We start from the raw sequence: 67,247 nt of genomic DNA, 5'->3' as shown, positions 1-67,247 counted from the left end.
CTTTGAAGCCAATTTTGGAAATAGAACTTTTTGATGTTTGGGGCATAGATCTTATGGGACCATTTCCCCCTTCCTTCGGGCAGTGGGCAAGTAGAAGTCACAAATAGGGAAGTGAAAAGAATTCTGGAAAAAGTTGTGAATCCTTCAAGAAAGGATTGGTCCTTGAAATTAGATGATTCCTTGTGGGCTTATAGGACAGCCTATAGAACACCTTTAGGTTGCTCACCTTACAAATTGATTTTTGGTAAAAATTGTCATTTACCCTTAGAGTTGGAATATAAAGCATACTGGGCTACTACTCAATTGAATGTTGATGCCACTGCCTCAGGAGAAAAGAGAATTCTCCAACTGAATGAAATGGATGAATTTAGATTAAATGCTTATGAAAATGCCAAGCTGTATAAAGAACAAATGAAGAGATGGCATGATAAGCAAATTTCAGATAGGCAGTTCTTTGAGGGACAACAGGTCCTGCTCTTTAATTCTAGGCTAAAATTCTTTCCGGGAAAGTTAAAGTCTAGGTGGTCTGGTCCATTTAAGGTAACAAAAGTCCATTTACATGGTGCAGTGGACATTTTAAATGAGAAAGATGGGACCAAGTTCACTGTCAATGGTCAAAGGCTTAAAAATTATTTGGGGGAGGGAATTGAGAAAGCTCAAATCTCAATATCTCTTGCTGACCCTCCCACCATTTAAACACAAACGAACAGTGAAGAGTCTAGCTTGAGACTCTAATCAGAAATTAAGCTTTGTTACTGTTGTGTTTTGTATATATTTCAGTTACTGTTTTTCAGTTGTTAAAATTAAAATTAAAATTAAAAAAAAAAAATTGCAGATAGAATATCTGAGTCCTGACACTCTCATTCTTTTTGTTTTCAGGTGTTAAGCGAATTCTGTTTGCTGATTTCTGGAAGCAAATTCAGTATAAAGTTTGGGGGAGTGGTCTGAGTATCAACTCAGTTTTATTTTTGCTATTTTTCTGTTTTTGGTAATTTCAATTTGCTGTTTTAATATTTTTTAGGCATCATGGTTAGAAAACATATCTTGCGTAGTGGAGGACCTCACAGTCCAAAGCTTACACCTCACACACCTGATCCTGAGAGTTTTTCCCTCTCCTCCTTCACATGTGAAAAAGCAATAGAAAGGTTTGAAAAGACTATGCTTGCTAGGGACCCTACCCCTGACAAGGGATTTGAGGAAAATGCCTCTTATCCTGAATATGTGCATGAAGTAGTAAAAACTCAACATTGGGAGCAGTTTTACCTGCATCCTAAGGATGCGGCTAATGTCAATGTGGTAAGAGAATTTTATGCAGAAATTTTGAATGACAGTCAAACTGAGGTTAGTGTCAGGGGCATTAAAGTTTCCTTTGAACCCAAGGTTATTAGGGAATTCTTTTCCCTACCGAAGGCCTCTAAAGATGAGTTTGCCAAGCATGTCAAGAAGCATGATCCTGCTTTCATGGCAGCAATATTAGAGGTCATAGCAGTCCCTGGGGCTGAATGGGAGATAAAGGAAAAGAACTATACTCTGCAAAAACACTTTCTAAATGAAAAAGCTCAAACGTGGTACCATTTCATTAGAGCCAGATTGCTCCCTACCACTCATGTAAATTTAGTGACTAAGGATAGAGCTGTGTTGTTGTGGTGTTTATTGGTTGGGAAACCAGTAGATGCTGCCAAATTAGTTTTTAGAGGAATTGGAGCTTGTGCTGGGGGTAGGAAAGGCAAGCTACGGTTCCCTAGCTTCATATCACAATTATGCAAGAAAAAGGGTGTCACAGCAAACCAAGCTGATGTGTTCTTTAAAGTTAGTGAGGCTATAACTCTGCGAATCATTACTAAATTAAAAAGGGCATTGCTGCACCCTCTGTTGAGAAAGAAAAGTTGGAAATAGAAGGAAAAGAAAAGTTGAAGGGGGTAGTTGAAGAGGAGAAGACTCAGTCTTCTCCCCCAGAAAAGAAAGGGAAATTTGTCCCTGATGTTGCTAGTTCTCAGCAACAGGAGGCTGAAAATATTGCAAATCACTTGGAGACTATGGTCCCTCCCACTGAAGACCAGCCTTTCCCAGGCGGGTTACATAATAATCTGGTTCACATACATAAAGTGCTCATGCAAATGCAAGATCATAACAAAAAAATGGACTTGCTGTTTGAGAAAACATATGATCAATTTTACACTTTTATGTATAATAGAGCCAGATTTCATGATTACATTGTAGGGAGGGACAGAGTCTTGAATGATTTTTTGAAAAATACCTTTGCAAATTTTCCTGGTTTACCTTCACTTCCTGATGATTTAACATGGCCACCTTCTTCAGTATTTGTTGATCCACAGGTAAAAGAAGTCATGGCAAAAGCTGCTGGCAATCCTCCTTCTCCCCAACCTACAAGGCAAGAGACAACTCCTCTACCTACAAAGGAACATGGCCACCCATTTAGCTCAAGGAAGAGGGGAAGGCCAAGAACAAAAGCTGCCATGGAGGAAGTGAGTGACAATGAAGAAGAAGAAATGCAATCTTCTGAATCAGAATCTGAAGATGTGGATAAATCTGAGTCAGGGGACTCAGATTATCAGGAGAAATAGGCCAGAACTTCTTCTGGCCTCAGGTTACACTGATCCTACTTGTAAAATTTTCATTTGTGTAACTTGTTTGAGGCACAACAGTGAGGACACTGTTGAAATTAAGTTTGGGGGAGAGTATTTTGTTGATGCACCACAAACCATGTTTGCTCTTTAGAAAAAAAAAATTTAGTTTGAATTAATTTCCTATGTTTCAGTTGCTGTTTTGATTGGATTTGTTGTTTTTAGAGTTGTATGAAGTTTTCTGTTGGTTTGGTTGTTTCGAGTTAGGAGAGATTTTGTGCTGTTTTGAACTGTTTTGTATATATTTGCTGTTTTGGTGAAAGGAAATTTTGGATATGTGAATGGATTTGAGGAGTGTGATGTTTAACAATGAGTGATCAGTATCACAACTAAGCAGCTGAGAATTTGAATAAAGGAAAGAACTCAGGGCAGGTGTGTGGATGAAGAGTGATATGAGTGTTTTAAATGATTGATGGGTAAAAGGCAGTGAGAGGTTGAGAAATTTAGTTGATTAATGCAGCTTGAGTGTTTTAACAATAGACACTAGAGATGGTGACTAAACCCAACACAGTGAGTCATTGAGCCTACACAGTCAACATTTTTTATGAGAGGTCTCCACTGGGTTAGTGAGACAGAACTTGCTTTGATGCTCAGTTGATGAATTGTTGCACTTGCTTAATTTTAAAATGATGAGGGCAATTTGTTGTTTTGTTTAACCATTTTCAAACCAAAAAGCCATCCATAGATCATCATCCATTGAAAACCCATTTTGAGCCTTTGACCTTTTCTTTTCACATACCCACATTTTATCTTATCCCACAATCTACCACACCTCTTAGTTATGATGGAAACAGAAAAAGAAGCAAGATTTTTTGTTATTTTTATTTTGTTGGTTGTTTAAAAAAAAAAAATTAAAAAAAAAAAAAAAAAAAAAAAAAAAAAAATAAAAAAAAAAAAAAAAATAAAAAAAAAAAAAAAAAAAAAAAAAAAAAAAAAAAAAAAAAAAAAAAAAAAAAAAAAAATAAAAAAAAAAAAAAAAAAAAGAGATTTTCAAAAAGAGAAAAATAGCAGTCAAAGTAGCAGCCACTGAATTAGTTGATTATGCTTCATAATTGTGTTTCCTTTCCATCATAGCTAAGTTAGCCAACCCCCCACAAATTTTCCACCTTCACCTTAGCCAAGTTACAACCTATTCAAGTCCCTTTGATTGAGCTTAGGTCTGTGTATCACTTTAGAGACAAGAGCATCTTAGCAAGCCTATGTTACATCTTTTTCCAGTGTTGGATTGAGAGAAACAGAATCCTTGAGCATGGAGTGAATATCTGTTTTATTGAGTGAGGAATTGAAAAGTTGCCATCTTTGTTGCATTGTTAAAAAAAAAAAATTCTGCATGCTGTGTTAAGAAATAAAAAAATCAAGATCTCCTTTGTCATTATTCTATAGTCATTGAGACATTCATGCATTTGAATTTTGCACACTGCCTGCTGAGTAATTTTATGGAATAAAGGATCACTAAGCTGCCTAGTTTGTGATTGACTGATTGCTGAATTAAATACATCCCTCTGTTCCATGTTCTTTGTGAAAAATTTGAAGCGCTGATTGGTTTGAATATTTCTGAATTGTGCTGAAATTTGTTTCCTGGTTGAGAAGAATGGTTAATTTACTAAATTGTGGAACTAATTTCTTGTGTTACTTGAGGACAAGCAACAAGTTAAGTTTGGGGGTGTGATAAGTCTCTTAAATGAGACTTGAAACATATGGTTTAATGTGAAAATGGAGAGAAAAGATTAATTTTTGTGTGATTAAAAACCCCAAATTTATGTTGAGTTGAAATATAATAGGTTTTGGATACTAATGGGCTCATTTTTTATTTTCAGGCCCATATGTTACTTTCCAAATCAGAGAAACCCAAGTCAAAGAAGAGAAGAAAAAAAAGAAAAAAAAAAGAAATGGGCCGATGATTGTTCATTGACTCACCAGAAGCCCATTTGTAAGGGAAAGACACAAAACCTAAGGAAAGACCAACGTTCAGATCTCACGAACCCTAATCCTCTCTTTCTCAAACCACGACTCAGACCCTAACCACAGCCTCACACCAAATCCTTAACCTTTCATTTCACTCCAACCACTTAGCCATCCAAATCGATCATCCAGTCTCATTTTCTGTCACCCATTGAACCACACAAGCCTGCTTTGTAAGGCTATTGTTCTAGAAGCCATACACAAACAGATTAGTGACGAGGATACTGTTATGAGTGCGGAGAAAAATTTCATCTGCAAAATTTGTTGCGATTGTGGAACGGTTGGGGACCACTGGTGTGTAACGCGCAAGGAGCGCGTGTATACCTGCTGAGCTGGAGAGGAAAATCGCGCAAAGAAGGAAAGGAACCCTATAAAAAGGGAAAGAGGAGTGAGTCAAAGCAGCCCCTTCTTCCCACTCCTGATTTCTGATTTATCGTTTTTGTTAGTTCTTGCTTTCTGCACAATTTTTATTTTCTTTTAATTTCTATTTTGTAATGAGATTCTGGTTCATCTCATGAACTCGATACATGCATTTACAGCACTGAGATTGCCGGTTGTTAGGCCAGTGCTGTAATTTAGTTTTTAGAATTTTTTTTTATTTTGTGAATTCTGTAGTTCTCTGTTACTGTTTGTAAGCTTCATCCATATGGATAGTGGCTAACTTTTTAGAGGTTGGGTTTAGGTGATACCCAAACCTCAGTGCTTGTCAAATATTTGATTTCCTGGTTTTAATTTTTATATCTCAGTTGTTTAATGTTTTTTTTTATGTTTAAAAATTATCTGCATTTTGGCCAAATGTCAGAAGTTTGGTTAGGATTTAGTTGTTGAGAAACAACTAATTCTGGATTCTGCATTAGACACATGGACTTAGATGAGAAATCATCTAAGGGGTCTCAATTCAGAAATGAATGAGTCCTCATGTAATATTGGACCTGAGTCTCAAGAGTCCTAATCCCACTTGGCATAGAGATATGGAAGTGGGCAACTTTGGGATAAAATAATTTTTAAGAGATTAAAAATTAACAATACAGTCCTGTTAACTGAGAATCTTAGGATGAGCTTTTTGTTAATCAAATTATTTTTCAAGCACTGTGGGGAAGGAGAGCCAAAAACTCAACCCACCTTTTTTAAACCTCTTTATCAATTCAGATTTTCCAATTTCCTTTGTTATTTCATATTTCCATCTCTATTCTGTTTTCAAAATTTTTGTCACATCTTTCATTTAAGTTGCTTCATTCTTCATTCGTATTTTATAACTTAGGAAAGTAATTCAGAAAATTTTAAAAGAAAAGTGAACAGTAGTGTTTTAGGTCCATTTTAGAATATTTTTTACTTTACAATTTTGTTTCTTCTATTTTCAAATAGTAACTCAGTTTTAAGCAATTACAAATTTTAGTCATTTCAAAACGCCAACGATCCTTGTGGGAACGATAACTGGGACTTATAACAGCCCTATATTACTTGTTGTCGCGTATACTTGCGCGCATTACTTGCACAACTGTTAGCAAGGCAACAGGTATCACTACCCTCAATCAACAATCATTTAAGAAAGGAACGTGTTTTTGATAAGCTAAGCACTTAAAGTGCAAATAATACAAATTAAATAAAGTCTAGTAGGTGTATATCTTAAACAATAAAAATAAACTCAAGTATGTGAAGGATGTAATCAATAAGCAAGAATATATTAGAAGAAATAATAAAGGCTCAATAAATGATATAATCTCATTTCTTAACAAATAGAGTCATTATCATTGAGGTTATATAGCTTTCCAACAAAAAGTAGCCGTTTATAGCCATTGCAAAGCATTCTGGACAAGTCATATCCTCCAGATATATGTCGAGGACATATCCAAATATGTAACCCTCCAATATCCAGATATTTAGAATCCCATATCCTGATATACATATCCGGGTATGCCAATTTCCATATGTGGATATTTCATGGCAGCAACACCTTGCACGAGATTTTGATTCCATTTTATCCCAAGTGGCCTCTAGTGTATTGAACACATGTAATTGGACTTGGAAAACATTTCTATGCATTCAAATTATGTGCAAACCATCACGATCCAAATTGGACACATCAAACCAACGAATTAAGTACTATTTTAATATGTAGTGTCAAAAATGCATTCTTTAAGTTTAAAGAGAGTTTAAAGAGTGTGAGCATGTGTTTTTAGACTGTGCAAGAATGCTTGTGTGCTAAAACTATGTTAAAAACTTTTTGATGCAATTTTGACCTACTAAACCAAGGTTTTTAAGCATTTTTTTTGTTTATGTAATGATGAGAATGACTTGAGCTCATGCAATGCAATCTACTATACACCTTTACATACATGTTCTAAGTTCTAAAAACATATTCTCATGAGAACTTGGACTTAGCTCCATGCTTTGAGGCTTGATTCATGATTTTGACCCTTGAGCACTTGAATTTCCATTGCTTTGACATACACTTGATTTTTTTTAAATGTTGCTTCGTATAGCTTTTGAACCAACTTCTCCAAGCTTATTTGTTATCATCAAAACTATGTTGGCATATAATCATCGAAGATATCAATCTTGAGAGCGTAGAATCCACATCATCACCTTGATTTCACAAAGGAGTATTGAGGGTTTGTATGGCTCAATTACCTCATCATACAAGAATGCTCCTTAGGGTATTCTAGTTTTGTGAAGGGATGTTCATGACCAATCTTTTTTCTATAAATATGAAGTTTTCCAAAAAAAAAAAAAGATTATTTTTTCCATTCATATAACTTCAATTTTTTTCCTCACAACATTCATTTTATAAGTCAATTGAATCTCAGGAGATCGTTTGTTATTTTGTTGAGTTTGAATGAGCTCTTGCTATGGTAGTGTCACCAATTGTAAGAGAGCTAATACATTCTATTCTGGGAGATAATTTTTAGTAATTCTTGAATACCATAGAAAAGGTAATTTGTCCTAAGGAAAGAGGGGCAACCCTTTGGGCTGAGATTTATTCCTTGTTAGTCATTGTGTTTCATGTGTTGCATGTTCAAATAATTTTTATATAAATATATTATTTAATCCTAAACTATCTTTGTGTACTCTTATAATCATGTAATTGATTGAAGTTTTGTGTAAATCAATTATAGTCAATTAATGGTTTTATAAAAAAAAATTCCATCCATTAATGTATTTACACAAAATATTACAAAATTATCGATTAAGTAATTATCGATTGATAAAAAAAAAATCGATAACGCACTTTTTTGTTATTGCATTTTGTTTTAAACATTATTTGAAATAAGTAAAGAGAAACATCAGAACATATATGAAATTCGGTAAAGGATTTATCCAATCAATGGAGATAAGTTATCTCCGGAGAGCCCAAAACGACGTCGTTTTGGGGCAAAAATCAAGGTATTTTTGTAATTATAATATATTGCAGGGATATATTAGTCTTTATCATTATAATTTTTTAATCTTATAACTCCAAAACGACATCGTTTGGAGATAACTTTATATTCGGTGACTGAATTCCCTATGAAATTTGATAAGAATCCATAAAGACTAAATATTTGTTTGGGAATAGATTATAAAAGAGTTATATAAATATTTTAAAATCATTAATATCATTTGTTTAAAAGTCATTTATGATCAATTAATGGATTTATACAAATAAATTTATTAATGAATAATTATCACTATAGTATTAATTGATTTTTATTAATGTAGTAATCAATAATTATAATTGTGTCATGTGATGCAATCTGGTTGACTCATTTCTTTTTTTCTTTTTTTAAATAAAAGCTGTATTGACCAGCAACAAAGCACCGACACGCGATTTGTTTTAAAAAATGCGTGTCGGATATGTGTCGGACACCGACATGCTCCGACACGTTCCGACACGCGTCCGACACGTGGTCAACATTTTAGGACACGCGGCCAACGCTTTGACACGTTTTTCTGACACACAGTCAACTTTTTCCGACATGCAGTTAACGTTCCGACACATTTTTTTTTTAAGTTTTAATTTTATTTTATTATCTAAATAAAAATAATAATTTATAAATCAATTTTTTTTCTGTTATGAAATTTAGGTATGAAAAATAATTTTTGTTTATATTTTATGTTATGAAATTTGAATATTTGATTGATTATATGACTTATTATAGGTTGTTATATGTATTAAATATAGATTATATTATATATATTTCAAATATTATTTAATATCAAAACGTGTCTCAACGTATCAAAAAATGACATTTTGTAGAATTAACGTGTCAATGTGTCGTATCCCGTGTCCCGTGTCTATCGATGCATCATAGTTGCCGGGACAGTGACCAAAGTGCCACGCTTGACAAAAAAATTACCAGACTGTCACGCCAACAATAAATTTTGCCAAAATGCCATGCGGCATAATTCGCTACACAGTGTAACGAATTATGCATGCAAGTAATTCGCTACACAGTGTAACGAAATATGCCACGTCAGAATGCACAGAACCAAAAATGCCACTTGTCAAATTTTGAGAAATTCGCTACGTAAGGTAGCGAATTTCTCAAAATTTGACATGTGGCATTTTTGGTTCTGACGTGGCATATTTCGCTACACTGTGTAGCGAATTATGCTGCGTGGTATTTTGACAAAATTTACTGTTGACATGACAGTCTGATAATTTTTTTTGTCCAAACGTAATAAAATGGTGACTATTCCATAGTTGCCCAGCACAAGTGAAAAATAATTTTGGGAACTCGAACCGAGAATTTTTTAGCCTAATCCTTTTTGCTTTAAAAACGGGTTGAATGATTAATGGTTGTCTGTCAAATCAAGGTACCATTTTAGACCTTTGGTATACTGCCAAGCCTAACTAAAGTTGAACTGATAGAAACTAATTAATGATTGATGTTAGGTACCATTAATGGTTTTCTGTAAGGTAACATTTTGATGTTAATTGTGAAATAATGACTTCAAACAAAGGGAACTGGGTTCTCCACTGTCTCTTGGAACTTCATGCTTCCATTTGATTTTGGACAACAACAATTAAGAGGTATTGTTTGTATTTGAATGTGGGGCTATATTATATGCATTTGCTTCTTTCTCATTTTCGAAGTCGCGTTCCGTATTTTGTTGATTTTATCACTAAGCCATCTTTAAATGGCAAGATGAAAGCAGACAAACGCAATTATATAAGTAACGCTAAGCCATCATAATTTACTCAATTAGGTAAATGAGTTGGGGATATCGGCAACTGAAATTTCTAAAATTTTGTGAACACTTATCCGAATGAGTTTTTCACAACTTAAAATCGCCAGGTCCACACATTATTTAGTTACCCCGATTTGGGTGTAGTTTGGGCCAAGGAGAATATTCAACGTGATTTTCTCACACAAATTAAGTAGAAGACGAATAATATCCTTAACCTCATCAATTCTAGATTATTGTTTTAATGATATTCATACAATTTACAAATAATAATTTTTAACCAATAAAAATTAGTAATTTTTTATTGATTTAAAGAATAGTTTATTTCAATACTGCTAAAAAAAAGACATTCAAATTTATTCATTTTATAAGTTATTCTTGTGACATTACTCTCTTTTTTTAGTTATTTCCATTCATAATCTAACCATATGAGACTTAAAAACATTTATCATCAATAATGGGAACAAATAGGGGTGTTAACGGGCCGAGGTGAGCCTGACTTTGGTCTTAAAAGGTCAAGTCTGAGTTTAAATGTGTTAGTCTGATCTAGCATGTTACCTGTTATGAATATAATTATTGGCTTATGGCCTGACTTATTTACAACAAATAAAAATCTGTTTTAGCCTGTTAAAAAAAATAAGACAACAAAAATTTATCCAAACAGAATATATGATCAACAGCACTAATAATTCCATAAAGATTCATAAGTCCAATATATATCCAAACAACATAATATAGAATAAAATCATTCAAAAAGTCTACTTAACCAATAAAATGGGGTGAAATGAGTTGAGGAGAGAGAAATAATTATTATGAGTAGTATAAAAATATAAAATAAAAGTAAAAGTTAGTATACTAAATCAGCCTGAGAGGCTCTAAGATCAGACTTTTGAATTGGAGCATGAAACTTTTTTATTAAACGAGCTTTTATACAAGTTCAAGCCTGATTAGAACAACTAATTTTTGACATGTAAGTCCAGTCCTTCACGAGTCAAGTCAAAAACCACTGAAAAGCCCCTGATTTCGTTTGCCACCCCTGTGAACAAATAGATGGTAATAAATGAAGCATGTCAATAGGAGTTGATTCAATCGGTAGGAAAAAATGTTAACTAAAAAGTCTTGAGTTTAATTATGTTAATAATCCTTTATTTGTAAGTTATATCTAAATATTATGAGTACTTGTTGACATTTATGACCTTCTTTGACCTTAAAATGGGAGAACATCTATTCTAGATTAGCCAAATGGCCTTAAATGGCTACCTTTCTAGGACTTTGAAATTAAATGTGCACTTAAAAGACATATGGTCCTTTTTACATGTGATTACTAACAGAAGTTGCTGTCATTCGCAGCTTGATGATATATCAAATTGGGTCTATTATATAGACCAAGATTTACAATTGGTTACATCAGGAAATCAGCTAAACTTAAGGAACAGAAAGCATAAATCAAGCTAATCTATTTACATCAGGAAATCAGCTAAACTTAAGGAACAGAAAGCATAAATCAAGCTAATCTATTTACATCAGGAAATCAGCTAAAACTAAGGAACAGAAAGCATAAATCAAGCTAATCTATTTTAATATACAATGTAACAAACCGTGATAGTTACAATCAGGATCCTAACAAATTAATGCTACTCTAATACTCCCCCTCAAGGTGGAGCATGGAGGGAGGAGATGCCCAACTTGGAAGTCAAAAAATCGAATTGTTTGGATCCAAGTGCTTTGGTCATAATATCTGCGGGTTGAGAACTAGTGGGGATATGTTGAGTAGAAATAGTCTTGCTGAGAAGATAGTCCCGAACAAAATGGCAATCTAACTCGATATGCTTGGTACGCTCATGGAACACTGGATTAGAAGCAATATGAATAGCAGACTGACTGTCACAAAACAGTTGCATAGGGGCTGCATGAGGAATATCAAGAGAGCTGAGAAAAGACTTTAACCAAATAAGCTCAGAAGTCGCAGCTGCCATGGCACGGTATTCAGCTTCAGCAGAGGAGCGGGATATTGTGTTTTGCTTCTTGGTTTTCCAAGAAATAGGAGAATGTCCAAGAGTAACAAAATAACCAGTGACTGATTTTCGAGTCAAGGGACAACTAGCCCAATCCGAATCACAATAGGCACGAAGAAGAAGATCACTGTCAGATCGAAGAAGGAGTCCTTGGCCAGGATTGGACTTAATGTACCGAAGAACACGAATAGCCGCATCGTAATGTATCTGCATAGGATGCTGCAAAAACTGAGAAAGTGTGTGAACTGCATAACTAAGTTCTGGTCGTGTAATCGTGAGATATACAAGACGGCCAACAATACGTCTATAACGTTTAGGATCATCAAACGGAGGTCCTTCAGCAAGAGCAAGCTTGTGATTGGGATCCATAGGATAAGCAACCGGTTTACAACTTTGAAGTCCACATTCCTTAAGAATATCCAAAGCAAATTTGCGTTGAGTAAGAAACAAACCGGTCTTGCTTCGAGCAAATTCAATGCCAAGAAAATACTTGAGGGGACCAAGATCTTTGATTTTAAACCAGGTTTGTAAATGAGCTTTGACACGGTCACAGAGAGAAGGATCACTACCTGCCAACAAAATATCATCTACATAGACAAGTATAGCAACATAATGGGAACCAGTCGAGTAAGTGAACAACGTATAATCAGCACGAGACTGAACAAAGCCGAAACTGAGGAGAGAACTACGAAGCTTAGCAAACCAATTTCGTGGGGATTGCTTGAGACCATAAAGTGAACGTTGAAGCTTACAGGCGTGACCAGACTTGGTTTGGGAGAAACCGGGAGGAAAACGCATAAAGACTTCTTCATCCAAATCGCCATGGAGAAAGGCATTTTGAACATCCAGCTGAAAAATGCTCCATTTTCGAGCTACAGCTACAGATAAAAATGTACGCACACTTGTCATTTTAGCCACCGGTGCAAAAGTCTCAGTGTAATCTTCTCCTTCGATCTGATTGTTCCCAGCAATAACCAGACGCGCTTTATAGCGTTCAATGGTTCCATCAGAATTGTACTTGATGCGGTACACCCACTTACATGGAATAGCTTTCTTACCAGAAGGGAGAGGTTGAATTTGCCAAGTATGATTGGCTTCCAATGCATCAATTTCGGCTTGCATGGCTTTCTGCCAATGAGGATATTGCATAGCCTCTTTAAATGATTTGGGTTCCAGGTTACTATCCACGGCGGCAAGAAAAATCTGATGGTGCGAAGAAAATAATGCATTAGAAACATAATGATCAATGGAATATTGAATACCTGAGTCGATTGGAGAAGTGGAGAGACGAGGAAAGGGTGTAGTCATTGTGTTGCATACATAATCCTTTAAATGAGATGGGGGACGTCTGGCACGCTGTTCACGAATATCTGCCACAGATGCAGTGTTGGGTTCTGTCAACGGAACCGGTGAACCAGGGACATCCGTGGATGAAGTAATAGAACCCGGAACTGGGGAGGACGAACTCCCCCTGTCATCAAGCTCCGCTGTGGGAGTATCAATAGCAGTAACAGGTGCCACATCATAATCGGTGAAGACAGCTTGTGGTGACGGTACATGGACAGAAGGTGCAGATGAAGTTGCAACCAATGGAAAAATAGTTTCATGAAATAAAACATCACGAGAAACAAATATTTCATGAGTGGAGATATCCATGACCTTCCATCCTTTTTTGTTGAAAGGGTAGCCAACAAACACACACTTACGGGAGCGAGGAGCGAACTTGTCATGTGGTTTGGGTAAAACAGTAGTGTAACATAAACTCCCAAAGACCCGTAAGTGATCATACTTTGGTGGAGTGCCATGCAAAACTTCATAGGGACACTGACCACCAAGGAGTGGAGTCGGTGTCCTGTTGATGAGGTGAGCAGCGGTCAAGATGCATTCTCCCCAAAGAGATATAGGTAAGTGACCATCAAAACGCAAAGCACGAGCCACGTTGAGGATGTGACGATGACGACGTTCAACGCGTCCATTTTGCTGTGGGGTGTAAGTGCATGATAATTGATGATGAATACCGTAGGATGAGAGAGCCTCTTGGACTACAGATGACAAAAATTCAGTCCCATTATCACTCTGAATTCGCTTAACAGATGCATCATATTGGGTGCGAACCAAGTGGAGAAACCGAAGTAAACATGTGGAAGTTTCAGTTTTATTGCGCATCAAAAAAATCCAAACATGTCTACTAAAATCATCGACTACAGTTAAAAAATAGCGGGCACCAGTTGTAGATGCCATATGATATGGCCCCCATATATCACAGTGAAGTAAATCAAAAGGATGTAAACAACGTTTATTATTAATAGGAAAAGGACTTCGTGGTTGTTTGGCTTTACAACAAACGTCACAAGGAGCCAAATTGTTTGCATTGGAAATAAAAGGTAACAAAGATAAATAACGGGAAGATGGATGTCCTAGACGACGATGCCATAGTGCTGCAGAATCTGACGTACTGGCAACATGAGCAGAAGCTGATGATGCACACAATATATACACCCCTTCTCGTTCAACACCCGTTCCAATCGTCCTCTTCTGCTTTAGGTCCTGTATCAAACAAACAGAATTAACAAACAATGCCAAGCAAGACTGGCGCAGAAGCTGAGATACAGAAATCAAATTACAAGCCAACGAAGGGACATAAAGAACATTGGAGAGATGAAGAGAAGAGCCCAAATTAATGCTGCCACATTGCGTAGCAATATCATGAACTCCATTCGGCAGTCCCACAGAACAAGGAGAAATAGAATGCACATTGGATAGATAGGAGAGTGTGCCCGTCATGTGTTGGGATGCACCACTGTCGATGATCCAAGATGGGTGTAAAATTTTACCCGTAAGTTTATCAACTGGAGGGGCAGAAGAGACAGCCAAGGACATGAGATGTTGTAGAACTTCTGGTGTAAAATCTGCCATGGAGATGGATGCTGATGACGGCTCAGAAGGAACCGAAGGCAGAGAAGTATGAGCAGCCCAATTTTCATAATTGGATTGTCCACGGAGGATGACCGTGGTGAGAACAGCACCAGGATTGTCGGATGGGTGCAGGTAAAAGGGTGACTTAGAATCAGAAACCTTGAAGGTTTTAGGTGCGGAAGTCATGATGAAAAAAAAAAAAAAAAATGAAGGCTTGTTGATCGTCAAGCTCTTGATACCATAACAGAAGTTGCTGTCATTCGCAGCTTGATGATATATCAAATTGGGTCTATTATATAGACCAAGATTTACAATTGGTTACATCAGGAAATCAGCTAAACTTAAGGAACAGAAAGCATAAATCAAGCTAATCTATTTTAATATACAATGTAACAAACCGTGATAGTTACAATCAGGATCCTAACAAATTAATGCTACTCTAATAATTACTCACTTATACATGTGAGGAGTCACATTGCCTCATACCATGACGAGGCCTATAGGACCTCATGTTAAGAGAATTTTCTCCATGCTATAAATACTCTATCTCCTCCTCTAAAAACCCATATTAATCTCTATCATTCTCCTTGCTGAAACTCGGTTGAAATCACCTCTCACCAGCCATAACCAAACTCATTCACCTCTCCATTGATTCTTTGCTTGTTTGAAGCTTAAATGGTGACCTACCTATGCTATAGTTCATATTGTTATTTTTGTATGGTTATATTGACATACTTCACCCTATAGGGATACATCGTCTACCTCACCTAAAGGTGGATTATTTCTCCTTAATTAGATACAAGTTCCAATGCATGGAAGAATGACAAGGCTTCATGGGAAAATGAAAGGACTTTATGGGATAACAAAGAGTTGTATTGAAATCCTCCATATTAAATGGAGAAGAATCTAGAGCATTGAAGATATCCCTCTTAGCCATCTATAAATAGAGGAAGAGATGAGATCAACAAAGTGAGGTGAAGAAATCCTCCATAAGAGAAAGAATCTGACTGAATACCTCTAGGGAGAAGTTTGAGTGAGATCTCTCTAGGGATGTTTGAATACCACCATTATAATTTATGCTTGATTATTTGAGAGTACTTCTAAAGTGATATTTGAGTGTTAGACCTCTTTAGGGACGTTTGATGTTACTACCATGTACTTGGTGAAGCATGATTGTACCTCTAACAAAAAATTAGGGAAGTTTGACTGTTGTAACCCATTATTCATATAGTTGATGTTTGATTCTGGACAAGTGTCTCGTGGGTTTTTACTTCTTCACGTTGGAGAAGATTTTTCCACCTTAAACAAATTGAATGTGTTCTTCTCTATCTCTCTCCTCTTGTATTTTATTGTTTCGCTTCGGCAATCGACTTGAGGTCCGACTTGACCCAACAGTACTTTTCTCACAAGTTCAACATTCACATTGTATAAAAACTATTTATATGATTATATTAAAATGTATTTAATTTTTTGATCAACCAATTTTCGAATCTGTTCTATTATATGCACACCAAAAAGTTCCACTATCTCACCCACAATTATGTTGACTTTCTATTTCAAAATCTTAATCAGCCACCTCCAAATAATCGCGTAACTACACCAAATCAATTACATTATTTTAAGTTTTTTATTTTATTTTTTTATTTTTTGAAAAAAACGGAAAGAACTACAAAGGGAACTAACTAGGGATCATTCTGGTAATATACAACTAAGACAACTGAAGTTGGAATTTTCCTGAGAAGAGCTTCTTATGTATTAAATTATAGGAAAACTTTAAAAAAAAAAACCCTTATGAGTTTTCTTAATTATCACTTACCCCCTCACAAATTTTTTGAATCATTTACATTCTTATTTAGATTTTTTTTATCACTTAGTCCCCTGTCTTAAAGTTTCTTTATCATTTACCCCCTTCACTTAGCGGGGTAAATGATAAAAAAACTTTAAATCAGGGGGTTAAATGATTCAAAATTTTGGAGATGGGGTAAATAATTATGAATAAAGTTGCAAGGGTTTTTGAAGTTTTCCCTTAAATTATTTGACCGTACGCACATAAGAGGGGAAAAAAAATCTCGTAATAGAACTAACACTTTAGTAAATGGAAAATGATACTTTCGCATAATTTTTATTCACGTGATTTAACATACAGAATTGTGAACCATTTAATTTTAAAGAGAAAGGATGAGAATAAAAACAATGACATTTATTAATATTACGGGGATTATGAAAAGGAAAATTTGGTGACTTATGTACAATATTTGTGATGTAATGACTAATGCTTATGTTCAGAGCAATTTCACATGCTTGTCCATATTAGACATATGGACTTCACGTGACATCTGGAAAGAGACAAAAAGCCAGAGATTTGATAAAACTAACACCGTATGTTGTCAGTGTCAAAAAACGACAATAGCCTTTGACAGTTCTTATATTTGTTCGCTTTAACGAAGGTAAAACCGTTAAAATCTTGTATTTACAGTTTTGTTTTCATTTGACCATGCTCTCGGTACTATCACAACTAACTAAACGTTTTTCATGCCGACAGAGAGTTTGTTAAACAGATTAATTGATCTGCACAAGTAATTTTTTTCTTCAAACTTCATTGCAAATTGATAATATTATTTATCCCATTCTTGTATTCAAAATTTGAATCTCCTGTTTGGCACGAAACAATCATACCCAAATTAATATATACGAAGACACAAATTTATCTTGATCCACTGAATATAATTATGTTCAGCAATAATTAATTATATTTTTTTTATCGTACTCCTTACAATATACTCAAGAGTTGTTATCTGAATGTAAAATATGAGTTATACCCACATCATCCACACACGTGATTCTTTTTTGTTATGAGCCCTACTTAAACTATTTTTCACTCTAATTGAAACAAGAGTCACCAAAAGTTGTGTCCCCCCTTTATCTGCTTGCATGTGTTAGAAAAAACCGCGTATACATCTCCACCTCAGGAGTGTGTTTAAGTGGAACACACACCAAAAATCTTACTTGGACTACTTGTATTATTCAAGAGGGTTTTTATCTGTTGCCTAAAATTATTTTTATTTACAAAATAATGGTGTATTTTTCCAATTGCCAAATGCATATCCATGTGTATGTTAGGTTGAGAGAAAGACAGTGAGAGAGAAGGACTATGACGAACTGGCTGATGTATATTATTTCTACTTTTATTTATGCTCTCTTAGTACTAGTAAAGATAAAACTAATTCCAGATATCCACAATTTCATATAACAATAAAACTAAGGAGTGAGGAGATATATATGACAATACCCTTCAATTACTTTCTGTAAATTCAGATTCTAGTTCTGTCTCTTTCTTTAGAATACCAGAACTTTTCTCATTCAACTAATTAGTTGCTGATATATATAGAACGCACAGTAGAATTTTATTTCCAACTTACTAAAAATTGCCACAATGATATTACCCAAACAAATTTTTTACGATAATTAACCTTTTGAATTTCATTTAAAATATTTTTCTAAGTCAACCATATATAAACTAAGGTTACATGCTATGTACTTCCTTACATATATATACAAGATCCATTCTATTTCTTAGCATATATTGATTGAATTTAATTTATTGAGTTCACTCGAAAGTGTAAAAGAAAAACATGGTGGGGGGAGTGGCCACTCTAGCCTTGTCCACTTCCAATGGAAGATAGGCTGTAACTTTAAGATTTTCTTCTAAGGATAATCAGAAGAAAATGTCCTCAGCTAGTTGCAGAACCTTGTAAATATATATTATACACTTGGATTGAGGGGACGAAGCACCAAAGGTTTAAATTAACTAAAGAATGTACAAAAGTTGCCTTGCTTCTGGTCGGTCAATCAATAATAGTATTATAATCAACCCGCATCCATCTAGATTAAGTGCCTTATCCCACCATGGTTTTATAAATGAAATTGGTTATTCGTACAAAGAGAAACAGAGATTAATTACGTGATTTAAGATAGCTAACTGTTATAAAGATTAATATTGTATGCAATGAAGTTGGATTAATGGGTAAATATCAAAATATTGTTTGAAAAATATATATTTGATTCTTGCAATCTGCAATTCCTTTTGATGAATAATGTGTGTGAAAATGGTCACCCAATCTATTTAGGACCGATGGTTACGCTCCTCGAAGCAATTTATGAACCCCTAGAAATTTACATTTCAAATGGCACCGAATTAATGGATCTCAAACTCAAAACAAGCAAATAGCACATCAAAGTATTTTGGAAATCACCGTTGCAGGTGTGATTTAAATTAGGTTAAAACTTTTTAATTGTTTATGAACAAATCACCATTGATTTCCGATTATCACAAAATTTTTAATATTTTTCTCTTTTATTTTTTATTACCCTCTGATTTGTCTATTATAGTTAGGAACATTTTACAAGACTTGGCCATGTAAAATCGGACGAGAGGTTATACTTCTCGACCAAAATAAATAATGGTAGTTCAGTTAGTGCATGGAAGCTGAGAAGACGGGATGAGAGCATATGTTCGATTTTCTCCAGTACCATCTTTGAGAGGAATTTAAATCCTTAATCTTGGATCCATCCTAAATTCCTGATTAGTCCATAAAGAACCTATGGGAATACCAGGGGAGAAATAAAAAAGAGAGAGAGGATATACTCCTCTGTTACAAGTCCCACATTGGTTGCCTCTACAACTAATGTGGGGTTTAAAAGGCCTTGGGCACTCTCACTCTTTGAGCTAGCTTTTGGGGTGGTGACCTCAAGATCCGTAACAATTGGTGCTTTCATTGAGAATTCAGGCCACGGAAAGGGCTACCTATAGGCTGGATTAAGATGCCTTTAGGCACTGAATACTGATAGGTGGGTGAAGCCGCCCCTAAGAGGGGAAAGGGCTACCGGCGAGTCAGTGTCGATAGAGTGAAAGCCGCAGTGGACGTCAGCCCTTAAAGGGGATGGCAATGTTACAAGTCCCACATTGGTTGCTTATACAACTAATGTGGGGTTTAAAAGGTCTTGGGGCACTCCTACCCTTTGAGCTAGCTTTTGGGATGGTGACCTCAAAGTCCGTAACATCCTCCTAAATATTTTACAACTTATTCGCATATAAAAATTATAGAGAATTTAAGTGTGATTGATAAAGTCGTATATTGCCTAAAAATATTTGCAATGATGATTATAAATTGGGTTTATATTTTTTTATGTTATATAAAAGGACAATTTTTCCTACAGACACATAAACAGTTCCAAATCAGTTTTTTACTCTTTTTTTAATTATAAGTGGATTCACATTGAAAATTGTATCTATGGTTAGAGATATATTTTCTTATCTAACATAAGAAAACATAAACCCTTATAAATTTGGGGAAAAAAATATAAAAATTCAATATTTTAAGATTTTTTTGTTAAGTTGTACCGTTAAGTTTTTTATTTTTTTCAATTTTTCAAACAAGATTTTTTTTCTAAATTATAAGTTAATTCTGAATGGAATCAGTACACTAACTAAATACGCATAGGATAAAACATACAAAAACATAAGAACATCGAATAAACGTTCAACGTAACGTTTTAGCAAGCTGCTGATATTTCATCTGCATGCATGCAAATGTTTATTAGGTCGTAGCTGGCAGGCTTTTGCCTTTGCTACGTTGCAAAATGGAGTCCCGTTTCTTGAGAGAGTGAAACACGTGCGGACGAAATGCACGTAACATCTTCGTGTCCTGCAAAATAGTTATCCACGTATATCATCATTCATGCAAAGTCATAAACACATTTCGGCTAATGTTCTAAAATAATAATGGATGTAAAACAAACTTTAGGGTCATCACAATGAATGATCATATAACTGTTGTTGCCCCTCTCAAAAAAACATGGGGGCAAAGCTGTTTAGAAATTGAATGTCTTTGGGTTTAATGTTTAAATCGGCTACTTGTGTACTGAAAATTATTTTTAAAATTTTTAGGACCTTACGTACCAAGCATTTTCGTGGGATCAAACAAGTCCACATACATAGTATAACCATGCTATTCCCTTCCTCCTCCCCTCTTTTCTCCTCTTCTCTGCTTTTCTCTTTTCCTCCATTTTCTCGGGAAAAATCAGAAAGTATAACCATGCTACCAAAATTGTGAGGGTACGAAATGTACCATCACGACTCACCCCAGGCCGACATATATAGGTAAGCTTTTAACTACATAAAATTTTCCATCAAAAGAAAATTATAATGCCTATATTTTAATTAAAAGAATTGCTATCTACATTTCACTATATATATTCTCTAAAATTTGGTTGTTTTTTTCCTAATATAAATAGTCCTGCTTCTAAGAATAATATGAATCCACTGTGTATGAATAATGGTCTATAAGGCTTTTAACAAGGTCTATAATGTAAAAATGAAAATTTAACTTTGCCCCCACGTAAACAATATGCAGGGGTTCATTAATAATAATAGAATCACACTCCCTCGATCAAATAATATAAGTATAATCAGAAGCAATTTAATTAGTTACCTTAATCCGAAAGTATAAAACATTATTTGGGTGATTTTACAATTTAATGAGTTGTTTATAATGAAAAATATATCAAGCGCAACCTGGTATCATAAAAGGAAAAACTGAAATTTGTGTTAAGCATTACAGGTTATATATATTAAATCTTAAATTAAACCAAATCAGTGTATATAAATCAATAATTTATATTTTATTAAAATAATATTCATGTTCCAAATATGAATATATTCGGACAAAATTTTAATAGGCTCCTGGCCTGATGGTGTATTTTCACCCATGCCAAAATCAAGATTTTTAAACTCATTTAATGCATCATTATTCATTATAGTATTAAATGAGTTTAAAATCATAAGAAAATTATTAAAATAATATTTTAATAATTTTATAGATTTAGGGTATTGTATAATTAAACAATTGTATAGATTTAGGGTAAGGCCACAAATAATATCTTTTTTTTTTTTGGAAATACAAATAATAACTTTGTGACTCCGCTAGCTAGTGTTAACTTGAAGGCCTGCTTTTGACCAGATCAGAGAGGTGAATTAGTTAAATTTGTGCAAGCAGACCTACACATCACTTGTCCTCAATACTAAAAATTAAAATTAAAAAGATTATCTAATGAATTTATAGTAGGTAATGCATTTATAGTAAGAAACACGTATATAAATATATAGACAATGATTGTCTCATCTAAACACCATATTTGGAGTTACCTTAACTGCAGATCCAACGAATATAGATAAAAGGAAAAAAGAAAGATGTAGCATGTTGAGGCTCGAAGGTTCCTGTTAAATGGGAATTAAGGATGTCCATGTTCCGAATGACGACTGAGGATGACCTTGCATCCAAAAATTTAGGGAGACAAAACAAACACTCTCAGGAATCATGAAGTTTGTTTGTCTCTTGGACCAAAGAAGGGTTGAGCCAATGTAGAAGCAATTTTTGTTGACTCCAACTTGTAATTGAAGCTCGAAGATTCCTGTAAACTGGGAATTTAGGGGGTGTTTGGTTCAAGTTTTTGGAGAGGATTACCGGTAATCCTTCTTTGGTAAATGTAATTACCACGTTTGGTAGAAGGAATAAATTATGATTCCCGGATATCCAAGGATTACCGGTAATTTGATTTATAAAGAAAAGTCACTATTCAGATTACCAAAAATAATATGATAATTCGGAATACCAATCAGAATACCAAGTAAAGGGAAAGCACAACAATAAATTTTGAGACAAAAATACCCCAATACACATAAAAATCTAGACTCAATCTATCAATTACAAAAGTAAAAATAGTTTGGGGTTATTTTTGTAAAATAACCTCATATTCCAAGTCATATTTCGTTCTAAACCAAATATGGAATCAGTAATTTTTACCCAGTATTTCCGGTAATATTATGGCGAACCAAACACATCTTTCGTAAGATTCCAAGTAAACTCAATTTCTACTGAATTCCCATTAATCATGATTCCCGGTCACCAAAAAATTTCTCTTGTACCAAACACACCCAGATATCTAACTTCCGAATGATGACTGAGGATGACCTTACATCCAAAAATTTAGGGAGACAATAAATAGACATACCCTTAGGAATTATGAAGTTAGTTTGCCTCTTGGATCATAGGAAGGTTGAGTCAAGAAATGTTGGTGGTAGGCCCCAATAAGATTAAATCCAAGAATTGAAGGCATAATCGGCTAAAGAGTTTGATATAAAGGATTTGGGGTTGACAAACATGATTCAAGCAAAGCAAATTCGTTCAGATACAAAAGATAGGAAGATTTCACTTTTTCAAAGGAATTATTTGCACTTCACCATGCAAGATTATAAGCTTGAGTTGAGTTGGTTCTTTACACGATATCAAAAATTTAAGTGATCATAAGGTCACGAGTTCGATCCTCATCACCTCTCACTTGTGGAATTAAATAAGCATAAGATAAAAAAAAAATGGGCCTATACAATTTCACGTTTCAAGCCCAAAGGGCTCTTACATGAGAGAGTGTGTTAAAAAATAATATAAACTATTAAAAAAATCTTTACTCAACGCCTTAAAATTTTGGATTAAATGATTCTTTACAGCCAATTTCTACCATTTTGAGTCAATCATAAATTATCCTCAACTATATGTCATAACAATAAAGCGAAGAGCATGAAAATATCTCGAGTATAGTACACAGGCATCAACACTGGGAAATCTTATGTATGCAACGATCTTACGAGACCAAATATTAACAGTTTGGTTGGTTTAGTCGATTAATTGAAGATTTGATAAAAAGCATTGGAATATTGTTAAGTGTATCCTAAACAATAAAGGAAGCAGGAGCTGCATTATGTTTTGGAAGATAAGATTTTATTATCAGAGAGGATATATCTTAATCTAGATTTTACAAGTGATATTGATAAAAGAAAATTTATTACAAGATATATGTTTACACGCTATGAAGCATTGACATTCCAAAAAGATCTGACGTGTCGTATCCGACACTCACCGATACTCCGGCACTTCTCGACACTTCAACACGAGTTGCAAAGACTCAAAAAATGGTTTAAAGATTGCGTTGTGTTGCATTTTTAGTTTCAACTATTATATTTATTGGATTACGATTATCATTTTATTGAGTTTAATGTAAATATTTGTAATATATTATGTTTCTTTGTAAAATTTATGGGTATATAAGTTGGGATTGCATTTTCTCATGCAACATGAGAGGAGTTTTTCTCCTACACATACAATCAAGTGGGCCCATTAGCTTAAAAAAAAGGAAAAAGATAAAAAAAATATTAACACGGAAATCGAGCTCTCACAACATGAGAGGAGTTTTATTCCTATCACATGAGATTTATTTATCCCATATAAGTTTAGCTTTATTTTTTTAAATTATTGAATATTAAATATAATATACATTACAAAAATTAAAAATATTATTTAATATCAAAATATATTTTAATGTGTCAAAATCTAATATTTTTTAGAATTAACGTGTCAAAATATTATATCGTATCGTATTCCGAGTCAGTATCAGTGCAACATAATACACGTATAGGAGGAGGAGTAAGCTCAACGGCGGACGCACGTCAGTGCTAGTGTCTGCACTTGCAGACACAAAGTTGAAGAAATTTAATTTTTTTCACATGAGATGGGTGCTTCAAGTCAAGTAAAAAAGAAAATGAAAAAAAAGAAATAAGAAGATTAAAGAAAAAAAGGTAAAAATATGTCCAACCCCTACAATTAAAAGCTTAAAACTTAAACCCTAGTCCATTACTTTGTCTCTTTTTTTTATATATATATAAACCTTATTAGCTCCAAATCTTAATAAACATAACATTCCAGAAATTCAATTTTCATCAAGTGGAGGAGAATCTCACGACACTTTTCACGTTTTTTTTTTGAAACAAAAGTGGCCAACTTTGGATCAAATAGACATCGACAAAAGTGGATTTTTTATTGATTAACTCTTACAATTATACTATATTTTACAAATGTCTTTTTGTGGTGTTTATTTTTTTTAATTATCATTATTTATTATTTCCTTAAAACTTTGGTTGATTCACCAAAATTTTACTTTTAAAGTGAAAGCAAAAATTGAATCATGATTGTGATCTTTAAAATAAAAAATATAAAAATTGTGCATACATAAAAAAAAAATGTCCTGGGTTCAGCACTGAGTAAGCTGGTTATGCAAATTGCATACTGTTGTAGTCTATCCACTACAAAAACTAAATACATGTTAGCTATCTCAATATACAAGGAGGCAATTTGAATTCAAAGGCTAATGAAAGAAAAAACACAGACACAAACAACGTGAGATCTCTGTGTATATTGGGATAGTCAAAGTCCTTCAAATTGCAAGAAATATAGTCTTTTACGCACAAACAAAGCAAATAGTAGCTCAATAACGCTGATATATAAGTTCATATGATATACATCCTCTCATGGTCCACAAAAAACTGACAAGAAAATAAAAAATTTGAAATTTCACAAAATGTAAATTTAATGAAAGATTGTAATGTCAAGAAGGGGAGGTGGAAAGAAAAAGAATAAAGCCACTTTTTACTATGAGGAATGTAATAAAGTAAAGTTGGTTGACAACTTTTTAATTACTTTGAGTGAGATATTAAAGTAGATATAGTTGGCTAATTTTGACTTTGAATAAGACATAGTTGGCATGATTAATGGTGCACAAGAAAATTGAGGGAGGTCCTTGCCTCTAAATACCTTGTCTACCAATTTTATCATCTCATGAAAAAAAAATGCACATAACCTACTTTTCTATAGGTGCTTCTGTGAGATTTATATAAAAAATACCATTAAAAACTTAGGTTGTTAAGTGAAAATTCATCAATAATTTTATATTGTATTTCTTTAATATGCTCTCCCACGTAATAGTTCTTTGGACTTGAAGCGCGATGTTGCATAAGTCTTTTTTTTTGTTCTACCTTGTCCTAACTTAATTTCATTAGAAAGTGAAAGGTAATAAGGATCGAACTCGTAACATCATGGTCATATAGACTTTGATACCATATAAACAATTATCTCATCTAAAATTAGTTCATACTATTAAGTGGTCATGAGTTCAATTTTTAGTGCCCTTATTCTATTAGTAAAAATAATTAAATATTATAGAGTTTCTTAGCACAAGTAAGTTGATATTGATGTGTTATCCACCCTTCAAGTTTAATGAGCTTTCGTATGAGAAAACATGTTAGAAAAATATAAAATCATCAATATAGTATCACCCAATAAATTAAATTTTTGGATTGAATTGATTTTTTTACATAAATATTATCAATTAATGATTTGTCCCGTTGCCCAATATATATTATTTTTATTTTTATTTTTTTTATAAAAACTCTAGTTTAGCTGTGTAACAGTGCTCCTCTATTCTATAGCTTGCCGTTGCGATTTTAGCTACAACCAGTATCGCGACGCTTGTCCTGCAGAAAGATTGTCAATGATATAAGACACAACAAATTAGACACTCCAAATTTTTTTTTTCATGGCAAATGAACTTCTTTTAAGTGCAATTTTATCAAAGAAGAGAGAATTCGAGAATCCAATAAGCAGATTCTGTGACAAAAGACAAAGGGAATTAAGTAACACATGGTAGCTTATCAGTGCAACAAGGAACAGAGCATATCATATTTAATTATCCAAATATCTAAAGCCAGCTTGCCATAGGATTCCATGAGTTTTCCACATGGGATTTTGATGCAAAGTTAGGCATCGAGATCTATGGGCCATTCTTTCTAATGTTGTAGGCCTAATCAGGCTAGCAATACCATCATTCTTTAGATGTTTTAGATTAACATCCCTTCTTGTCATGTTTTTAAACAAAATCCCTATAAGCTGCATAAGGTTGTTCCATTTTCTAGAGAATCCACAGCACATGTTCATTAATGAGACACACACATGCATAGAAACAAAACTTATTGAAAGCTGTCTGAAGCATGTTTCATCAAGTGGCTTAATGTTACTGATGCTTGAACTATATATAATATACCGATAGAGACAATTACCAACTTTTCGCCCATTCTGACTTTCAATAAATAGAAACAAGCACCAATACCTGTCAACTCATAATAATAATTTGTTGAATAGGATTGCTTCTTTTTTGCTATAATTGATTTATCATGTACACAGAATTAATCACATCTAAGTGAACAGTACAAATTAATATTTCTTGCTTTTATTTGGCACAAAGGAAGTATGAAATTTGAATATTCGGCTTCTTACAGACTAACCAAATTTCATTAACCCCTTCTAGTAGCTTTCTTATTTTAATCATTATATCGTAAAATTGTCAAATTTTTCTTCTTGTTATATATTGCATTTTCTTTTGTATTCCATTTAAATGTGTCTAAGCATGATAGGACTAAATTGCTTTTAATCATACTCTGTAAACGACAACAGAAGAGTCAAGAATATTGAAACTTCAAAACTAAATGGACATTAGTATATGGAAGATAAATAAAACAATGAAAAATTAACTGGATTTTGACATATTACTTGAGAAAAAATACAGAAGAATAATATCTTGATGCATATTTTGTAAGTGTCAGTTGGGTTCATGGAAAGTCTGTGACGGTGGATCACCACCAATGGATTAAGTAACACCAATCATAACAAGTGGGTCTAATACCATATCTTAGTCTAAAATCTTAAAATATTAGATTCATGACTCCTTCCAATTATATACTCTTTACTTAATTCATTACTGATCAATATAAAACTCAGCACAATTAAATAACCCAGCATAAGTCACCAACCACATGTTTTCCGCATAACGACTAATTAACTTTAGAGCTACACAAGGACAAGAAAGGAGACAAATCCTATCTTAAAGGATTCTCTGCTTGAAGCCGTTAATTTTTTATTTTTTCTTATTTATAAAGTTACATGATAAAGAACTCTAGTAATATATAATTCATGCATTACCTTCTGCGAGTCAACTAGCTGTGTACCATAACCCTTGCTAATAGAAGAGACTTAAGAGAGAGAGAGAGATCAGGAACTCAAAGATCTAGGTCGAAATCCTGTTGCTGCCAGCTCAAACACGTCATTCTGCATGGAACAGAATAAATGCTTGATTAGCAATTCTTTTAATATGGTGGTTAGAGTAGTCATGAACCTAAACATCATGAAGTATATTTGCAGACTTGAAAATTATATGATATTTGATCCTCTTTTGTTGGAGTATTTAATATTCTGTACCTACTGGTCAATACCATATGACGTTGGCATATATTTTACTTCAATTTCAGCCTAGTTGTGCAAATGCTTTTAAACAAAAAGAAAATGCCACTTATACAAAAGTCATTTCTGTTGGAATTTATATATATATATATATATATATAAATTGTGTAGACACTCTATTGATTATGAATAATAAGTTTGGTAATGAAAGGGTGTATCTTTTCGTCGACAAACAGATGTATCTTTTCATCCTAAAGGATGTGTTGTTTCATCCGAACGGATGTGTTGTTTCATCCTAACGGATGTGTTGTTTCATCCTAATGGATGTGTTGTTTCATCCTAACGGACATGTTGTTTCATCCTTGAATGGGTGCCTTTTCGTGTTGAACGAATGTGTCTTTTCGTGTCCAACGGATGTGTTGTTTCCTCGTCAGGTGCCTTTTGAAACGTGACCGGTCAGTGTCTATAAATAGACACTGACACCTTCATAAAATGGATCCAGTTTTCTGCACTTAAACTCTGCCAGAATTTTTCTCCTTCCGGTTTTGCATACTGTTGTTCATCCTCCGGTGTGATTTCCTCTGGCAATTGTTGTGTTCGTTTGGGCTGTTGATTGATAGTGCCACCATTCTTCAGACGTAATCCGTTCTATCCTGGGAGACAAGTGTCCATCAACCTTAGGCATCAGTGAGGGGGCAAATTGTCTTAAGGAGACACGTTCTGTGGGCTCGGATTTAATTCCTTTACTTCTGACATATCATTCTATCTGTTCTATCATTCTGCTTGCATCATCATCTGATTTCAAGTAAGTCAGTTCTTTAATTTTAATATTTATAATTGCACAGTGATAATTCTGATCATCTACCTCCTCTGGTTCTATACATGGGTTCAATCTTTTAGTGATATAATATCACTCACTGTCTTCAATAACAATCTTAAGACAATTTCGGTGTTTTGAACCTGTGATCAGTATATTCTGTATTTTATTTTATATACTGTTTCTGTTTTTATCTATTGTGTGATTAATTCATATGTGATTAATCTGTGTGATTAATTAATCTGTGTGATTAATTTCGGATTCTGTTTGTGTAACAGAAATGGAATTTTTAATCTATGTTGAGTGTTTGTTTTGTGAACATTCAAATGGTGGAATATTTATTTTGATATTTTATAAATATTAATATATGTTTTTAGTTTTTAGCAGTATCGGTTTTTCTTTGAATATTCATCTGTGTTTGAATATTGGAAGTGACGCCTTTAATCTGCATCTAATTACGAAAGTATGGATTTTTCGTTGATAATATAGGATTTTCCTTATAATTGAATAGCGGTTTTTGTGTTGAACCGACACTGTTTTCCTTTGCTATAGTTTTGTGTTAATTTGCTTCTCGATTTTCGTGCTTCTTGTATAAGAAGTTAGAATTTTTTCTATTGTTGCCACATTTTCTGGTTTGTGTGCAATGTGCAATATTACGCATTCTATATCATCTATATTTCATGGATTGAATTTGTGCTTTGATTTACGTGATTGAATATTGACTTTCAAATTCATTTCAATTCCCTGTACGTGGATTGTCTTTTATGTATATATATACATTACATGACATGATGAAATATGGAAAATTACTACTGTCGTTTTCATGCATTCTTGCCTTTATGGAAAACTTGTTTATATATAGTGTTTTCGTTTTGGGTGCTTCCATTAAAAGAATGGACAAGGTCTTTGTGGGAAAGACATTTATGTGCATAACTGTCATGAAAATATTGCTATATAATATCTTGAATTTTGTGAATCTTTGTTCTAATTATATGCATGGCTTTATTCTAAAAGAATTGTTTCGTGAAAGACAACCATGATTTGTGATGAATCCGGTTTGATGGTTGATGGTTTTTCCAATTATATTAAGTCTTTTGTGAAATGGCTTTATATATTTATAAGCATGGTACCAAAAATTGATATATGACCTTTGATTTGATGTGCTTATTTTGATGCTGGTTCAATAAGAAATGCAGTGAAATTTGATGTCATTTAATGGTATATAGTGAGAAATATTTATGACATGAATATTTTGTTATATTAATTATTATGTGTGAAATGTTATGCATTTATTGGCATTCATTTGTATATGGTACACTTAATGGATTTGACGGTATATGATGGTGTTTGATATCCATTAACCCGTGACTTATAAATGTGAAAGTTTTAACTTTATGATTTAGACAAGTGATAACTCTTGCTTAAAAATGCACTATGTGCTTTGATGGATATAAAAGTCTTATATCTAGTGAAATATTTGATACTATGTGAACTCAAAAAGCTATCTTAGTGATGGCATGATCAAGGTCAATGGATGACTTTGAATATTGTAAATGACATGATGATTGTGTATCATTTTAGGGTTAAATTGGAATTTATTATTTGATATATGTGTTATAATCGAATAATATTAAATTGAAAGGTTAAGGTATTAAGGAGCGATCGAGGGGGAGATTATGATGTCCCTTTGAGGAATTTTGTTTAGAGTTTGAAATTTTACACCAAACGATGGCTCCTTATCCTCCACAATCCAATGGGATTGTTGAGAGGAATGATGTCCTCTTTGAGGAATTTTGTTTAGAGTTTGGTACTATATATCAAAGGATTGCTCCTTATGGTGTTGCAATTTAATGTGATTGCGTATAAAGAACCAGACATTAAATAAAATAATGTTGTTGATGTCTGGTTTGTAGAGAAAAGTCATTTAATGACAAATTATATAATCAGTAAAGTACACCACAAGAAAATTAAGAATATCCCCTATGAAATATGGAAAGATAGGGAGCCTACCTTGAATTATCTTTAAGTGTGGGGGTGTTTGACAAAGAGCATACCATACGACGTATGGAAAGGAAAGAAGTCATCCCTGAAATACTTTAGAGTGTGGGGGTGCTTGGCTAAGGTTGCGGTTCCTAAACCCAAAAGGTTGAAAATCAGACCTAAAACCGTGGATTGTGCATTCATCGGTTATGCACTTAATAGTAGTGCTTATCGGTTTCAAGTGTATAGATCTGATGTCTCAGATATACATGCTAATACGGTTATTGAGTCAAAGGAAGTTACTTTCTTTGAAGACGTATTTCCGTACAAGAGGATACCTGAATCAAGTGGTAATAATGATGATTAGGTTGTGATACCTCAGGATGCTACAACTGATACTGATCCTGTAGAGGATGTAGAAGATGAACCTAGACATAGCAAGAGGCAAAGGACCGCCACATCCTTTGGACCTAATTTTATGACATATCTATTAGAAAATGAGCCTCGGACGTATAAGGAAGCTATAACGTCCCAGGAAGGACCATTCTGGGAAGAGGCTATCAATAGTGAGATAGAGTCTATCTTGTCTAACCACACTTGAGAATTGGTAAATCTTCCTCCTGGCAATAAGCCTTTAGGAAGTAAGTGGGTGTTCAAAAGAAAAATGAAAGATAATGACACTATTGATAAATATAAAGCAAGGCTTGTAGTAAAAGGCTACAGGCAACGTGAAGGTCTCGATTATTTCGATACTTATTCACCTGTTACAAGGATCACATCCATTAGGTTGTTGATCGCGGTAGCTGCATTGAATGGATTAGAAGTACATCAAATGGATGTTAAAACTGCCTTCTTAAACGGCGACCTGGAAGAAGAGATATATTTAGAACAACCTGAAGGTTTCGTTGTTCCAGGACAAGAACAGAAAGTTTGTCGCTTAATAAAATCCCTTTACGGGTTAAAGCAAGCTCCAAAGCAATGGCATGCGAAATTTGACAATGTTATGTTATCAAATGGATTTCGAATCAATGAGTGTGACAAATGTGTCTATGTTCGAAATACTGAAAAAGGATTTGTCATTGTCTGTCTTTATGTAGACGACATGTTGATCATGGGTAGTAATAATCAAATGATTAAAGCTACTAAACAGTTACTTAATAGTAAGTTTGATATGAAAGATATGGGGATAGCAGACGTTATCCTAGGTATTAAAATCCATAGCTATATAGTGAGCCTGTGAGGAACCCTGTCGATTGTAATCTTAGTTTACTAAAGAACACTGGTAAAGCTACAGCACAAAAGCTATATGCTCAAGTGTTGGGAAGCCTGATGTATGTTATGAACTGCACCAGACCTGATATTGCTTATGCAGTAAGTCTGTTAAGTCGCTTTACTAGTAATCCAAATGAAAATCATTGGAAAGCTATGGTAAGAGTTTTGGGATACCTGAAGTATACTCAAAATTTTGCTTTGCATTACGAGAAATACCCTGCAGTTATAGAAGGGTATTGTGATGCAAATTGGATCACCGGCTCTAACGACACTAGATCCACAAGTGGATATGTGTTCACCCTTGGTGGAGGTGCTGTGTCTTGGAAATCGTCCAAGCAGACCTGCATTGCAAGGTTAACCATGGAAGCAGAATTTATTGCTTTAGATAAAGCCGGTGAAGAAGCCGAATGGCTTCGTAATTTTATTGAGGATGTTCCTAATTGGCCAAGACCGGTCCCAGCCGTATGCATACATTGTGATAGCCAAGCAGCTATTGGAAGGGCCAAGAACGTCATGTATAACAGTAAGTCTAGACACATACGTCGAAGACATGATACCTTTAGACAACTACTCTCGAATGGAATGATTTCAATTGACTATGTTAAGTCTAAGGAGAACATAGCGGATCCGTTAACCAAAGGGATTCCTAGAGAGTTGGTTGAAAATTTGTCGAAAGGAATGGGTTTAAGGCCTATCAATTGTTGAGCATTGCGGTAACTCTACCTAGAAGAGTGGAGATCCCATGAACTAGGTTCAAAGAGACAACTAAGTGATGGTCGACTGTTTAAACACTGTGGAGTTTTTAAACTCATACTCATTCCTAAGACAAGACAGTGTATTTATGAGGGTAAGCACTTAGGTTTTTAATGATTTCTTAATCTGTTGTGTTCAGATGATGTATAGTGAGTTACATCATAAGAAATCACCTATGTGAGTGTGAAGTGAGGGCCGCTTTTATGAGAATTTTTCAAAGGCCGATTCTCTAAAACACTCGCAGAACCAGGCAGATGTCCCACGGCCAAAATGGGCACAACAAAGGACCAACAATGCTAGAGAAGCAATTGTGTGACTCATATTGTCTAGGTATACACTAAAGGTTGACGGTTCAAGTCGACCTAGACCACCGATTGACCGAGTATATCCGATAGGTTTCCACTAGAGAAGGTTCAAAGGTAACTCCACCTATCTCGATGCAGTTGTTTCTCGTTGAGAAAATTACACTTTGCATTTATATTCTTATGCATTTTTGTCACGATGATTTGACTTCTTATCCATGTGGGGGATTGTTGAAATATATATATATATATATATATATATATATATATATATATATAAATTGTGCAGACACTCTATTGATTATGAATAAGAAGTTTGGTAATGAAAGGGTGTGTCTTTTCGTCGACAAACAGATGTATCTTTTCATCCTAAAGGATGTGTTGTTTCATCCGAACGGATGTGTTGTTTCATCCGAACATCTGAACGGATGTGTTGTTTCATCCGAACAGATGTGTTGTTTCATCCTAATGGATGTGTTGTTTCATCCTAACGGACATGTTGTTTCATCCTTGAATGGGTGCCTTTTCGTGTTGAACGAATGTGTCTTTTCGTGTCCAACGGATGTGTTGTTTCGTCGTCGAATAGGTGCCTTTTGAAACGTGACCGGTCAGTGTCTATAAATAGACACTGACACCTTCATAAAATGGATCCAGTTTTCTGCACTTAAACTCTGCCAGAATTTTTCTCCTTCCGGTTTTGCATATTGTTGTTCATCCTCCGGTGTGATTTCTTCTGGCAATTGTTGTGTTCGTTTGGGCTGTTGATTGATAGTGCCACCATTCTTCAGACGTAATCTGTTCTATCCTGGGAGACAAGTGTCCATCAACCTTAGGCATCAGTGAGGGGGCAAATTGTCTTAAGGAGACACGTTCTGTGGGCTCGGATTTAATTCCTTTACTTCTGACATATCATTCTATCTGTTCTATCATTCTGCTTGCATCATCATCTGATTTCAAGTAAGTCAGTTCTTTAATTTTAATATTTATAATTGCACAGTGATAATTCTGATCATCTACCTCCTCTGGTTCTATACATGGGTTCAATCTTTTAGTGATATAATATCACTCACTGTCTTCAATAACAATTCTAACACAGAAAATCATGGTTTAGAAAAAAGATGATCATATCACTCTCTTCAACTAGTTATAAATTATACTGAACATTAATTCCATATATAGGATACCCAAATTCAATAACAAAGCTGCACTACATTTCTCATAGGCAGTGAGTGAATCATAACACCTTAGAACTCACCTTACTCTGTCATATCAAAATGGGGAAGACAATTTACTTATTAAACTACATTAATTTGTGGCTGAGAATGAAACACATTTGCCAAACGACTCTTCATCGATGTAAATAGTTGTCCAAAAGACATATCAAATCAAACATGTACTGCCAACTCAAATCACATTTTATGATATTATTCCTTCATTTTTTTCACGTGACTGGATTTGAATGTCCACTTAGCGAGAACATATTTAGGATTATTGTTATATTAAGCTGTAGATACGATTCTTATTCAAAATAAAATTATAAATTATATATTTTTAAATATATATATATATATATATATATAATATTAAAAAAAATTTCTAAAAAAAAAATGTCAACACATGTTTTATGTTCTTATTGATCGGATGTAAGTATTAAGTATTACGATAGTATATTTGATATTTTCCCACTTAGCATAAAACAGCTAACCAATGAATTGGAAAAGGGTAGCAATGTTGGGCTCTTGGCGCGGAAATATTAACTAAAATTTCAGTTGCTTACTTAGTCACTAGTGGTCCAAAAACTTTTTTGATGTAGGAGTATCCAAATGAGTACTCTTTTTTTTCTAAAAGAGAAATTTTTTCTCCCAATCCAACTTTTAATTTTTATTTTTATTTATGTCTCAAATATTTTTTTTCTTTTTGGATAGAATATAAGCACATCCGTAGTATCCAATATTTGTTCCTAGTGGACCTGAACAACCAGGCATATTAATTACCTTTTCCCCGGAGTTACATTATAAAATCAGCAATCCTCCAATTATTTTTAGACCACATACATGCACATTTACAAAAATTCACGACAATATGTATAAGTATGTCTCGGCCATGACCTGGAATCAGACTCAGGTTTTGCTGCAATATGTTATATATAAATGTTCTCTTCATATGTAGCTTTAAAAGAAATTGTTTTCTTGTCGTCCCTATATGTTGGAATTCAGTTTGTTGGTATTCAAATAAAAAAGGACTATATTGATCAGTGCCACCAAAGAAACAAGAAAATCAACTTTTTCTTTCTAAGAGAAAACCCCGACAGGAGGAGAACATAAGAATATAAATATGACAATCTCCCAGATTTTTTTTTAATTGTGTAACTCTGTTCTTTTGAAAAGAAAAGAAAAAAGCAATTCCCTCTGAATTTCATTCGTAGTGGCTGTATATTAAACTTCACCAATCACCAGCATAGATGCAATTATTGCTGCAGTCACACAGGAAGCTTTTTAAGTCAGACTCGATCAGTTTTACATATAGGGTTTTATTAATCTCACGTTAAAGAAGATAAGTTATCTCATGTCATAGAGATAAACTTGTGGCTCCCCCACCTAAAAAATAAAAAATAAAAGAAAATAAAAAGGTAGCACAGTTATCGAAGAGTGTGTAGGAGAGAAATTTATCACATGTAACATAAGAGTAGTTTTTCCCTTACATATTGTAAAGAACCAATTCAACCCAAAAGCTTAAGCTGTTGGGTGAGGCTACATTAATGGTTTTTATATATCTCAACACGCCCCCTCACACGAGAGCCCACTGAGCTTGAAGGGTGGACAATGCACAGGCCCACCTACCTGTGCGAAGAAAGAAATTCCACTAGAAAGAAAGTGGGGGGCGGCGAGGTTCGAACCCGGGACACGAGACTTTGATACCATGTAAAAAACCAATTCAACCCAAAAACTTAAGCTGTTGGGTGAGGCTACATTAATGGTTTTTATATATCTCAACACATATAATAATAATGAGATTAGTGTTTTTCGTACAGTAGTAAATAATTTTATCTCATTAGTGTTTTTCGTACAGTAGTAAATAATTTTATCTCATATATACATAAAAAAGTGTTTGAGTTCATTTTTTTCTATCTCTTCTCTTCATATGGTTCTATATAAGCCTCATACATTTTTATTGTGTATAACAAATAATTTTATCTCTTATAACATGATAAACATTAATATCGATAATAATATAGTATTAGAAAGCTGAGCAACATAAGTTTTTTTTTTTTTTTTTGACATAAGCCATGTTCTCCACGTTAAGGCAAACTTACCCAAGATCAACTTACAAAGCACTTTTCAATGGGAAATTTTTTTTCCTACTAGTGATTCTATGATATAAGTGGACTCTACAAAATAGTAGAGAAAACAAACAAAATTAAGATGGGATCCACTTATATCATGAGTCATTAGTAGAAAAAAAAATTCTCCTTTAAAAGAAAAAAATAATTGCCCTAATATAATTTACATATATCAAAGTCAAATAGTGTTTCTATATAGAGGGCTACATCCATTGTAAAATTTCTCGACTTGTGACAACAGGAATGAGTTTCAATTACAAGAAACAACCTTATGGCTTATTCAAGACTCGTCTTATACCATAGAAACTATAGTGGGTTTTTGACCATATAAAAACAAATTTTTAAACATAACATCAAATAATTCAAAACCAAAACATTTTATCTAACTTAGTCCATTGGTGATGGTCCCTCGCCACGGGCTTTTCCTGAACTCGCTTGACAGTGATATTATAGCTGGGTTAGGCTCGAAATAGCCTGGTGATTGGCTAAGAGGCGGGTTGAGTACTTGGGCCCTGGGTAGTCGGTTGAGGGAGAGCATATCAATATTGAGTTTTACACTTGAGGGAGAGATTGTTGAGATATTCAAGTGTGATGAGTCTCACATTGATTGGTAATGGGCTAAGTGAAAAGTATATAAGTGGAAGGATCCATGAATCCAATGCCTTACGATTTTGGGTTATGACGTGGTGTCGGATTTGGTGTATTTGATCAACTTAGTCCATTGGTAGTGATTTCTCGTCACTGACTTCGCTAGACCCGCCCGAGAGAGAGGGAAAAAAAATGTAAGTTAATCCAACCAACATGATTTCTAACTAAAATCATGATGAACTACTTCTCAGAAACAAAAGTTGAGCGACAGTATTCACTAAAACACACATAACAAAATATTAGCAGCAAAACTAGCAACTTTAGATTTTTATTTTGATCCCTTATATGGGCTTGTAACTTTTGGGCTTGATCTCTCATTGCGTGATGATTATTCATACTATAGTAATATTAACACACTACCATTGCCAAGCGATGTCCATTTTCGTGGTACTCTCCAAGTTTGACATGATCTCAGTTCACCGAGACTCACTATGTTTTTAGAACTGTTTGATAAGATTACTCCAAATTTTGTCGAGCTGACATTCAATTAGTGCTGCAACAAATGAAATGGCAAAAAGAATATTGTCGGAGTTGGACCTACTGTCAGTCAAATAATTACCTGGCACATTCAATAAGCCATTTCCCAAAATATATTCTCAACTATCTACTTTCACCCTCATTTGCTGATATCTTAGTACTGGTCTTCATCATAGTTTTGGTTCATATTTCGAATCTCTTTTAAATATTTTATATTACAAAAGGGGGGAAATGTAAAAAAACATTGAAGATTGATTCACTAGTACTGTTCCACTTTACTGAATTGTATTGGCAACTAGGAGAAAGGGTGTAGCTCAATATGCAAGGATCCCTAGGCTACACCCAGAGATCAAAAAAATTCAGTGCCATCTCCACTTACTATCAACAACATCAATAATGGATCTCAAAATCTGTCATCCACTTTATCATAAGCAACATCCTTGCTATAGATATAAAGTCCAATGGCCTTCTACTCGGACATATACTGAAATGGGCTTCACACAACGACCCACCCCACCATTTGATCCCTACGACACTACTACCAGGAAAACTCCCTTAATTCTCACACAACTCTCTTTTTCTTCCATGGTTGTTTTTATTAGGCATTTGTGAGGAACATTGAGCTATGCAATAAACACTAGAATACGTATTAATGATGAAATTTTCATGCATATAATCGTTGAAAAGCTGGCAGTGGAAGGAAACGTTCAAGAGTAATAGCATCTACTGAATGTCCTCTGGCTACCATTAGAATAATAAATACGCAAAGATATTACATGAATACAAAAAATTTCAGCAATTTGATCATGTTTGTGCAGGTGGATATTCAGCAGTAGCAGAATCATAAGAGTTCTCTCATAAATATAGCTGTTTTTACAGCCGCTACACCTAACACCAACCCTCTTTTTATATCCTGACTTGAGACAGGCCATGCATGCAAACACACACAATCCTATAACTAAAATATATCTTCGAATTATAATATAAAAGTACTCAGAAATCAGGTCACACGAGTAGAACAGAACATATTCAAAATCCAAGAAAACAAACTACTTCACCCATCCAAGTGAATTCAAAATGAACAAGGCCTATAACAGACATTTGATGGCTTCAGCATCGATTACAAATACCTCCCCTTTTATATAGGACTTACCAAAATCTTACACACTACATAAAATGCAGTTACACCAACTAAGAAAGCCTTGGATTGGGTTAACAGTTCTAAATATTCTTCAAAAAAAAATTTGTAAAGGATATCAGATATTACAATATAGGGATTTAGAAGTGACATAAAAATAGGCAAAAGATAAAATCGTGATGATGGTTCTAGCTTAATTTGACAAGCACAGTAGCTTTACCAAAAAGCATATCCTAATTGCACGTGTTTTTGTAGCAATCACTGGCAAAGCTGCTCAACTGCTGTCACAATCTGAGCAGGTTGAACCACTGTCCATTCCTCCAATGTTCCAGCATATGGGGTAGGCACATCTTGAGAGGACAAACATACGATAGGAGCATCCAAATAGTCATGGAAATTTTCAGTAATAGCAGCTGTCAGGCTAGCACCAATTCCACCTGTCCTCATGCACTCTTCTACAATTAGCACACGATGTGTCTTCTTCACTGAATTCCCAATTGTGTAAAGATCAAATGGTTTCAAAGACCTGATATCAATTACTTCAGGGTCATACCCCTTGTTCACCAATGTCTTGGCAGCTTGCATGACATGATACCTCATCCTGGAATAGGTTAATATAGTGACATGCTCCCCAGGCCTAACCATCTCAGCTTCTTCAAGTGACAATACATACTCTTCATCTGGAATTCTCTCCTTGAGGTTATAAAGCAAAACATGCTCAAAAAGTATCACAGGGTTATCACTTCGTATTGCAGCTTTCATCAAGCCCTTGGCATTGTAAGGGGTTGAGCAAGCCACCATCTGAATTCCAGGGATTGACTGAAAATATGACTCTAGTCGCTGTGAGTGCTCTGCTCCAAGTTGCCGCCCAACTCCACCAGGCCCACGAATGACAATTGGTATTTTAAACTGGCCACCAGAAGTGTAATGGAGCATGCCACAATTGTTAGATATCTGGTTAAATGCCAAAAGTAGAAATCCCATGTTCATGCCCTCAACAATTGGCCTCAGACCAGTCATGGCAGCTCCAATGCCCATGCCTGTGAAGGAGTTCTCAGCAATAGGAGTGTCCAAAACTCTGAGGTCACCAAACTTTGTGGCCAGGCCTCTGCTCACCTTGTAAGATCCTCCATAGTGACCTACATCTTCACCTATGACACATACACAAGGATCCCTGTCCATTTCTTCCTCCAAACCTTCACGTAGGGCTTCAAAAAGGAGAAGTTCATGCCTAAGAATAAAATGCATATCTGGTCATTTCCATCGTTATTGGTCATAACTCTTAAAACCAGTAAAGCCAATAAAAGACAAAAAAATAAAAATAAAAATGCCAAAGCATGTTTTCAGCAACTTCAACCAATCATGTATTGACTGTTGTGAAAATCCCACCCAGTAAAGTAGTGAGCTTTGATACCAATAAAGGTAATCTGATCCTTGGCCCATAAAAAGTGAGTTTAAACTTCAAGCCTAAGGCTATGTATGCAAAAGTTTTGAAGGCTCTAGGGTTCAGAGTTGAGTTACCACACCAACGGGCCGCCAATCACAAACAAACACCTTTCCAATTTTTTGTTTTTCCCATTCTTGTATTTTTCAGATATTTCTGTCTCAACTTCACTATTTTTCTCATTTTTTTAAAATGTTTTGGCCCTTCAATAAGAGAGTCCTGATATTTTATTTTATTTTCATCTGTCTCTATTTTTTTCATGTTTGTAATAAAATCCCTAGGTTCACACAGCCAAGAAGTGTCTCTCGCCTCATGGCACTGGGGAGATTGCACCTCATGGCACTGATGTCATGCGACACTTGCCTCAGTGAAGGAAAAATGGCAAGGGAATCTTGACTCTTTGAGAACAACGATAAACAATGTGAGGATGTGTTTACTAAACTTTGCAAGGATGTGAAGTATAGATAGATTACTTTCTGCTTTGAGTTGGTTGTAGCACAGTGAATTAAGATTTGTGTAAATATTGCAGGATTAATGAATATTTTCATTTGTACGAATTGTGTAGTAATAGGATGGCTTTAGCTTGTCTTAGTATAGCATGCATAGAAAGGAATGTATGAGTCTGTTCACAGAGCACATCTGTTCTTTGTTTCAGAGTTGTATTGTTTTTTGCTGATGGAATATATCCTTTTATTCATCACAAAATTTAAAAATAATAAAATTGCCCTCCACCATTAGCACCATTTTTCACTTTTAGGAAGCATTTATAATCGAAGGAAAAGATTCGTTTACAAATTTTTGCAAATTACACTATGTCTGACCGGTAATACTTCACTCAAGAGTGTATTACCGGTCAGACATAGTGTAGTTTGTAAGAGTTTGTAAACAAAAAGTTGGTAAATATAACCTTCTCCTATAATCAAACCAGGATATAAACTAAATTGATTAATTGCATTGTAACTATAATCTGGACCTACTTTAATCTCATTTATAAGAGGGTGAAAATGTGCTGACGATGAGATGAAGCGGTAGCCAGTTCCCCACATTCTTTACTCATTCACAAGTAAGGAAGTTTAGGTTAAGTTTTCAATGTTTCGGCTTTCCCTTGTTTTCAATGCTTTCGTTTTCATCTATACCAAGAACATTATAATGCTATGCTTAATTGGAGTGAATATGGAAAAGTGGAAATTGTGAACGCACATAGATTCTATTGTGTTCAAATACGTTGCCATTACCACTCCCCAACCAAGCATAGCCCAAGTGTTTATAGACAAGACCATATTAGATTACTTTTACAAATAATTTTAGGAAGAAGACTGGAACAGAGACATTGATTTACACTAAATCACATAAAGAGGTCAATCTATCAGCAAAAGTGTGAACATATCAACTTAGCTTCATCTCACATAAAAAATATGAGAACGATTAAAATTGCATAACATGGGAAAACAACAGCAAGTGATTGCAGAAAGAGACATACCCAGGTTTCGATGTAGAAGCCACAGAACTGCCTCCCTTTGTCTATAAACAACAACAAACACAATTTACAAAACTTTATGACACAATGCAAATCCTATCTCATTGATCCCAAACCAAACTGCAAAAAATGGGAATGGAAAGGGAGTGATGAGAGAACTTACTGCAACTGCATTAGTCACCAACAATTCATGCTTACGAGCTCCTGTGTTCAGGACCTGGCTCACCCTTGAATCAGATCTGACAACAAACAGGCTAGCTTTCCTCTCTGAATCAATCAAAGATTGCACACAAAATGAAAGGAACAAAATTTAAAGTCAATAGCACTATCCCTGAAAAGGAAACTAGTTAATCAAAAGAAAAATAACAAAAATTGGAATCAAAATCCCGAATTTATTTAGATTCCTCAGAGTACAGTACACAAGAACCCCATTAACTTAAAAGAGCAACCCAAAATCAAAGACCAGTCAGTGACTCAAAAACTAGTATCCAAAAATAAATTACTCTACCTGAGAGGGATCTATGTGAAGGAAGAGGGAACTTGTTGGAGACAGACAATTGGGTGGCCTGAAAAAGGGTAGCCATTTGATAAACCCAAGAATGATGGAAATGAAGTGCAAGAGAAAAAGCTTAGGAATTTATTTATAATGAGAAGCAAAATGGGCGGAGAAATTAAGGAAGATTTATAGTTATAGCTATATTCATGGGTTTGTGTTGTGTGTGTCTGTTATTTAAGTTGACAAATCACACAAAGCTTTTTTCATTCATTCATTGTTTCTTATTGATCTTATGCTTCTCTACTCTCTCTCTCTCTCTATAACTTGTCAATTTGCATTACCACATATACTACAAAGCAAGCTGCATAGTTTTCATCGCCATGTGGACGGACGGTGATGCTTAATTGAACCCAACCCTATTTCTAATGTGACCTCACTCTTACTCGCATCCTCACACTACCCACCTGTTTGATGTTCATCTTTTGTGCTTTCTTCATTTTTATCTGGGTCGCAGACATGTTTCATGGGTTGGGTTGGGTTGGATTCTTTGTTGGGTTTCATGGGTTCTGGCCCAATTGGTCTGTTGAGGTTATTCATTTGTAATGTGGCTATACTCAGGCCTATCCTCAATCTTACATGTTCTTTCTCGAAGTTCGTAAATATTCTTTAACCTATATATATATATATATATATATATATATATAGATTTTACACTTCTCATGACTCATGTTATAGATACATCAAATGATGGCCCCGTTTCAATTGTTTTTCTCTCACCTTTTCCAATCTTCTATCTCCTAATTATTGTATTAGCCGGAGGATAATAGCTTCTCTTTACAATAGAAGTTGTTATCCCTATAAATATAGAGAAATACTTTTGTTATGTTATAGAAAAAAAGTTATCTCATGTTATAGAAAAAAAGTTATAAATGAGACCCACATATAAAAGGAGAGAGAAAAAGAGTGATGCGGCCCAATTCTTTTTTGTGTGTGTAGAAAAAGTTATTTATCTCATATAAAATAAGATAAGCATAACTCATATATATATTGCGAATCAACCCAATGTATTGGGTCTGCAAAGGTTCTCAAGGGTCATATCTCTGTCTTCTCACAATAAATGCATACATTTTTTTTGGTACACTGTAAACGCATACATTTTAATGTAATATATTTCTCACTCTCTTGCATAACCCACCACGTATGTGGAGTGGTATGCAACTTCACTCGTAAAAGTAAGGTAATGAGCAAAATAATTGTGCGCTCACTCTCTCTCATATCATTAGGGAACATCTCTCACCTATATAAACCCCTCTTCTCCACCTAAAAGACATCTTGCATCCACTTTTATAAGTTGAATCCACCTTTTGAGTTTTGATCCATATCACTGTCTCCTTTCAACACTTATATAGCGAGATATCGCACACAATGAAGGATATATATATAGGTTTTATTTTTCTCATGTTGCATGAGACAAATTGTCTCATGCAACACACAAAAAGTGAGTGGGACCCATTAAAAAAAGAGAAAATAAAAAAGTGGATCTCAATCCCTTTTTTTGTGTTGCATGAGACAATTGTCTCATGCAACATGAGAAAAATAAAACCTATATATATACATAAATATATATGGGCAATATTTTTCTCATATGGCATGAGAAAGCATCTCTCATGCCACACACCCATAGAAATTTGTGCCTTCATTTTTTTTTAAGTGTAGAACCCACTAAGGTTGTGTCTATGGTACAAGAGAACATTATCCCTATATAGATATGTTTGTGTGTGTGTGTTAATTTTTTCTCATGTTAGATGAAAGAAGATTTTTCTCATGCACAACATCACACGGTGAGACCCACTAAGTTTAAAAAAAATAAAATAATAAGGGCTGCGAATTTCGATGGGTATGTAGGAGAAAATTTTTCTCTCATGTAACATAAGAAAAGATTAACCACATAGTGTGTGTGAGAGATATGAATATTGTTTCTCATGTTGCATAAGACATCTTATGCAACATATAAAAAATGGGTGTGACTTACCAACAAAGCCCAACACAGTTGGTAGATAGCTGGGTTCTTTAAGCATGTTGACATGAGTTCGATCTTAGGCCGTGTGTATGAAAAGGCTTACCCACTTAATGTGATCTCCTGCCTCGAAAGGATTAGTCTTCGGCTGCCGGCTGGAGGATACCTTGAAAAACCAAAAAAAAAAAGGGTGTGACTCACTTGTTTCCTTTCTTTCTCTTCTCCTTTGTGAGTTTCACACACACATACACATATATATATATATATGAGAGTTATTAATCTTATGTTGCATAAGATAGGTATCTTATGTGGGTGAAACAAAGTTGTGGAGCCCACAATTTAAAAAGAAAAAAGAAAAAATGGGCACAAAATTCTATGAGCGTGCAACATAAGATAGTTGTCTTATGTGACATAAGACAACTATTTCCCTATATATATATATATATATATATATATATATATATATATGGATTCACTTTTTCTACAATCAATGTAAATAACTTATTTACATTGAGTCCAAAATGATGTCATTTTGAGGAGTAAATTAAGGTATTTTTGTAATTATAATTTATTTCAGGTTATAATAGTCTTTTTTATTATAATTTTTTAATTTTTCAACTCAAAATAACGTCATTTTGAAAGCGAATGTAGATAACTTATCTACATTCAATATATATATATATATATATTTATAGGGTTTACATTTCTGCAGCTGCTGCAGCAGTCAAATACTTGCCATATATATACGTGAAAGTATTAAATGTGAAAATCATAACCATACAAAAGATGAAAGCATTAAACGAGGGGAATCATAATCATACACATATCATTGTTGTAGGTAAAGCGATTGTAGAAATAATTTTACGTATGTCTATATATATATATATAGGAGAGAGATATTTTGACTTCAGAGTAAGATTTACAAGTCTTACACTCCATCTTTACCGTTGTTTTTCGTCCATCTAACGGTTATAGTTTATGAAGTCATACTAATTAATTAATTATTAATTATACTATAAATGACAACCGTTGATTTCCATCCATCAACAACTGAAATGGAAAGTAAGACTTTTAAATTTTACCCTGGAGTCAAAAGAACCCTCCCCATTATATGAGACATCTCGTGCAACATACAAAAAAAAGGGTGGGACTCACTTGTTTTCCTTCTTTCTCTTTTTCTTTGCGAGTCTCACTCACTTTTTTATTTGTTACATGAGATAAATTATCTCATGTAATATGAGAAATAATATTCCATATATATGTGTGTGTGTGTGTGTATGCACGCGTGTGCGTACGTGTATTATTGTTTAAATTATTTGGCCTCTAATTTATGGGGAATGATATTGTAACAATCAATTAGTGTTACTATCAATGTTATTACCAATCAATTTTATGGTTAGATCGATTATGTTGATCCAACAGTTATATTTATTTCCATCTTTGTATGGTTATGATTCCTGGGATTTGATATTTTATATTTACTTTTACCTTTGTATGGTTATGATTTCCTATCGCATTAAATATGGGGAATCATAATCATACAAAGATGGAAATAAATATAACCGTTGGATCAACATAATCGATCTAACGGTGAAATTGATTAATAATAACATTAGTAGTAATACTAATTGATTGTTACAATATCGTTCCCCTAGTTTATACCCCATGGGATAAGACTTTGATAATCGGTTGTTGTTGTAACGCTCTTAAGCACCACACCGCATCCTTGTATGCTCATAGAAATAAACATATATTCATCCTTTGTTGTGTGAATTAAAAACTTTTTCTTTATCCTTTTTTTATCCTTTATTTATGTGTTAACGACAACTATTAATTGTAATAAACTTCATCTTCCTTGTTTGAGTGCTTATGATCTTTCAAATTGAAAAAAAAAACCTTTAAACTTGTCATGAAATCAAAAGAGTACAATTTTTTGAGTCTTTAAAACATTTTTTTATTGTTAATTTAGTATTTTAAGAAATGAATTTAGAAATTTTACTTCTCAAACTTTTTTTTTTATTTCTCTAATATTGATAATATAACTTAATCTGGTTCGAATATGATTAGACCCAATGTTTGAATTCTAGACCTCTAACTAAGAAAAATAATTTTTTTAACACTTAAATCAATAATTATCGGTTTTCTCAATGATTTCGTTCGGACGTGTGGTTCAAGCTAACACCATTGAAAAACAAAAATGATAATCAACAATATAGATGTTGACATGAGTCGCATGACATCTCGTAGGCTAGCATTTTTCTGTTAATGACATTAGACTCAAATGGACTAATTTTATTAGATAAGTTTAAGGGATCAAATTAATAAAATTAATTCCTTAGAAAGTAAATGAATAATAATTGTAGTTTTCAAGAATTGAAAAAGGAATTTTACTCTAATTAGATAAAAAAATTTGATCAGAATTACATAATAGTCTCTCATTTCCTCCCCTTAATTTAAAATATTTTGAAATAAGGACGAGATTAATTTGAAACCTTTTATTCCGATCATATGACAGATTTAAATTTTTTTACGATGAGACACACAAATAAAATATCAGAGTTACAAATATTAATAAAATGAATGAATGAAAGGGGTTAACTATTACAAAAAAAAAAAATGTAACCAAGTGGGTGGGCGTGATAGTGCAGCATCTCGTCCCTTAAGCAAGTAGTTGGAGATTCGAACCCCAACTCTTGTGAATGGAAAGCATTCCGTGACCAGCTCTTTACTGCTTTGTGCGCTAATCCGGGGCGAGGGATTAGTCTCATGGCTTGTTGAGAAATATAGTCCCACATTGGTTGTATGTGCAACTAATGTGAGGTTTATAAGGCCTTGGGCACTCTCACCCTTTGGGCTAGCTTTTAGGGTGTTGTATCCCAAGGTTATTTACATGGTATCAGAGCCTCGTCGCCCCCCACTTTCTCTTGTAGTGGAATTTCCACATGTAGGTGGACTTGTATGTTGTCCACCCTTCAAGCCCAGTGGGCTCTCGTGTGAGGGGGCGTGTTGAGAAATATAGTCCCACATTGGTTGTATGTGCAACTGATGTGAGGTTTATAAGGCCTTGGGCACTCTCACCCTTTGAGCTAGCTTTTAGGGTGTTGTATCTCAAGGTTATTTACATGGTATCGGGTGTGGAGATACTCGGATGTAATCAAAAAAAACAACTATTACAAAAAAAATTTAGGAAAGAACTAACTATTAATACTAAAATTTTATTATTATTAAAATATTATTTTATACTTATAATAATATAAAAATCAAAATTTAAGTAAAAAACGACCACTCATGTTGCCCTCCCCTAAATCCGCCCTTGTTTCCAATCTTCTTCAAACCAAACATGCCCTATATTGAGGTTTGAAATCCGTGGGCGTTTTTACTTCCTTGATTTTGATTAGGAACCTATCTATGCAATCCGTTGCAGATCACAAGAAGCTTCCCAATTGACTGCTAAAAAACAAATGCGGCCCTAGCTAATTTTCCCAACAAACACGAAAGATAAATGTTTGAAACATAATATAAAAATAATTTATTTATCTTCATTTAATAATTTAAACTTTTTAAAGAATTAGTTGTATGGTATCAAAAACTTCTATGGTTAAATGATTTAAAGTTCATATCTTGTCGGTTTTATTCTTTCTAAATAAAGGGGAAGGAAAGAAATTGAGAGCGATGAGTGAGAGAGAGAAAGGTGATCATGGGAAGAATCCTGGCAAATCAAGTGAAGAACTTGACATTCTTCAAAGAAGTAATAAGAGGAATAAAGGTGAGGGAGATCAGTTTTCAAATGATGTATCTATGATACCTAGACATGAAGGTTGGATGGAAGATGAGAATGGCCAACGTTCAACCTGGAGGGAAATTCTGATGCGTCATAATGGAGAAGATGATGAATGGGAAGGAGAGGCGTCTGCCGAGGAAGACTTAGATGGGGAGGAACCTGCTGAGGAAGAGGATGTCAACCATGGAGGAATTAAGATGTGGGAGGAAGATGATGGGCGTACTTATTTTAGTTGCACCAAAAGAGCAAGGAAGAGAATGAGGAAACCTTGGGAGAAAGCTCTGATTGTTAAACTCCTTGGGAAGAAAATTGGGGTGGAGTTTATGAAGAAAAAAATAAATGTCTTATGGGCTAGAAAAGGCAAAATCAATGTCACTGATATTGGTAATGACTTTTTCGTAGTCCAGTTTAGTGAGAAGGATGATCTCAATTTTGCGTTGAACGGTGGTCCATGGATTGTTTTGGGTCATTATTTATCGTTAAGGAAGTGGGAACCTACTTTCAGACCTAATAGTGCTGGAATTGCTAAGATTGCTGCTTGGATTCGTCTACCGGATATTCCCATTGAATTCTATGATGAAGCTTTTTTTAGAAGGATTGGAAACTGGTTAGGCAAGATGATCAAGGTAGACAGCAATACAAATGCTCATGTAAGAGGACGGTTTGCAAGAATATGTGTGGAACTGGACCTATCTCAGCCATTAAAGGGTGATTATGTGCTGGAAGGATTTACCAAACAAATTGAGTATGAAGGATTAGGGCTCATTTGTTTTGGTTGTGGGAAATATGGACATAGCACCGAGAATTGTTCAGCTGCTCCAAAGCAACGCAGTTCATCCGATATTCATAATGACGATCAAATTCATCAAGAGGAACCTGGCAACTCAGAATTCCATCGAAGTAAAGGATTGGGACCTTGGATGGTTGTTAATCGTCAACGCAGGAGCCGGCAACCTCCTCAGACGGCCGGTGCAGTCCAGCCAGGCGCTGGTTCAAAAACGTTACAAAGGAATAATGATAAGGGAGTTATGACCAGCGATAATCATGGAGATAATCATGGTGATAAGAGAGTTATGACCAGCGATAATCATGGTAATCATGGTAATAAGGGAGTTATGACCAGCGATAATCATGGAGATAATCATGGTGATAAGGAGGAAATTACGCAATCACGGTTTGCAATCTTAACAGCTGGACCTATTAATGAGGAGGATCATAATCAAATAATTAATTCTGTTACTCCTCATATGGGGGGCCCTCAGTTTGAAATTCCTCAGAAAATATGGACTAAATCCAAAAAGTCCAAAGATACCCCTAGGACTAAATCAACGGTTCCTACTATGCATGCGGCTCATTCTTCAAGCACGGGTAAGAGGTGTCCAGTCCATAGTGAAAATCGTGAAGATCATACTCCCATTCCACCATCTCCATCAATTGCTACTCCCATGGCGGTTAGTCCTATGCAAGCAAATCAACATGATCAGGAAAATGGGATGAAAGCAGATAACACTTTGAACCAGAATCAAGAGCAGTTATATGACACATTTCATAAAACTGGTCCTGATATATCAGTTGACAACAGCAGCGACATCCAAAATCCTGAAACCTCAACCATCTCTACGTGCATGGAGGTGGACAGAGTTCACCAGGAAGATATTTCAAGAATGAAGGATGCAAGAACCTTGGAGTCTTGCGTTCAACATAGTTTTTAATGAATTTATTCTTCTGGAACTGTAGGGGAGCAGTGAAACCCCAGTTTCAAAATTCGCTTTTTCTGTTTACTAGGAAATATAAGCCTAGTATTGTAGTGATTCTAGAACCTCGGTGTAGTGGTCAAAAAGCTTCTGACATTATCCGAAAATCTGGGTTTAAGCATGCTTTTGTTCAAGAGGCAGAAGGTTACTCAGGGGGTATTTGGATCCTCTGGAATGATGAGACTGGTCACGTTGAAATTATTAATCACACAAAACAGTTTGTTCATTTTACAGTTCAGAATTTTCATGTTCCTTCCTTTTCTTGCACGGCAGTTTATGCGAGTCCTAGGGAAGAAAATAGAAAGGAGCTATGGGATGATCTGCTAAACATTAGTCTCCATTGTAATGGGCCGTGGTTGGTGGCTGGGGATTTTAATGAAATAGCAAATCGGGATGAGAAGAAAGGTGGCTGTAGAGTTAACTTAAACAGATGTTCCAATTTTGCAAATGTTCTTCATAATTGCAAGCTGCTGGATCTTGGAGGATCAGGTCCTTGGTTTACATGGAAGGGTCCGAAGTTTCTTCATCTTGATCGTGTTTTTAAGAGGCTGGACCGAGCCTGTGCTAATGCAAGTTGGAAGACTACCTTTACTGATGCTGGCGTTAAGGTACTTCCACGGATTTATTCTGATCATAGTCCCATTTTGGTCTACTTGTCTAACTTGGACACAGGTTGGAAAAATCGTCCCTTTCGCTTTGAGATTGCTTGGATAGAGCATTATAACTTTACTCAGTTTCTGGCTAGGAGCTGGAATGTTGTGAAAGACACTAGAACGAATCTGCATGATCTGACTCCAAATTTAAAAAGATGGAACAAGATAGTCTTTGGCAACATTTTCAATAGGAAGACTAACCTATTGCATAGTATTGCAGAAATTCAGAATCATGTTGATTATCATACCAACTTATCTCTCCAATCTAGAGAAAAGGAGGTTAGGAAGGACCTTGATGCGGTTCTCATACAAGAAGAGATCTTATGGTTTCAAAAAGCCAGGGTGAAATGGATAAATGATGGGGATAGAAACACCAAATTCTATCACATTAAAACAGCTACTCGAAGAAGTTCGAATAGGATTCTTGAGTTAAAAAATTCTGATGGGATTTGGGTGAAGGAAGCTAGACAACTTCATCAATTGGTAACAGATTTCTATAGCAACTTGTTTAGTGAGGAAGTCCTTAATCGTGATTGGGTGAAATCAAAGACTACTTGGCCCCTTCTGCACGATGATCTGCTATCTAATTTGACTCGTAATCTTTCGGATGACGAAATTTCAAAAGCTGTTTTTAGTATCAATGGGTCAAAAGCTCCAGGGGAAAATGGTTTTCCAGCTGCCTTTTTTCATAAGAATTGGAGTCTTATTAAGACTAATGTTATTAAGGATGTTAACATGATGTTTCAGAATCCCAATCTGATTCACCTTGTGAACTCGACTCTTCTGGTCCTCATTCCAAAAGTAAAGAGACCTGAAAGTGCTAAGCAGCTCAGACCAATCTCTTTGTGCAATGTCATTTATAAAATCCTCAGTAAAATTCTGGTTAACAGAATGAAGCCCCTAATGGAAGAGATGGTGTCTCCCTTCCAAGCTAGTTTTGTTCCTAAACGACATATCCAGGACAACATCATCATCACCCAAGAGCTGATCCATTCAATGCGTAGAATGAGAGGAAGAAAGTGTTTCATGGCAATTAAAATTGACTTGGAAAAGGCTTATGATATGTTAAATTGGGAGTTTGTTCGTAAAATTTTGGATGAAATTCAAATCCCACACTGGTTCACAAATATTATCATGAATTGTATCAACTCTGATAAGGTCTCAGTGCTTTGGAATGGAGCCATTGCAGGTGACTTCCTTCCTTCAAGAGGAGTTCGTCAGGGTGATCCTTTATCTCCCTACATTTTTGTTCTAGCCATGGAAAAATTGTCTCATCTCATTCAAGATGCGGTTGACAATAAGAGATGGAAGCCAATCTCCGTGGGATCAAAAGGTCCTAAGATAGCCCATTTGATGTTTGCTGATGATTTGATGTTGTTTGCAGAAGCTTCTCTAGATCAAATCAAAGTTATAGTGGATTGCTTGGAGACTTTTAGTTCAATGTCTGGCCTAAAGGTTAGTATTCCGAAATCTAGTATTTTTTTCTCGAAAAATACAGATGCTCACATTGCAGATGATATCACAAATGTGTGTGGCTTCAAGCAAACTCACAATATAGGGAGATATCTTGGGTCCATGATGAAACATGGTCGAGTAACCAAAGACCATTATGCTGATGTTGTTGCAAGAATTAGGCACAAGTTATCTGGTTGGAGTAACCAGGTCTTATCTTTTGCCGGTCGAATTACACTTTCCAACTCCGTTATTTCAGCAACTCCTATATTTCAAATGCAACACAATCTGCTTCCTGTAGCCATTTGTGATGAAATAGAGAAGTTGCAGCGTGCCTTTATTTGGGGTGATAAAAATGGTCAAAGGAGATCTCATCTGGTTGCATGGGATAATATTTGCAAGCCTAAGAGCATGGGTGGCTTAGGGGTGATTAACCTTCGTGTCCAAAATATGGCTTTCTTTCACAAGCTTGCATGGACGATACTTACTTCGCCCGATTCGTTGTGGGTTCGAGTTGTAACAAGTAAATATAAGAGAGGTTTGGATCTTCGGAGGGAAGTAAATCATAAAGCATATGACTCAAACTTCTGGAAAAATCTGTGTAGTGTTTGGCCATCTTTTCTTCAAGCAATGCAATGGGAGATTGGAGACGGTAATGATGCATTATTTTGGACAGACAATTGGTTGGGTTTAACTGAGTGTCTTGCCTCTCTCTCTCTACTCGTACTCCAACTGGTTTGGAGTTGAATCTCCCTGTTAGTGCCTTCGTGAACAACAATACTGGTCAATGGAACTTTCCCTATATTCGTCAATATCTCAATGATCAAGCTGTTGCAAGGATCCAAGCTGCTCTCATTCCTAGCGCATCGGATGGAAATGACCGCATTATTTGGAGAAATCAAAAGGTTGGCTGCTCTTTAGTTAAAACCGCGTATTATAACATGCTTGGTTTCCCTCTCATGCCGTTGAAAAATTCCTGGACTACCATATGGAAATGGCATGGGCCTCAACGTGTTAAATCTTGTATGTGGATCATAATGCATGGCCGCCTTCTTACTAAAGACCGCACATCTAGATGGAGTGGGGAATCTGGTCATTGTAAAATATGTCCTGGTGAGTTGGAAACAAACCTCCATGTTCTAAGAGATTGTAAGCATGCTAGAAGTGTTTGGAATTCTCTGGTTTCAGCTAATCGGCAAAGCTTATTCTACAGCTTGGATCTTAGAGATTGGTTTGAAAATAATATCTCAAAAGCTTGGAATCAAAGTAATTCAGATGATTGGCGTGATGTCTTTTTTATCTCTTGTTGGTTCATTTGGGGATGGAGGAACAAAAGTGTCCATGATACTAACTTCAAGCATCCAACCCATGGAACGCACATAATTGCTATGTATATAGAGGAAGTTCGTAACTGCATGGGTAGGAAGGCTATGGCTACTACTAGCATTCATCCAACTCGTATGAGTTTATGGAAACCTCCAAGGTTAAATTGGGTGAAGATTAATATTGATGGGGCAGTTGAAATGCTTTGACATTTCTTTTCGTGTCTTGCAATTTTTCACACTCATGAAATTTGAGAAAATTTTCTCATTAAATAGGGTTGGTGGATAAGGGCAATCTCTTGCAAAGTTGCTAACATTAAATCCAAAAGACTTGCTCAATCAGAGGCATTAAGGTATATACCCAACACACTCTGTTCATGCAAATCATCATTGTTGTCGTACATTACTGGCATATGCTCCTCAAAATCCCCCAACCGTCCCAGGTATAATGAAACGACGGAAAAGTTGACTAGATAACGTACCCCATGCCAACTACTCCAATCACGACAACCCCCTGGTCACCACATTGGACTATTAGTCTATAATTCTTAGTGTTCACGAAGTAGTCGCCAAATCCAAAAACTCCAACCTAACACCAAACTGAAGGGTCACACACAGAGCAGTGGCAAACTTTCAGACACACTATAAGAAGGGGTTAATGTTTTTTTTTTTTTTTTGGATAATTTTATCTTCTACACTTGTATAAAAACATGTAAAAAAGAAAAAAAAGAAGGATCTTTTATATACTTTTTATGTCCATGTATAGGAGATAAATTTATCTACTATAATATAACATATAAACATTACACCCCGCAACAATTACCAAACGCAATGAACCACTGAACTGTCACAGTAATATCCACGTTTTCCAAAAGCATAAACCTAACTTGGGACACCCTTATTCTTACCTCGGTTTGATCGTATTTTCTATTGTACTCTCTGTCTCTTTCTTTGTCTCTTTCTCTCTCACTATGTTCTTATCTTCTTCTCATTTTACTCACATCCATTTGTTATGGTTTCAGCTGCGTGATTCCTGCGCTCAGCTTAGGATGTTCCACTCTTCTCCTTTCTCTCTCCAGGGCTCATTTTCTTCTCCTTCAGCTCAATGCCGCTTCAGATTTGTGGAGGGTAGGTTTCTAATCTCTCTCTCTCTCTCTACATATATATATATATGTGTGTGTGTATTTTGAATCTTGGTGGTTTTGGTTGAGTTTTGGGACCTCCTTTTTCCTTGTATGATGAGAAACATGGGTGAATGATAAATTGACAATAAAGGGTATGAATAAAAAAATTTAAATTTTGAAAAGAGGTTTAGGATCCTTGAAGTTCAAAAATGATGGGAAGTTTTTCATTTTCATATTGTTGCAATTTACATCTTTCACTATGCTCCGTGTCATCTAGAAGGGTTTTTTACTTTCTAATTTGTGTTTATGTATTTGATGACATGTACACAGGACACTGTGTATCTGTTAAGATTGTTAAATAGGTTAACGTACCCATTGGATTCGGCATACATATAAATGGGGGGTGAAACGGTGAATGGGACATGGCTCGGTGTTTTGTGGCCAATCTCTCGCAAGAGTGCATCAGATGACAAGGAAGAAATTGGGATTTTGGCACTTGAAGTTGCGGGTTTGATGTCTAAGGTGGTTAACTTATGGCATTCTTTGGGTGAAAGTGAGGTAATGAGTCTGAGAGAATGGATAGTGAACTCTGTTGGGGTCAAAATGCTGGTGTCTGATGATGATTATTTCTTGATGGAACTTGCATTGAATGAGTTACTCAATAACTTTGAATCTCTAGCACGGTATGTTGCAAGGTTGGGTAAGAGGTGCAGGGATCCAGTATATCATGGTTATGAGCATTTTGTTAATAACCCATGTCAAAATTGTCTTCAATGGTCTGGGTGGGAATATAGATGGAAAAAGATGGAGAGGAAGGTGAAGAAAATGGAAAAGTTTGTTGCTGCTATGTCACTATTGTCCCAAGAGCTTGATGTACTAGCAGAGAGAGAGCAAACTTTCAGGAGAATGCAAGTGAATCCTGAGTGTAATCGAGTGAAATTGCTAGAGTTTCAGAAGAAGGTCATGTGGCACCGCCAGCAAGTGAAAAATCTGAGAGACATGTCTCCATGGAATAGAAGTTATGACTATATAGTTCGGTTGTTGGCAAGATCATTGTTTACAATTCTAGAGAGAATCATACTTGTCTTTGGAAATAGCCATCTAGCAGTTGAAAAGCAACTAAATGATTCTCTCCCTATGAATACTAATAATCATCTATCACGCACCCTTTCCTTCCCCATTCTTATGCATTATGGATTCTGTTCTGAACCTACTGGGAGCAGGCCGGTGTTAAACTCAGGTGTTGTAGTTGACAAGAGCAAAAGCAAGAAGAAAGAGCAGCAAACTTTATATAGAAAGCAGTGTTCAGAAATCAAGCAGTTGAAACATTTTGGGTCCTTCAAAGGATGCAAGTTGGTTGGAAATGATTCTCATGTCATACAGAGTCGTGTGTCAACTAGTGGTGGTTCTATGAGGTTGATTGATTCTCATATGAAAAATATTGATAACATGAAAACAGTGGATCAATCATCTCTCTTTTACAGAAGTAGAATATATTTTAAACTATCCCTCAAGGGTAGATTAAAGCCAGCTCCATCTACACTTGGTGATGCTGCTTTAGCTCTACATTATGCAAATGTGATCACATTGATAGAGAGGGTAGTGTCAGCACCTCACCTGATTGATCTTCAAACAAGAGATGATCTATACAACATGTTACCAACCACTATAAGAACCGCTCTGAGGGCTAAGCTTAAGTGGTATGCTAAAAGCAAGCACGATGCTAACCTTGCATTAGAATGGAGTGTGGTACTCACACAGATATTAGAATGGTTGGCCCCACTTGCACACAACATGATAAAATGGTATTCTGAGAGGAATTTTGAGAGGGAGCATACTACTTTGAAAGCAAATGTTTTACTAGTTCAGACTCTTTACTTTGCAAACCAAGCAAAAACTGAAGCTGCAATGGTTGAGCTCCTTGTTGGTCTCCACTATGTATGCAGCATTGATAGAGAAGCTGGCATTAGAGATACACCAGAGTTTGCAGGCTTTAGATCTTCTCATGGTGTTCGTTTAAGAAAAAATGAGTTGTGCAATAAATTTATATAGACTATATATGACATTGCATGCAAATGTGCAGGGGCTGAATGTCATCACCAATGTATAGCTCTCATTTTTAAATGGGAGGCTTTCTCAAATTGTACTTTTAATATTAATATGCTGATTAGATAATTTTGTTCAAAATACATATTTTATTTGCTTGATTTGCTGAATTAAGATGTGAGAAAATAGCTACAAGTCCAACTTTTTATTCAATTGACTTAGTCAGTGTAATTTTTTTCTTTTCTTCAAACCATCAAAACCGAATAAAGACAATTGGTAACAGTGGCTGAGTAATCAATCTTTGTTGTAGTTAGTGAGCAACTCTAATTAAAAAAAGAGAGCATAGATTTATATAATTGGAAATTTGGAATCAATGTGCACAATGGGTCCCAGCTTATTTTCAGCAAAGCTTGGTCCCATTTTATAATGGGAAAAGTGTCTATACATTTAAATTACACAACTTACATCTTTTCACTCTCACAAAGAGGTGGGACCCACAACTTTATTTTTTTTGTCAACTCTCTCTCCTCCTTTATCTATCTCTTTCTCTCTCTTAAAATGACACAACTTTACATCCTTCAAAATTATACACACTTTTCCCTTTTATAATTGGAGCTGTAATGAAAAGTGTGTCTAATTTTTGAAGTACATGATGAGAATTGCTGTGTATAATGTATTGTTGCTATTTATCATCACTGAATAAGTTGATTTTTTATTTATGTTAAGGGTAGGCTAGAATGAGAAGGAAAGCAAATAAATGAAATGAAATTTTCCTTTTTTTGGAAAATTAATAAGAGAATGGAACAAAACTCAATCACTGTTATTTGAAATAAAATTATAAAAAGAATGGAACAAAATTGATAAAAACTTTAACTTCCCTTAAATTTATTAAAATTAAATAAAGATACTTAATTTGGTCTGTTATTATTGTCAATTTGTCATGAATATCTTCACAAAATTAAACCTTCAAGTGTATGTGTAACAACTAAAAAAAGATCTAAAAACTTTCAACTATGTATATTTGGTTTTTTTTTTTTTTTTTTTTTTTTTTAATAAATCACAGATATTCTCTATGGAAAATAATTTTGTTTGAGCAATGAACATTCACATTATACTTAAGCAAAATCAAATATGTATTACTTGAATCAACCCTCGTTTTACGTTTTAAAATATGTAAAATGTAATAAACCCTGAAATGAATCCCTGAGAATTTCTTTTCCTTTTATGTATTTTTAAGTAAAGAAATTTCGTTCCATTCCTCTTCTACTTCTATTTCTCTACTTACCTATTACCTAAACACAATATAAGCAAGAATTTGAGCTATTAAAGTTAGCCGATGAGGAAAAAAAATAAAATTTGACGTGGGGATGAATCGGAGTTACGACAACTATGAGTTAGAAATGCTCATAATCGTATACTTTTACGAAAGAAGTGCATGCAATTTATATATAATAATAAACTGGATAAATTCTATTAAAAATAATAAGATTTAGAAAGGCAATATATTAAAAAGAATAATGTATAAAAGAAGAGGAAAAATTATTTAACATAATTTCAAACAAAAATTTCACACAAGAAGATAATTTATAAACGAAAGGAATCACTTCCTCTAAAAACTCATAACTTTAGACAAGAGAAAATCAATTTATTTGTTGTGAATTTAACGATTTCTTACAAAATTTACAATAATGTATAAATTTACATTCACAAAAATGTTCCTCGGGATAGAATTTGGATTTGGATTGCTTTTATGTTATTAAATAGTAATATATGGTTCAGTTATAAAGAGAAAAATATATATTTTTTAATATAACAATTGAATCTTATATAATTAATTATGGAAAGGTCTTCGTTTGATAAAATTTGTATTTTTTTTCTTTATCTAACAGGGTCTTATACATTTATACTGTTATTTAGGGGCTGTTTGGTATGGAGTAATTTCTTGGATGTCCTGGAAAGTGAAAGTGAGAATAATTTGTTTCCACGTTTGGTAGAAAAAAAAACGTAAATTTTTTCTAGGTATCGTTTATTCCCCGGCAACCATTTAACACTAGTGATTGTGAATTATAATTCGCATTTAGAAGGTGGATATTGTGTGTTCCCATGATTTGGTTTCTACGCGTTGTATTTGGCAGACTAAATTACCCTCCAATGATTCAAGATATGGTTTATCACAGGCAGTGGCGGACCGAAATGGGGGCTAGGGATGACCCCCCTAAAACTCTTGAAAAAAAATTTATATATGGATGTCTGGGTGAATTATTGAGGACAAGATAAGCACAAGTAATGTGGACTATAGAAATTGCTAACGAGTGCATGGATAGTGGCAATTAGAGAAGTTCATGGTGCTTCACTGTAAGGTAAATGAGAAGCCACATGGATAAAAAAGATTTTGAAAACATAAACCAAACAAATAAAACAATAATTAATAATTGATAAATAATTAAATAAGATACAGAAGTAGAAACACTTCGACAAAAACTGTTGAATGGTTCAAATTAAAAAATTTAACTGTGTAAAATAAGACAAGATGCAGTTAAAGGCCCTACACAAATGGAGGCCCATTTAAGTTACCATTCGGCCCAAGGCCCATATGAATATGGTGTGGTCTTTGAGCTCTCGCTAACACTTCAGTGTAGTAGCAGAAGGTAGAAGAAGAAGAAGAGGAATGGCGTAACCGTTGACGAAGACGATGAAGAAGGGGTTGGTGGTGTACAAGATATACAAAGCCCTAAGCTACGGTTTATCGCCGTTAATCCGCCTTCACTTGCGGTGGCGCAGGTTCCGCGGCCTGGAGCATCCCCGACGATGGCCGGAGCGGCTCGGTCACCCGTCGCAGCCACGACGGCCGGGACAACTCGTGTGGTTCCACGCCGTTTCGTTAGGCGAAGGAATGATAGCGATTCCTGTGATCAAACACTGCATTCAGAAGAGGCCTAACTTGAATGTGCTCATGACTATCACCACAATGTCTGCGTTGTAAGACACTGCATCCATTTTCAAACAACAATTTAATATATTTTATTTTTTAATTTTTAATTTTAAGTGTATTTCTTTGATTTGTTTGAATTTTTATTTTATTTTAAGTGTGAATTAAGGCCTTAGCTGTGGAAATTTGGAACATTAGGAAATGTCTTCTAAGTGATTATGATGCTTTTCCGAATTTTAATTAAACATTGTATCTGTTGCTTAGTTTTTTTTTTAAATTAAATTAATGAATAAAGTATAAACCATTGAGTCTTTTTGGTTGTGCACAAGAACTTGGAAGAGAAATTAATGGTTTAGATGAAGTGATGGATTGGTGCTTAGATGAATATCACTTAATTTGATTTTTTGAGAAGAGAAACATTCATTGCTGAACTTATTTTTATGAGGTTATCTTTTTTTTTGGTGTAATGCAGTGAAGTGTTAAGCAACTGGCTTCCAAGTGAAATCATTTTACAGGTACATTTTTGGGGAATGCTAACATAGTAACATGGATTAAGTAATCCGTTCGTCCAACTGCATGTTTTCTCGAATGAAGTTTATTGCCTTGATGGGTTCATGCATTTAAATGACTTCTAAAACACTGTTGTCTGTGCTGAATCTGATCAGTGATCACTCATATAAGTAAAACTTGCGGATGAAAGGATGATATGTTCTTGTTTCTTATAATGTGGCATTACTAAGCTTTTCATCAATCAATCAGGATACTAGGGTGCTGGAATGTGATTTCTCAACTTTTTTAAACATTGATTAGCAATAATGAAGCATTTGTTCCAAAAGAAATTTATTTCTGAAAAAAAAATGAGAAATTTGCTTTGTTTCTTAAAGAAATTTGTTTTGGGAAAGTTGTTTAAAAGTCAATTTTTGTCATGCTTTTAACTGATTTATGTGATCTTAGGGATGTAAATCTGGCTTCAGGATAAAATAAAAGACCAAACAGACTCCTTGAAATGACATTCCTGGGTTGACATTTGTGTTCTGACTTGCTTATTATTTACCACTTTCAGTTTGAACAGAAGTTCTTAAAATATTTAAGATATCATTTGGTTTTCATCTTTCAAATTTTCAGATCAGGCTTAACACATTGTTTTGGTCTGCTGAAACTTTGAAATTTGGCAGTTTTCACCAATCGATACACCTGCTTCTATCCATTCCTTCCTTCATTACTGGAAACCAAATGCTATTGTGCTAATGGAAAGTGAACTCTGGCCAAATCTTATCATGGATGCTTCCAAAAATGGTGTAAGTCATTCTTTTTCAATAGTTTGTGGACTATATCAATACAGAACTTATAGTGTACAGAAAAATAGTTGAATGTTTAAACCATGCATCTAGAATCAGAACTAGATAATCTACTGCATGAATGATAGTTAATCATTAGTTGAGACCCAATTCTTTTAAGCAAAAATGGAAGAGCATTTAATTTCTTTTCTCATACATCTGCTTCACTTGTATGTTACATGTGAATCGTAGAAAATAGTTTCACTGATTCTTACATATTATAACCCATTTTACCCTCATCAGATAACACTGGCACTGTTAAATGCTCGGATATCTGAAAAATCCTTTAAAGTTTGGTCAGGACCAGTGCTACTACCTTTAATTTCATTGATGTTATCCAAGTTTTCCTTGATTGTCCCATTGGTATGTGCTCCTAGATCTTTTTACCTTCACAGTAATTTATGTCTTATATTAATGGCATTGTTGAACATTTTGAATGTCATAGAGTACAGAGCAGGGTATCCGGTTTCAGCTACTGCAAGCCCCACCTTGTATCATAAACTTTTCTGGTGATCTGAAGTATGGTATGTCATAAACTTCCTTATTTGAATTGAATGAATTTGAATGTGAAAAATTGTTAACAGTCTATTCTAATAGAGAACATCATTGTGTTCTTTTTCTGTCTGAGTTGGTTTATTGGCTTTTCGAACTAAACTAGTTAAATAGTTGACCTCTATTTTGTTGCTGATATGGTTTCAATCATAGAGACAGAATTATTGCTTTTGTTTCTTCTTGGATTGTTGATTTTTTGAAGTGATGAAGCGATCTGTACTAATCTTGTCTTATTTCTCTTTTCATTCAGTAATAGAAGATTTTGGAGTCAATGAAAGAAGCAGAAAAAGTATAGACAATCTGAGACTACAGCTTGCTCAAAAGCAGGTTTGGATGGCTTCTTCCATTCACAGGGGAGAAGAAGAAAGTTCGTTCCATCTCCTATTGAAACACCTGATTGTCTTGCTTAACATAAAAAATGAGAGGGTCATATATAATATGGAAAAATATACATAAGATAGGCAGTTTGATTTCCCTGAGATTTGCTTGTTAGTCAGTAAAGATGTCAACATTTTGATTGTTTTTACCCATTTTGTTATATTCTGTCTTTGCTAGCTATCTACCTTCAGTTAAAAAAATCTTCTCATTGTGTAGCAAATACCATTTTCTTTTTCCTTCCATAACCTAGCTCTAAAAAGAAACATGATCTTATATCAATTTGGCTTCCTTTTATGTAATTTTATGCAATTGATATATTTGAAAGCATATCTAGGGTCAGAATTTATATTTCTTCTGTCTTTTACAAACTGTCCTACTTATTAGTTTTAAGACTATTTAAGGATTATCTTAATCCATTGACTAGATTTAGTTCACTGCCCTCCTTATTTTGGTGCGTGCTTATTATTTTATCAATCTTTTAACATGTTTAGATTTGATTGCTTTGTCTGCAGTAATATTAGGAGTTCACATTGTCCTTATGCAGCTGCAACCTAATATAATGACTATTATTGTCCCTCGGCATCCACAGCAAGGAAGGGAGATTGCTAAAGTAAGTTTTTGATCCCACATCCTTATTCCTTTCCCTTTAAAACATGTTAGTTATAACTGCCTCTATGATGTAGAATCAGAGGCCTTTTGACTATTATTTTAGATGGTCTCTGAGGGGAGGGAAATATCAATATTATAATTATGCAGAAAAAGAGTGTCAAATGTTTATAGGGACGGTCTATTTATAGGCTTAACATGGCGAAACACCCTTATAAAATAACCCTATTTTATATTGAAATAAGATAATCAAAATAGGATAAAATTCCTAAATAACAAATAATCCCAAATAAAGAATCTTAATTTCAAAATAAAATCCTAAAACTACATACCCAATTCACATCACTCTATCTCTTGCTCTCTCTATTTAATACAGATGCTATCACTTATGCATAGAACCCTCAGTCATTCTGAATATAATTCAGCAGACCTTTCTCATTATTGTCACCACTAAAAATATGATTTTGGCTACTGTATACTTCTGAAATGAAAGTTCCAAGGAATTATTATATTTCTAAATCATTATGTATGGATATGCTCATATCAAATGAAAATCAATTTGTAAATCCCTAGTACAGTCATTTGCATACAACAGAAATGAAGCTCATACGAAAATTACTGCCATTCTTGATGTCTTTTTTCTAATACAATCTCTGAAATTCATTATGCTTCTACTTGATATAGTGCAGAAATTGGAGAAAGAAGGACAAAATGTAGTTTTGAGGTCTCAACATGAGAAGTTTAAGCCAGGAACAAATATTTATGTGGTGGACACTTTGGGTACAAATTATTTTCTTTTCACTGACATAAAATGCTCTCATAAGTGAAAATCCACTTATGCTGAGAGTTAAGGCCATGTGATTTCAAGAGCTGTTGAGTTTGCACCTCATTCTTTACCATAATTCGCCATCTTCCGCATCACTTGTCATTCTTTTATAGTAGTCGATAACATATTTAATTCAGGTTTATTTAAGAAGGGATTGATGAAGTCTCCAGACCTTAGTAGTTTCATTTGTAAATTTGCAATTTCACGTTGTACTTTATGTAATGTGAAACTTTACTTTTAAGGCTATTACTGGGTATCGGGCAAAGGGAACCTGGGCTGATGTAATTATTAGGCATATTAAGGATATCATCCATGACATATTCTGTCATCCACCTTCTTTGGCAGGTGAATTAAGACACTTGTACTCATTAACACCTATAGCTGTGGTTGGGGGTTCATTCCTCCCTGGTTTATCTGGGCATAATATCTCAGAAGCTGCTGCATCTGGCTGTGCTATTTTGACAGGTTCTTGTGGAATAACCTTTTAGTTCTCAGATCTCAATATGTTATTTTAGTGGCTGGGGCTCATAATTGATTTCAGGTTGTCACGTTGGGCATTTCTCCCACATGGTACTGGAAATGCAACGCTCTAATCCTTTGTCAGTCCTTCAGGTGGGGAAGACATCTCTATTGCTAGTCGAATTTATTCTATTGCATGAATATTCCTAAACTGTTCTCTATTGTGGCTGACTTGTAGGTTTCTGGAAAACTGGAGCTTGAAAAGGCTCTCATTAAGCTCTTTACAAATGCAACACTTCTGGAAGCACATCGTAGAGCTGCAAAGGAAGCATTTCGTAGTTTGTCCAGTGACATTGTTGCGGAGATATGGAGTTTGCTAAATTTTCATATTTTTAGTAGATTGTCTGCAGAGGAAACTAAGACTGCGTGAGAAATGAAGTTTCTTAAGGTCACAACAAATTTTCATCCAGACTCTAGCCATTTATTGAATTCATTTAACCTGCGATAGATGCATCCGACAATTGCAATCCTTTTCCCTGTAACTGTGGTTTGTTTTCTCATTAAGAATTGCTAGAAAAGATTTAAGTTTAGCATCATCAAATGTTTTTGTATATTAGCTTAACAGCCTGCCATCAATCTTCTCACTTATCAAAACTTTGTTGCTTTCTTACTCATATATATTTATTTTTGTAATTTACGAAGTTCTCCTAGTATTGCCCTTTAAACCTTGAAGAGTGTATATGCTAGATGCCACATATACACTTTTTTTTTTTTTTGGAGATTACACATACACTTTCATTTCAGCGTTATTACTATTTGCTTTGGTGCCGACCGTGGTAAATCTGTGCTTCAAAACGGTGAGTTTACGAGATGAAGAACAATCATCTCTAACTTGGGCAGTTAAGTGTAAATATATGACAATTTTATAGTTGTCAATAGCAGTTAGCGGCTGGTAGTGGCCGACCCCGAAAATGGTATAGCGGTGTAGTGGGTAGCGGTATTACTACTACGGTAAAGTATTAATTCCACATATATTATACTAACAGTCAAGAAACAAGGCAATACCGTTTTTAGTATTAATGCTCAAACATAAGAAGTCACAAAATCAAATACATAATTCCACAATCAATGTCAAATACAAGGAACATAAAGGAAGGATCCAAAATTAAACACAACCGAACAATAAAATTGTCAAATAGTCAAGTACAAGAAGTGAACTAATAAAGAAAATCATTATCATCTCTAGATTCTCCATCAAATTTCAATATGGGAGTGGTGTAGCGAGTAGAGGTATTGCTGCTATGCTACGCCGCTACCTTCCGCTACGGCCAATGTCGCGTAGCGTTGCGGTTTGTAGCGGCCGACCGCCGCTACCCGTTACGGTAGCGGTTTAGCAGCGCTACGAGCCGCTACTGACAACCTAGGACAATTTTCTCATAACTCATGGAGTTCTTCTGTTTACCCGAAACCCTGATGGTACCCTTCTTGAACAGTGTTTCCCTATGAGATTGGCTCTTGTAGGAATGTAGGTGTCATTTTGGGAACTCGTACGATAGAATTGCTACTTGCATAATCTATCACATCATAATCTTTCGGAATTGCATGTGTCTGTATATTTGTTTGAAAGAAAGAAAAAATCAAATTTAAACCTTGTGTAGATAGGATTACTCTGCCACGCTAGCAATTTGTGCTACAACTGGACCTCTGTAGTTTGGAGTCAACTATTGATTAATTAATGATTATGGTCCCAAAACCTCTTTTGGCCCTTGCTTTTCACTGTTCCAATACCTCGCTTTTTTCCTCATTTTTCCTTTTTCAGCTAAAAACTTCATTGTCCAGCATCAAACCATAGTTTAGTTGTATTTATGCATAGTCAAAGATCATATCATATTAAATAAAATAACGAAGAACAAAAACGTATATATGCATGTTAAGGTACGTGGAAAAGTCATATATATATAAATAATTCGTCTACAGAAGAAAAGGGGTAGGTAGCAGATATTGCATCTTGACAACATGAAATCATTTTAAAATCTAAAATGGCTGTTAAGAACTACTCTTTGACAATCCTCAATGTAAGTGATTCAGGAAAGAGAAAAAGAGAGTTGTTGTTCTCCTTAGGCTGCTATAATAACTGCTATGCTTAATGCCTTTTAGTTGTTGCTCCTCCTTTTGCTATCAAAGCCTTGAAGTAGTGGTACAGAGTCTTTGGAAAAACTCAAATCTAGCTTTTTGAGAGGCACATGGCAAGATGATCTTGGTGGGTGTGTGCCACCTCTAAGGGACTGAATAATATCTTCAAAAAGGAACTCATCACAAGGTATAGCCAAAGGACCACTCTTGTTGAAGCCATACCCTTCATATGCTTGTTCTAGCAGTTGTTGAAGCACTGGATGGTTCAGGTAATCAGCCCTTATCACAAACCTCCTCTTTGCTTCTCCCACCGTGACGGCCAAGTGACCTCGCGGCACGTCAGCCGGTGGTTTCTTCCCACTGCCACCACAAGCATTCTTGCGCCACATGCATGCCATACTAGTACTTTTTTGTAAATTGTTGAGTTTGAGCTTGAGGTTCTCTCGTGTGGTGGATTTGGATTCTGTTATATGTGTATATAATGTTGCTACTTGAGGCCCCTCAACACTCATATACTATTCTCTTGTTTTTCATCTTGACTACAAACTGAGACACGTTGTGTGCTTTGGAAAATGACTGAACCAATACTTCATATTTGACAAAGGTTAGGTGTGGCAGTTTGCTGTAGTCCTTTTGTCGCACTGCTGCCATGCCATTACTATTCTTATTATTTTTAGTGATACCTCTAATTTGTCATTAATAAAACGAAGAGACTAAGAGAGGATTTGATTGCCTGCAATGACGTTGGAACAGTACTGTCTGTGTGCTACTTCTTGTACCGTTCATAGCTAAGCAAATTTTATTTTTTATTTTATAGATTTCTTCAACAGCTTCATTGATTATCCTGATTAATCCAATTTGGGAGCTGTGTAGCTCTTACACAAATAACAACTCCCCAATATCATTTTCTTCGCTTCTGTTCTTAATCGGTCACATTGGTCCAGCCCAATAGACCGACTAATAAAGTCTATATACGGCGGGACACTCTGCATCCCTAAAGCCAAATTTTTAGGCTCTTATCGTAGAGGATCTCATTCCCCGGCATCAGCATAACTCACACTTCACATTTTAGGTGAGTAAGAGCCTCTTTGTTTCACCTTTTAAAAAAAGTAATTTTTATCTCTTCTTTATTTTAAAAGTGTTTTTTGCAAAAGTTAAAACTATTTATATTTTTAAACAAATATTTAGTTTTTGAAAAAAATATTTGGCTTTTGACTTCTACTTTTTGTAGAAGTTAAAATTTTTAACTTCTGTTATCAAAAAAAAAAAAAAAAAAAATTTTAACTTCTAAAAAAAGTAGATTTTTGACTTTTTTGTGACTTCTGCTTCCTTTAAAAGTAGACATCCAAACGAACTATAGATGAGAAGTGCTTTTTTTTCAAAAAAAAAAAAAAACAGCTTTTGAAGAAAAAAAAGCTCATCCAAACGAGTCCTAAGTCTGTTTACCTCACAGTGGCCCAGAGCAAAATGATTACGATAAATTCTATCACTTATTATTGAAAAATCCTCTTCACCTATAAATATCACTTTTTCAATTATTGAAGAGGCACCTTCTGCATAGAGAGTTGTTACTCTGCAAAACATACCTAGAGCCACGGTACCCTCATATACGTTCCCTCCCGGCCTTCACACGAGACCAGTGTTTTAAAACCCGGTTCGGACCGGCCGAGTCGACCCAGGACTCGGTGACCCGGTGGGTTCCCCGGTCCGAACGGGTAGTTGGACTGTTTCTGCAGTCAACCCAGATTGGACCGGTTGACCTGGCCGAAACCCGACGACCCGGTGACTCGGTTGATCCGGGTTAGACCGGTTATTCCTTTTTTTTTTTTGGTAATTTTTTGTTATTGAT

At 34.9% G+C, this 67,247-nt stretch overlaps 5 protein-coding genes across 8 annotated transcripts; 3 read left to right on the top strand and 2 right to left on the bottom strand.

Annotated features, from left to right (window-relative positions):
• Positions 1–38,485: 38,485 nt before the first annotated feature.
• On the bottom strand, positions 38,486–42,360 carry LOC133284637 (pyruvate dehydrogenase E1 component subunit beta-3, chloroplastic-like). Its single transcript, XM_061481701.1, has 4 exons — positions 42,042–42,360; positions 41,697–41,800; positions 41,537–41,577; positions 38,486–39,843 (listed from the first exon to the last, which is right to left on the bottom strand). Exons 1-4 carry the CDS (start codon positions 42,115–42,117, stop codon positions 38,871–38,873), a joined length of 1,194 nt encoding a protein of 397 aa, XP_061337685.1. The 5' UTR covers positions 42,118–42,360; the 3' UTR covers positions 38,486–38,870.
• Positions 42,361–47,718: 5,358 nt separating this feature from the next.
• Positions 47,719–54,494, top strand: LOC133284665 (uncharacterized). The gene is made up of 6 exons (XM_061481733.1): positions 47,719–48,817; positions 48,965–49,514; positions 49,565–49,772; positions 50,049–50,576; positions 54,031–54,136; positions 54,463–54,494. The coding sequence occupies exons 1-6, from the start codon at positions 47,719–47,721 to the stop codon at positions 54,492–54,494; spliced, it is 2,523 nt and encodes an 840-aa protein (XP_061337717.1).
• Positions 53,928–56,254, top strand: LOC133284657 (protein PSK SIMULATOR 1-like). 2 transcript variants are annotated; one of them, XM_061481726.1, is made up of 3 exons: positions 53,928–53,940; positions 54,031–54,136; positions 54,463–56,254. In XM_061481726.1, the coding sequence occupies exon 3, from the start codon at positions 54,529–54,531 to the stop codon at positions 56,182–56,184; it is 1,656 nt and encodes a 551-aa protein (XP_061337710.1). In that variant the 5' UTR covers positions 53,928–53,940; positions 54,031–54,136; positions 54,463–54,528; the 3' UTR covers positions 56,185–56,254. The 2 variants fall into 2 exon arrangements, with proteins under 2 accessions (XP_061337710.1, XP_061337709.1); XM_061481725.1 differs by lacking the exon at positions 53,928–53,940 and having other exon boundaries at positions 54,000–54,136.
• A 2,576-nt stretch (positions 56,255–58,830) lies between these two features.
• LOC133284646 (probable 3-deoxy-D-manno-octulosonic acid transferase, mitochondrial) lies at positions 58,831–63,960 on the top strand. 3 transcript variants are annotated; one of them, XM_061481713.1, is made up of 11 exons: positions 58,831–59,157; positions 59,580–59,622; positions 60,283–60,405; positions 60,688–60,807; positions 60,890–60,968; positions 61,247–61,363; positions 61,887–61,984; positions 62,670–62,760; positions 63,152–63,271; positions 63,348–63,418; positions 63,504–63,960. In XM_061481713.1, the coding sequence occupies exons 1-11, from the start codon at positions 58,871–58,873 to the stop codon at positions 63,693–63,695; spliced, it is 1,341 nt and encodes a 446-aa protein (XP_061337697.1). In that variant the 5' UTR covers positions 58,831–58,870; the 3' UTR covers positions 63,696–63,960. The 3 variants fall into 3 exon arrangements, with proteins under 3 accessions (XP_061337697.1, XP_061337696.1, XP_061337698.1); XM_061481712.1 differs by having other exon boundaries at positions 63,348–63,442; XM_061481714.1 differs by having other exon boundaries at positions 63,152–63,277.
• A 1,432-nt stretch (positions 63,961–65,392) lies between these two features.
• Positions 65,393–65,796, bottom strand: LOC133284634 (auxin-induced protein 15A-like). The gene has a single exon (XM_061481697.1). It carries the CDS (start codon positions 65,794–65,796, stop codon positions 65,419–65,421), a length of 378 nt encoding a protein of 125 aa, XP_061337681.1. The 3' UTR covers positions 65,393–65,418.
• Positions 65,797–67,247: the final 1,451 nt, after the last annotated feature.

Source organism: Gastrolobium bilobum, unplaced genomic scaffold (genome assembly GCF_033153095.1).
Source record: "Gastrolobium bilobum isolate Gb01-03AN ecotype WA unplaced genomic scaffold, APGP_CSIRO_Gbil_v1 utg8088, whole genome shotgun sequence".
NCBI lineage: Eukaryota > Viridiplantae > Streptophyta > Magnoliopsida > Fabales > Fabaceae > Gastrolobium > Gastrolobium bilobum.
Note: the sequence above shows the minus strand (reverse complement) of the source record. Positions and strands in the feature narration are given on the sequence as shown.

Coding starts and splice junctions, on each gene's coding strand:
- LOC133284634 (XM_061481697.1), bottom strand. CDS start 65,796: ATGGCATGCATGTGGCGCAAGAATGCTTGTGGTGGCAGTGGGAAGAAA.
- LOC133284646 (XM_061481712.1), top strand. CDS start 58,871: ATGAAGAAGGGGTTGGTGGTGTACAAGATATACAAAGCCCTAAGCTAC. Junction 59,623..60,282: donor CAAGTGAAATCATTTTACAG/GTACATTTTTGG, acceptor GAAATTTGGCAG/TTTTCACCAATCGATACACC. Junction 63,272..63,347: donor TGGCTGTGCTATTTTGACAG/GTTCTTGTGGAA, acceptor AATTGATTTCAG/GTTGTCACGTTGGGCATTTC.
- LOC133284665 (XM_061481733.1), top strand. CDS start 47,719: ATGAGTGAGAGAGAGAAAGGTGATCATGGGAAGAATCCTGGCAAATCA. Junction 49,773..50,048: donor GGAATGATGAGACTGGTCAC/GTTGAAATTATT, acceptor CATAATTGCAAG/CTGCTGGATCTTGGAGGATC. Junction 54,137..54,462: donor CCGCTTCAGATTTGTGGAGG/GTAGGTTTCTAA, acceptor ACATGTACACAG/GACACTGTGTATCTGTTAAG.
- LOC133284657 (XM_061481726.1), top strand. CDS start 54,529: ATGGGGGGTGAAACGGTGAATGGGACATGGCTCGGTGTTTTGTGGCCA.
- LOC133284637 (XM_061481701.1), bottom strand. CDS start 42,117: ATGGCTACCCTTTTTCAGGCCACCCAATTGTCTGTCTCCAACAAGTTC. Junction 41,801..42,041: donor TTCACATAGATCCCTCTCAG/GTAGAGTAATTT, acceptor TGATTGATTCAG/AGAGGAAAGCTAGCCTGTTT. Junction 41,578..41,696: donor TGGTGACTAATGCAGTTGCA/GTAAGTTCTCTC, acceptor TGTTGTTTATAG/ACAAAGGGAGGCAGTTCTGT.